The 72,089-nt window shown below is 35.0% G+C and overlaps 1 protein-coding gene across 1 annotated transcript; it reads right to left on the minus strand.

The window, feature by feature from the left end:
* Positions 1-4,397: 4,397 nt before the first annotated feature.
* On the minus strand, positions 4,398-47,933 carry LOC109453096 (uncharacterized). Its single transcript, XM_019742594.2, has 2 exons — positions 47,188-47,933; positions 4,398-9,637 (listed from the first exon to the last, which is right to left on the minus strand). Exon 2 carries the CDS (start codon positions 8,644-8,646, stop codon positions 6,919-6,921), a length of 1,728 nt encoding a protein of 575 aa, XP_019598153.2. The 5' UTR covers positions 8,647-9,637; positions 47,188-47,933; the 3' UTR covers positions 4,398-6,918.
* Positions 47,934-72,089: the final 24,156 nt, after the last annotated feature.

Raw genomic sequence — 72,089 nt, forward strand, 5'->3', positions numbered from 1 at the left:
ATGCTTTTCTTTCTACCTAATTGCCTCAAAGATACAGGGATGATTGTCTTAATATCCTCATTGCTTTTATGAGGGATAAAAAAAAAATCATGTATGTCTTAAATGAGGCTGATAGACCATAGTTGATATCCCAAACAGTATAAAACCAAGACAATTCTGGTCAGAAGCTATCTACCTAGATATCCTATCTAGAAGAAAAATTCCAAAGACCACAATCTGGCTTAGATGAAAGAAAACCTATTTGTATAGACTTTGAATTTTCACTGTAATTACTATGCCAACTTTTTATTTGTTTCCTGACTTTTTGTATTGGCAACAAGCCTATCTTTGGGATTGCTTCTCTGGAGGCAGAAATTTCGCCCATGCTGCCAATAGCTGCAGCTTTCCCATATCCCATGAAGTTTAATTTTAGATGGGCAAAACCATCTAAATTTTTGCAAAGCTCTTTTTCAGAAGACAGCATAGTTACCTGCTTGCGAGTCACCTTTTAAAAAGTTAACTGTGGCTATACCAAAGCTAATTTTCAGGGTTAACATGGCAGTATATACTTTATACCTCATTAATAAATGAGGTATATGTACCTTCAACTTCTAGTCTCCACCCATCCTTCTTCTCAACCCTACCCATGTACATATCTTCTTCATCTGAATTATTCCAAAACCTACTAAAATATGTTACTCAAGCGTCATCTTCCTAGAAGTCATTTATGCCACACTCTGCTTTTCCTTTACTTCTTGGGAGCCCTCCTGTGGGTTTTCATAAATCACTGGGGATAATGGGCTCTTACTATAATCACTGCAATCATCAATTCACTATTCTCTTACAAGACTGCTGCTGCGAGGCAGGACCTTTGATTTTTCTCATTTTATTTTCACTATCTGGCCCAATACTCCTCTCCTTACAAGATAGCATAGGGACTCGATGAATGTTTGTTAGCCAGGCATCCAATGAATTCATACCATTTGTTACAGTCTTAACTACTCTCTGAAGTAAAAGCAGTGTGTGTGGGGGGAGGGGCTGTGCAAGTTGATAGTGCAAGAAAAATGCTATTATTTTGCTGTATACAACTAGGACACCCTGCCACGAAGCCTAGCCAGTACTAGAGCTCACGTAGAGTCTGCTGCTTTGATTAGATAGGTACTTTTCATCAACCAAAGAACTCCCTTTAGAGGCACATCATGTCTCATCTTTTTGAGTCAGTTACTATTTACATCCTTAAATATCCTAGACTTAAAGATCTTCAAAGCCATACCATCCAGCATACTATACATAGAGTCAGAGAGCTTGACACCTTTGAATATATCCCGACCCAGAAATCTGATTATAGAAAATTAAATGCTTTTTCTATTATACCTGGAGGTATTTTGAGTAAAGTCATTCTGTGACAGGCATGTGGAAAACTATGCAAGATATTCCCTTTGTGCAGTAAATGCAGCCCTAGTCTAATGAATCACAACGAAGTATAATAAAATATTTGAAGAACATTTTCATTAATTACAGATTATAAAACATAATAAATTATCTCTCACACTTCACCTAATGTCTCCCCATGATGAATCTTCAGTAGTGGATGTTTGTCTGCTTTTGAGAGCCTCTATTTTTTTCTTTTTATAGCCCTCTCATTTATTTTATCGCAACTAGATTTTCACTACTGAAAGAAGTTTTCAGACAGATTGTAAATAGTGGTTACATCTTCCCAAATACAAGCCTAGCAATGAGACCAATTAGATGCCCCTTTCTCAAAATTTGACAGTTCAGTAGAAAATGGTTTGGTTTCTGTTTATTCAGAGCAGAAGTATCTTAACTGTATTGTCCCTGCTGTGAAATTTCTGTTTTGGTCTCTTTCCCTAACACCTGCATCCCGATGATTCCGAAGCCTGCTTTTCTAGCTTTTTGACCTTTCTTTAGGATATTTTTTTTTCATTTTGGTCTCCTCTTTCTGGTCTCTGAAGCAACTTTGTTATTTTCAACAAAACAAATGAAGACAAATATAAACACAATAAAATATAAAATTCTACCAAACAAAAGAAGAATTGATGACATTAAGATAAAAATATTCCCTTTTTTATTTATTCAATAACTTACATGGTTTTCATTAAATGCAATGTACTCTTGGAGGTAGAGATACAGAGCTGACAAAACCACAAATTGAATCTTGACCTCAGGGAGATTATGTGATATATAGAATGACATATCAGGCCTAGTGGGAGATATAAGACATCCACATAGGTGGTTCAATGCATAGCAGAGGCTATGACAAAACACTGTATGAAAGATCCAGCTACATTACTGTGGGAGTTGCGAAGGAAGTAAAATTAGTTATGGCTTAAGGCGCGGAAGTAATCAGAGTAATTGTTAAAGGGGAAATAACACACAGTACACAAGGGAACAGAAAAGTCAAAACTTCATCAGTGCCATGGAAAAATGTGAGAAAAAGGGTGGAAGTCGGAAAGCATGGAGATGATTCAATCAGTATATCATTCAGACTGGAAAGTTAGCTAAGTGTAGGGGAGCAGTGGGAAGAAGTCATAACCAACTAGGGAAGAGATCATATAGGCCATTTCTTTGAAAACCACTGGAAATCAACAAGCTGTAGGAAGCTTAGCGTAAGGGACCTGTGGGGGATGGAAGGGAAGCAAGACAGAGCTGAGTGTCCTACAGGGAGAACATCATCACTGTCCCCCTGAGCTCTACTGAGTGTGAGCTGGTCTTTAAAATTCTGAACACGTTCAGCCTTATCAACAGGGATCACTCTGAGTCTCATCCTTTTAATTTGTTTTCTCAAGCAAGAAAAACAGACTCTTTGGTAAATCATTCTATTTTAGAGTAACATTCAGATCTTACAGAGAAAATGTTAAAAGTCCATTTGAGTAACAGAAAACTGAAAGAATAGGCATTGTTTGAATTTTTTGCATTGTTGATCTCTATCTCCAGTGGATTCTATTCTTAAAAGTACAAAGAATTCTGAAAGACTGGTATTTTTCCTCTCTAATTTATCTCTTTCTCTACCTCTATTACTTGGCCCTGATTTTTAAAAGAAATATTTCCCCTCTTTACAGATGAGGTAATAACTTGACCACCAACATACTTAGAAGGTCATTTATATTATGCTTTCTATTTCAATCCAAAGAATGACACCCAGATAAAGACACTCTTCCATCATATTAACCCTAAATATTGGCTATATTTTCAATAAACCTCCTCAAATCATTTAGCATTCAGTAGAACATGTTCAGGCACCAAGTCTGGCTGGGAGAAAGACGTCCAGACACTATAATTTTAAAAGCCATATGTAGAAAGCCATATCTAGACAATGATAGCTGAGGTATTTTTAAAATTAAAGACATACCATAAAATATGCTAGCTTCCTTATCAGGCACACATCATGCTTTTGCACACATTGTTTTATTCTTCTCTTAATAAACAATTGCATTAACAAATATCCTAATGTTGACAGTAGTTTTCCTACAAGTGTGGTGAAAAATCAAAATGTCAAATTAAATGTGAAAAGGCCCTACAGGTATTACTAGGAGCCAAGACAATAATAGATCTGTTTAAATGTAACACTAAGAGATTTATAGCATCATATATATTTGGCTTATACTGCTATCAGGCAGAGTGTAATCAAAAATTCTGGCAAAATCCCAATTAAAATGCTTCATGTTTGCTCAGAGCAAGGTTTATAAAATCTGAGTGAGAAGTGCTGTTGGCTGAATGGTAACTGTGCACAGAATGTGCCCTGGTGGGGTTTTCTATTTCCTGCCAGCGTGGTACAGGGCTTTTTCCCAATAGCTCGTTAATCTGCAAGGGACTCAATAGGTCTATTACAGTACAGTAATTATTTGCTAAAATGGATTTTAATGAAAACTGGCAAGTATTTGTTTTTACTTAAAGGCCAGTATGTCCTAGACAATAGATGCCCAAATCTATTTAGAGAGTACCTGGGAAATAAATATTACTTTAATGCTATTCTTGCTGTTAACTTTTACTGCAAGTGATTTTTGACTTCCCCTAAAATACAGCCTGCTTTGTGGATGTTACTACATTCATCTTCACAGCATGGTGAACAGCTGTCCACTATGACTATCCTGGTTTTGTAGATGGCAAAACAGAGACTCTGAGAGCTGACATGACTTGCTCAAGGTCATGAAATGACCTGAAACTGCAGCTGTCCTGAACCTGTTAGGTTTCTAAATGAGGGGAACCAGTTAAGTAGAAAACAGCAGGGGAAAGAGTGTTTTTTAAATAACTACTTACTATAATTCTAGTTTGTGTATTATCATTTGGTCTTAACAACACTGAAGATGTGAAAAATTAAGCTTTTAGAGGTAGCCAATGTTGTCCAAGTTTATGGAGCAAATTAAGAGGCAGAGCCAGAATATGAACAAAGACGATCCCTATGATTCTTCCTAATGCATTTTGAAGGTTTTCTTTAACTACTATGGCAGCTTGTCTTTACTGACATGGATACTGTATAGAAACAACCATTATGATCTTGCTACCTGAGCTTAAAAAGGTGAGGAAAGTATTATAGGAGGCAATTGAATCCATCAATATCCAAATCTATCGATTAGCCCAGAAAAGCTAGCTTGCTTTAATCATTCTAAATATTTTCCTGTGGACTTTCTACTATTGAATGTCATACCCAGCATTTTTAAGTTGACAGGGTATCTTGTCCCCCAACCCAGATATATCAGATGGGGAATCCATTGAAATGTTTCTCTGAGGACCAAATGTCTAGAAAATAAATTTCTCTATCCAGATTCCTTTTTTTCTTGCAAGAAAAGACTCCAGAAATAAAAGTTTGATAGATAGAAATTATTGAAAAACTTACTACCCACTTCTCATATACACAATTCCTGATTAACACCACCTATGGCTCTCTCTTTTCACATTTTGTTTTTGTAATTCCAAACGTTAGACTCATAAGGCAGTGTGTATTTGAGCTTAAGCAGAGATCCCAGACAGGTCCTAATTAAATAGCATAAAGCTCGTAAGTTCTCATGCATTTGCTACTCATTTTGATCCAAACTTTTCCAAGAAAACTGTTGTGAATAAGAATCTTGTATAAATCATAGGTTTATGGTCAGTGTGTGTGTGTGTGTGTGTGTGTGTGTGTGTGTGTAATGATGGTAAGTAAAATCCTTTAAGTTTCAAAAAGTTTTATTTGAGACAGACAAAAAAAATAAAGTCATATAATCCATACTGTCAAAACGGGGAAAATAGATATATTTTAATAACTCAAAACTGATGTCATTTGTTTTATACACAGTGAACTGAAATTGATTCAGATCATTCTCTGATGTAAAAGTAAAAAAATAGAAAAAGAACACAACATAGCTGCCCCAAACATCTTAATTGTATTATATCACTTGCAGGGTCATTTTCTATAATAAACACTAATCATTCCCTGGAAATTTCACCCATTTTAATCCCAACACTAAGTGGATCATATCTGGTCAGCCCATTGTTTTTCCACCTAATTTAATATGAGAATATTAATTAGTGAAAATAGGTCAACCATGAAAATTAATGACTTTTAATGATTATTGCTTTTTTGGAATTAAGGTCACAAAAATCAAGATGTGATACTTTCTAAATTAGGGAACGGGGTTGGTCTAAATACTCGAGAGAGAGAGAGAGACAGACAGAAGCAGAGAATGAAAGACAGTGAAAGAGAAACAGAAGATTCTTGCTCAGTCTAGAAGATGATATAAGTTTTAAGATTTATTTATGAAAAAGGAAACTACTTAGGCATATGCCTGAAGAGAAAGCAAATATTCTGTTAAAATTTGGAAATAAAACCTTCCTAAATAAGAATCACAGAAGCCCATCAGCTTCAGAAGCAAGAGGCAGAGTTGAAAAGAGTAGTGTAATTTTTATTTATAGTCCAAAATAAGAAACAAATCATAAATTTAGTGCCTCTTCATAATATGGTTGACTAGATCTGGATTTAGTGACTGGTTTTCCCAGTTCTAAAGAATGAGGGGATGAATAACTTTCAAAGCAATGGCTTCCTTCTAATGTCATTTTTGTTTTTTCTTTTAGTCACTCATTTGACTCTTCATGAAGTTACCATTTTATCTCTGTAAGTGTTGTAGTCTTCTGAGAAAGAAGATAAGATTAGATGTGTACGAGATTATTGGGGAAATCGTACCTGAGAAAAATGGAAAGGAAGTCAGAGAATGCAGGGAGTGGCATTGGTTTACATATGAAGGAGAGGGAGAAGCAAGGATGGCTGGGTAGGAAGGCTCTCAGCTGCAATACAGTCTGAGAAATGTCCACCAAACCTGTGGTGGGTAGTAGGGGGTCCTGGAGCCAAAGCTAGCCCTAGAGGGGTCCAAGTGTCATAGTTTGAAATTCTTTATTGTATGTGTATGTGTGGTGGGGGGGCTGTCCTGTACTGTGCATCATAGGATGTTTAGCAGCATCCTTGAACTCTATACACTAGAGGCCAGTGACAGCCTTCTCATTGTGACAACAAAAATGTCTCTAGACATCACCCAATGTCACCTGGGGGTAAAACTGCTTCTAGCTGAGAACTAGTGCTTCACACATGTGGGTTTTTTTCTGTCCTTTGATGACAGTTAGTATCTCTGAGTTCACCCCTTGAACATATGCAGTTTCCCCTAAAGTTGTCTTTTCTTCTGTGATGCACTGGGATTTCTTGCTCAAATCTCACATACACTCCCTGGGCACAGGTTTTCTCTATAGCAAGTGTGTCCTCTGGTGTCTAATAAGGAGTGATTTCAACCTAAAGCCTTCCTCACACTTACTGCAGATATAAGGCTTTGCCCCTGAGTGTGTCCTCTGATGTGTGCTTAGGGTTGACTTGTCACTAAAGCCCCGCTCACACTCCCTGCATACATAAGGCTTCTCTCCAGAATGTGTCCTCTAATGTCTTATGAGAGCAGACTTCTAGCTAAAGCCTTGCCCACACTCCCTGCACACAAAGGGCTTTTCCCTTGAGTGGGCCATCTTGTGCCTGACGAGATTTGCTTTCTGGCTGAAGCCTTGTCCACACTCGGTACAAATGTAAGCCTTCTCCCCAGAGTGTGTCCTCTGATGACTGATGAGGTGTGACTTCTGTCTAAAGCCTCGTCCACATTCCCTACACACAAAAGGCTTCTCTCCTGAGTGTGTCCTCTGGTGTGCAATGAGAGTCGACTTATGTCTAAAGCCTCGCCCACATTCTTTGCACACGTAAGGCTTCTCTCCTGAGTGTGTCCTCTGGTGTGTAATGAGAGCTGACTTAACACTAAACCCTCGTCCACACTCTGCACACACATAGGGGTTCTCCCCTGAGTGTATCCTCTGATGTGTGGTGAGGTTTGACTTATCACTAAAGCCTCGCCCACACTCCCGACATACAAAAGGCTTCTCTCCTGAATGTGTCCTCTTGTGTTTAACAAGGTGTGACTTCTGACTAAAGCTCCGGCCACATTCATTGCACAAATGAGGATTCTCCCCTGAATGAATCCTCTGGTGTTTGCTGAGAGTTGATTTGTCTCTAAAAAGCCTCCCACAGTCTCTGCATACATAAGGCTTCTCCCACGAGTGGGTCCTCTGGTGTGTGTTAAGGTTTGACTTATCCCTAAAGCCTCTTCCGCACTCCTGGCACACAAAGGGCTTCTCCCCCGAGTGTGTCCTCAGGTGTCTGAGGAGAGTTGACTTCTGGCTAAAGCTTCGCCCACATTCCTCACATGAGAAAGGCTTCTCCCCAGAGTGTGCCATCTTATGTGTGACTAGGTTTGACTTCTGGCTAAAGGCTTGCCCACATTCTGTGCAGAGATAAGGCTTCTCCCCAGTGTGTGTTCTCTTGTGTGTGATGAGAGCTGATTTATAGCTAAAGCTTCGGCCACACTCACTGCAAAAATAAGGCTTTCCTCCTGAGTAGGCCCTCTGATGAATGAAAAGGGCTGACCTCTGGTTAAAACCTAGCCCACAATTTCCACTACTGACTAATTCAAATCCTGAAATTTCTACCCACTTCAATACTTTGCCTGTCTCTGAAGGGTTTGCCATCTCAGCTGAACTGAACTTTATTTCTACCACTGTCTTGCCTTCCCTTGAGCTTATGAGCTGTCCTCCAGGTGGGCCGGAGAAAGCTCTTGAAGTAAACCTCTCCATTGTCCTTCCATACAATGATTTAGAGCCCCCTTCACTGTCTTCACCTTCCACTCTGTCACTACAGAATCTTTCATAAGAGAGTGGCTGTCGCTGCTGTTTCCGATATGCGGGGCAGAGATCCGCTATTCGGAGAGTTCCTGCAAACATGCCTGGGCTGCTTGGAAGGCGATGGTCATGTAGCACCTGCTGACATAACGGCTGACCGCAGAAGTCCAGAGGACAGGAGGAATAAGGTCGAGTTTCTGGCTTTGGATCTGCTGAACAGCAGCTGGGTAGATGTTCTCTCTCCTCTCTCCAGGGCTCTTCCCCCTGCTCTAGCAGAAAGACAAGTGTTGGTTTGGAAAATGGAATTCCCAAGGAGAACAGGTTGCTGTAGTTTTCCAGCATCACATCCCTGTACAGGGTCCTATCAGCATGGCTCAACAGCTGCCACTCTTCCTGGGTGAAGTCCACAGCCACGTCAGGAAATGACACAAATGACTCTTCTCTACTGGTTCTCAAGAGCCCCAAGGCCATTTTTCTGGTCTCCTGAAGGGTCTCCCTGTGGGTTCTCCTCCTTACCCAGCCCTGGCTGCTGCACAGGAGTAACCCTTGGGCTTGAGTCCATCTATGCAGCTTCGAGACGCATGGGCTTGTTAGTCGCAGAGGTGCTGAAGCTGGTGGAAAAACAGTAATGTCTGTCCCATGACAAATATGACTGTAAGGAATGATGGGTTACAGGCAGCCTGCTACATCATCTATCTTTCTTCTAGAAGTTATATCATTATAACTTTTACATTAATACTATGATCTATTTCAAATTCTGTTTTTGTGTTTGGTGTATGCTAGAGGCCAGCTTGTATTTATCCAAATGGATATCAAGTTGTTCCAAAGTTTCTTAAAGAGACTTTTCTTTCTTCCCTTGAATTACTTTGGAACTTTTGTTGAAACCAGTAGATTGTATAAGTATTGTGCCTATTTCTTGACTCTATTATGATCTCTGCTCTGTTCTACTAGCTTTTGATGGTGTTTGTATTTGACCTGGAAGGCTTGGCTGAAGTTTCAGATTGGTTTGCTTCACTACTGGTTTCAAATTCCACAAAGTCCTGAAATGCTGTCATTTGCCTGAGACTAGGTGACTTCTCTTTTACTCACCAGGCCTTTAGCCACTGATTTTCAGTTAAAGGAGAGTTGGGTGGAGGGGAAAGGTATAATTGCTTAGCTGAGTAGGGGTTCTTCCAATCTACAGTCCTCTCCACCATCCCTCACTGTCCTCAGTTCTGGCATGGCAGTTTGAATTCAAACCTGGAAATGGCCCCCAGACGAAAACAGCTGCTACTCTCTCCTCTTCTCCAAAGCATCTGTTTCTTTCTGGAATTCAGTTCATTTAGCTTCTTTATGTCCAAAACTCTTCTCTACCTTCATAGAAGAGTATTCTTTTTATTTTGTTTTGTCTTTTTTTCTTGTTGTTACCATTGGAAAAAGGTTTTTCTGTTCTTCTATATTTTAACTGACAGCAGAAGTATTCCTGGTGGGGGGAAAAATGAAGGGAAAGTTTAGAACAGTTTATTTAAAAAAACAAAACAAAAAAAACAAAAAACACTTGCATTTTGAATCTTTTGTTCTACTAATTACTCTATTTTCCCTTTATCATGGTTATCAAATATTGTCTAGTTTTTGTCTTCAGCCGTTAAAATTTACTCAAGTTTTTGGAACCATTGTTAAGTTTAGCAACATCATTCTAGAATAAAATGGCAAAGTTGACATTCCTTTTGTGAACAGAAAAAAAAAAGGAACAATATAGGTCCATATGACAGTGAAAAAAAAAGGAGTCACTTTAACAATTTTTCTGCTCTTATTTTTATTTGATCATTGATTATGTTATCCAAAAAGCTTTCTCAATGACCCTTGAGAAAATCCTCTTCAGCAGAGACTGAGGAATGCAAAAGATCAGAAGTTTGTTCATTATTTCTCAATTTAAAAGGCGCAGGATATATACTATTTAAATAGAAAAAAGTAGTGAATAGAAAATATTATGAATCTTAGAAATAAGATACATTTTTTAAAGTAAGCTAGAGAAATTGTCACAGTTGGTTTAAGGGATGCAGTGAAACTTAAAATGATGACTCAAGAAGCTAACAGCAATAACATTTAATTTGGACCTGACACTAGCTATTGATTTACAAGTAAGTCTCAGTCTTGGATTCTAGCTGATAGCAATTGGATAAGCCCTGTCAAACATAGCTTTACTGGATGTACACATTGTTTGAAATCGTTGTTTGTTTAAAGATAGCATTCACTGAGGTGCTCCGACTGTCTTTCAAGACATAAAGTCAAGTGAACAGACAATCTGAAGGAAGAAAAGAGTCTCACTTTGCCTGTTTTTTATCTACACATGGTTACACTCCCTTTGCAATGTTTCAGCATTCAGACTACACAGGGCAGGGTATTTAAGTAACGGCACTTGTCATACAGAAGGGCTGATTAAATAATAATAATAATAAATAATAATAATAATAATAATAATAATAATAGAAATGTCTTATGTTTCATGTAGGAGCCAGTAGTAGGTATTACTAGTACCAAATACAAGATATCATTCAAGACTCTATATGCCCACACTAGGATACTTTATGGGTAATATCAAATAATAAAATATGTATTCTCCACATTTGATCTTCATAGAATCAATATAAATTAAACCTAATGTAAGATGATTGCCAAAATATGAGTTGCTCATGCTACAGATAGTGGGGAGAGGGATAAAAGGAGTTCTATGGTCCAATATGTTGGGAAGTCAGATATTTCAATATGACTAAATATACTCTCAAGATCCAAGATGGGGTCAAGATGTGATGTAGTGTTTCTGAAACTTATTTGATCAAAAAATTATTCTCCTATTCCAAAAACACATATGGGTTAATTACACTGGGAAAAAAAGAAACACACAAAAAAAACAAAAAACTATGTTTCAGAAAAATCTAGCCTAATTTTAGTAAGCCTCATATGCTTTGCTTTTTTTTCCAAAGTTCTGCAAGATCTGGAGTTCCTTTTATCGAAAACTACAATAAACTTTTCCAACAGGAAGTGCTTTGTTGCATTCATAGCTCTTTAAAATTTTTTGATGGTAATTGGAACATTTATTTAATAAGAAGTAACCAGAGGAACTCCAGATATATGGAGAAAAGTGTATAGTAGAGCATTCATAAGAGTTTGGTGTTTGTCCTTGCTTAGTGCTCATTGTAGGTAAGTTATTAACAGTGGCATTTTCTTCCCCCATTTCCTAAGTGCAGCATGCTTCATGCCCTTCTCAGAATGTTTTGTGTTAGTGCTATGATGTGTGCGTTAGTGATATAGATGTATGCATATGTGTGTATTTGTGTGCTCTGAGTTGTAGAATCTTTGATGAATCTAAGCAGTGAGTTCCACAAGGGAAAAGACCAACTGTTATCATTTTTGTTTTCCACACCTATAACTGTGCCTATAATAAAGAAGAGCTTCAAAATAAACAGTATTTAAACCACTTCATCTAGATCATTTTCATATGAGTATGTTTTGCATTCTACAGTTTGCCAGATCATTTACATATGGCATGTAATATAACTCAGTAAATATTTATTAAGTGCCTAATATGATCAGGCAATAAGCTAAATGCCAAGGCATCTTTTATTACCACTGCCCATTTATCAAGGAGCTCAGAAAATTGGAGCACAATTTACTTCCCAGTATAGAGGGAGTTTGAGTGTAGTAACTTCAATGAAGAAACCTAAACAACTGTGGAAAAGCTACTACTGCAACAGCACTTAGGTTACTGGATGATCCTGCTTGGTCAAGAGAAATTGATACACACATTCACCCTTCACCCCCTAGAGAGCAATACATAAGAGGTATAATCACTGAATGGATAGAGACTTGTGGTCTTCTTTTCCGGTGAACAATAATAAATTAATGTCAATTTCTGCACAAGGCTTAGGGATTAAATATAAATAGCAGCCAACAAATATTTCAGGTACTGGACGACATATGGATGTCGCATCAGAATGGCAGCTATAGGACTGGGGTGGTCAGTGATGAGGCTGCAAATAAAAATACGGCCATATTGAGAGAAGAAGTTATGGATGGAGGTGGAAGTAGGTTAAGGTAGATCAAATTGCAAATGACTAAAAGTGAAAGAAAATGAAAGTAAAGAGTGAAATTAGGGTTCACATTCTAATAACAGTGCATCAGCAACGGAATGAAGTTCAATAATATTTAAGAATGAGCCATAAGGATCCTGGACAAAGATCCTTGCAACACTAATACACAGAACTTCCTATGTGAAATCTGCTATTCTAAATTTTCTATATAAAATAATATTACACAGACTCATATAGGTATATATGCATATGTGTGTATACACACATACGTGTGTGTATATTTATAATACGAGATAGATACTATCATTTTCTCCATCTGAGGGATGAAGAACTGAAGCATAGTGAGGTTAAGTCACTTCTCAGAGTCTTAGAGCAAAACACAGAACTAAGGATTCAAACAAAGCAATCTGGTTACAGCGTCTGAGCCCTAATCAAATGATGTACTATTTCTCTTAATATAACACCTCTAATATGGTCCCAGATCATTGTATAAGAAGAAACTGAGCCCAGATGCAGAGCCGAAGAATAAGGAGACAGAGTAAGCCATTTCCTAATAATTAGCTAAGAAATTATAGCTTGTTCAATTATGTGTCTGTTTTAATTTTGAATTGATGTAGTAATAGCCCTGTATCTATAGGACCAAATAGTCTAGACACAGTCAGTGTCTTTTAAGGAAGTTTTGCTTAAATTTTATTCTGCCAGTTGTGAAGGAAGGCTCGTAAGCAAGGATGGACGATGGCCAAGTGTTGACCACTGAGGATTACAAGAAAACACACTCAGCACCCTCCTTCACACCATTATTGCCCTACAGTCCTTAGTCAAATCTGAGAAATGACTGCTAGTGGTCAGCTTTCTCAAATGCTCTCACCTCCTCAACAAACATCAACTATAAACCTGTGGGAAAGATTTGGACTTGTTTCTCATATTCCTTTTCCACTGCCTCATGATTGAAGAAATAGATGGTCTTCATATCACTATCTTGTAAACTGACTTATAAATGATAAGGACATTAATAAAATGTACACACCTTAATATAACAACAGAGTCAGAACCAGAACTCTGGACTGAGAGATTATCAATCTCTTACTTGAATGAAAAAACAGATTTTTGCTAGAACTATGTTATGTATATTCTTGAATTTAATATGAAACACAGTGTCGACCACATGTATCATTTTGGATATCATCAGCAAAGTTTCAGAGGAAGGCATGAGGAAACATGTACTGAGTTCTTATTATTTACAAGAGTGTAATAAACCTTTAGAAGTAAGTCAAACAGTTTTGTTTTGTTTTCTTTTTTTTTTTTTTTTTTTAATCTACATAAGTGAAGGAAAATCAGATTGATGAAAATGGAAAAAGACTTTTGGTTCTATAGTCCTAATTCTTGAAAATTCTAAAGCTGAGTTTATAATAAAATATTAGCTATATCTCCCTATATACTATAGCTTTATTTTATTTGTAGTTTCATCTTTCTAATCATTCCCCTTACAGAAATAAACAGCATTAAAGGGAGTAAAAATCACATTGACAATTGTGTGGTTTGCCAACCTTAGTCTCCTTTAGAAAAATCTTCCTGAAAAATAATTTTAAAACTTTCAAATGCGCTATAGTTAGAGCCTGTGAGACAACCAACATTTTTTAAGTTAGAAAACTCTTAATGATTACTACATGATTATTTTATATATGTTAGAGAAACACACACTTGATGTCCCCTGAATTAAAGCCATCAAAAATAAAATAGCGGCTTCAACTCAGTAGAATGTGCTCCTGGCATGAATTACAAAGGGTAGCAAGACGTGACTCCTTGCTCTCTACTAAACTGCTTGCGCACTGTGTGGGCAAGTTACTTCACCCCTCTGACCATCAGTTCTTCACCAATGAAATGGAGAAAATACTGTAGAACACAGTACCTGCAGTTAACAATACAGGACTGTGCACTTTTAAAAATTTTAGTAGGATAGATCTCAGACTAAGTATTCTTACCACAAACAAAAACAAAGAACAGAAAATCCCCAATAAAACCACAAAAGAATACAACACAGTTTTGAAGGTGATGGATATGTTAGTCCCTTTATTGTGGCGATAGTTTCTCAGGTGTACGGATATGTCCAAACTCATCAAGTTGTTATACATTAAATGTGTGCAATGTTTTATATTAATTATACCTCAAAAAAGCTTTAAAAAATGGAGAAAATAATATCCCTACTTCATAGCTTTGCTTCTTGGAAGGAAAAAGTAAGAAAATGCATATAATAAAGGCCCAAGTAGAGTTACTAATTTCTTTTTGTTGTCCTTAGTGTTATCAGTGAAACCTCTTACCACTTTTATGCAACCTGTGCTTTAAAAATTACAAAACACAAGTCCACTTGGATTTAAAAATAAAATGAGCAACTTTCCTAGTATTGTGTTCCAGAGACCATGCACTTAACCTTTCCACAAGAACTCCTCTCACTAATGCAAAGTGAGCTAGTCTTCCTAATAGGGTCCCCAAGCTATCACAAGAAACTAAATGCCAAAATAAATATAAAACAAATTAGAGTATTATAGGATTGGGTTAGGGTTAAGTACACTTAATTGCCCTTCTTTGGAACAGAGCAGGAAATTCGTTCAAATTTAGCTGAACTAAATGGATAAACTTTGGCATTTGCTTACTGCCCTTCTTAAGCCATCTCCACTTTCCCAGGTGTGTCTTCTTTCTTGAGAACTTCTCTGAGTTCCTGCTCGTAATTATCAGTACCTGATTCACCATAGATCTATGTTCTACACCAGGATAGACTATGATATTAACTGTTACTAGTTGACCTTTTAATAGTCAATTTAGAAATAGCAACCAGCACAGAGATATAGCCACCAATGGGGGATTAACATATATTGAAGTATTGTGCTTTGACATAGCATCTCTTAGATACTTATTCTTCCTCAACCCTTTAGCTCTAGAATTCTCTTACTATGCCTTGCTGAAAATCGGTATTATCCCAAAAGAAAAAGCAGAAAATACAAAAAAAAAAAAAAACAAAGAAGAAGAAGAAGAAAGTAAGTAGACACCTCAAATTCTTCTTACCTAGAGGCATCCATTGTCAACTACTTGGTGTATTGCTTTCTAGATCCTTTGATGTGAGATTACATCTCTACTTTTGAGGCATGACAGTTCTTTACACACTCAAACACAGTTATTAGATCTTGTCTTTATTTTTTCTCCAAGAAAAAAAAGGTAAAAAAACACACCTTTTTTTCTTAGTATAAAATAGTTAGATCCATCCAGATCCATTCCAATGTCATTTTGCCAGTAAAAGGCATAAGAGATGCTTTCTGTCCTTGTGAAAAAAATTGTGTTGAAACAAGGTTTTGTATATCCAGCAGTCTCTCTTAACTGAACTTTGCCTGAGCCAGAAGCTTAAAAGTGAGGCATACTTAAATAGCTTAGTGTTGACATATATTTAAAATTGGGCTCTATGTAATTATTTGACACGTAGCTTTTGGGTAAAAGCATAACCAAACTAAGGAGATGTCCACTTATATTTTGCTTACCTTATATAGGGCAGTAGAATGAATTAGTTAAAAAATATTATCAATGGAAGGAATTCTATGACAAAAGCTACAATAAGAATTCCTAACAAATAAGTATTTTATCTTGTCTCATTTGCAAGATATAATAAATTGGTGAATATTTTTCCTAATGAACACTCTTCAATAAAAACAACTTGGAATAAAATAATGCAAGATGATATAAAAGTAAAATTAGGGAGGCTTGTTAAAATCTGTACATCTTCCAAGGAAATACAACATTGAATAGTTCATTCACTGTTTAGCACATTTACACACTCTTAAAAATCATGCAAACTGTTTTTATTACTGGGTTTGCTTTTTTTTAATTTTGAAAAGGGATTATATATATTTTTCATCTGTGAGACTCCAAAAATTTAAGTGCAAAATAATTACCATTGAGTTCTTGCTAATTAAATCAGCAGAGGATTTTAGCTGACACTATGCTAGGTACTCACATTAAGAGACTGTCTCATTGCATTAAACCGAGCGCATTTATCACAGATAAGCTCTTAGCCTATTTATTTGATATAGCAGTAAACGGGTAAGGGAAATGAATCTTCCCAATATTGTAGGCAACAGATGCACAGCTGCCTTGCTTCTAATTATCTGATCTAGAAGTGTTGAAGCAGAGAGGATATAAACACTATTGTCCTTAAACTGATCCAGAATATAATAAAACGTAAAGTAAGTTTCATTTCAATAAGTTGACTCGTCTTATCATCAAACTAAATTAAAAGAAGAATTTTCAAGATGTGTGCATAAACGTATGCTGTATTCAAACATGATTAAACATCAGGGCTATAGGGCAGCTTAAATCATAAAATACACGTAAATTGAAACAATGAGGCTATCCTGTGGCTTTTTCAAAACATCATGAAATCTGTCTATTCAGAAAGTCTGTCACCAATGTTTTAATATATTCATTTGTTAATTTACTCATATTTATCAAATTCCTATAATATGCCAGCCACCATGCTAAATGCTGTAAACACAACTGTGAGGAGCAGCACGTTCATCTTGCCTCAAATCCTTTCTTGTAATGTATCTGATAGAAAATTTCTGTGAATGTTGGGTATGAATAGGGCAGACATGAACTTACAGATATAACTTAGTATCTGTCTGTGAAGAGATAAGTCTATTGACTGATAGAGAAATTGTGCTTAAATATCAGTGGCTAAATAAATACTGCTAATAGATTTCTAATTTTTAACATGTATTTTAGAGGTTTCTTGGGATTTTTTTTTTAGAATAAAAATTAGTTTTAGAATTAACCACATTCACTGAAGTATTTTCTTCATATTTTTTAAAAGTACAATAAATTGGTTTTTGAAATTTCGATATTCCTAACATACATGCAGTTTTCTTAAAAATATAAGTAATTTTCTTTTTAATGTATTTATCTGCAGTTAGGATATATTCAGTTAACTTAATTCCACATGACTTTTATTTGCTACTGAGTATACTATATTGATATATCATTTAAATACCTTGATTTTCAAGCAAGGGCCACAATAAAACAAATAATCCCTAATGATCCTGTCATGTTTTCAACACCACCATAATTTAGAGTTGATCATAGTCAGGAATATGGATTTGCAGGTCAAAGGAATCAAATGATAAAATATTAGAAGCAATTTGAGCATTTGTAATAACTTTGTTCCTATAAGTCTGCAGAAATATGCTTTCATGCCCTACAAAAATGGGGAATGGAAATAGCAATAAATCACCATTGCTGCATTGGCCTTAGACTTCAGGCAAGCATCTAAAATAAATTGCATCTGATACCTAAAGAGCATATTTCTCTCATTCTTGACATTTTACAAGCTTCTGTGACAGTTAAACTAGTTCAGTTAAGTAAGTTCAGCATGGCAAGTAGAACGTATTTTACAAGATTTCAATTATCTGGAGAATAAACTAGAAAAGAAACAAGCCCTTCACATATCCTTTATGAGCCACCATATTTATGTAGCTTTCCTTAACTGGTCCACCCCCTATTGATATATTTGTGACCTTTACAGGTTCACAAAATACTGATTTACTGATTTCTATTATATTCTATTATAAAACGTCTGAGTTTTTTCATGTGTCTGACACCAGGACAACTAAAGGATGTTCTGTAATGTTGTGATTATCTGCCCTGGGTTTGATATTAGAAAATCCAACATCAAAACCCTACTCTGCTCCTTTATAAATACAGATTTCTGGTTGTTACAAAATACATTCTTCCTTTTCCTTTTTACTAGATCCTGATTTGCTGAAGTAGAAAAGCACTCAGATAAAAAATTGTATTTCCCAGCCTTCTTTGCAATTATGTGTGACTCTGTGATATATTTCTGGTTGTTGATTCTTAAGTGGGAGTTTTTAGATGAGGCTTTAGAAAGCAAGTATAAAACGGGACAGGGACTCAGCTGACAAGAAAAAGATGTTTCTCTATCTGAAAGGAAAATTAGATTCTAGAGTTTAAGCAAACTTTTTGACAATGAAACATGGACACAGTAGTCATGGATGGGTTTCTAGAAATATCAAAGTCCAAAAATCCTGATTTGATCATGGAGTCATCACACTAGCCCTGAAATGCCTACTTTTCACACTTCTCTTTATGTGATTAAAAAATGAAATCCTTATTGTATTTAAGCTACTGTTTAACTTTGTTTATTCTTTTTAGCTAAATATGATTGCTAAGTAATACATTATAATATTAAATACTTCTTAATGTTAATATAATATTAATACTTTATCATATTAAATCCAGTCTGAATTTCAGTTCAGTGTTGAAAAAGCTTTATTCATAAAATGGGCATATCAATAAGATTTTAATAAGTGAGAAAATTGAATAAGAACATAGTGGTAAAGGGCTTATCACAATGTCTGCTACAGTATTTGCAGTCTATCAATCACAATAATTATTGTTATGTGCTGTTTGAGAGGTAGTGACTTTTTTTTTCTGTTTTAATTTTTCCACTTGATATGTTACACCTGAGAAACAAATTAGGCAAGCACATATTTAACGACTTCATTTTAAGATAAGTCTAATTATGTGTCTTTACATGTTTTTTATTCTTAAATCTAACAATATAAATAACTATTAATTATAGGAATTAAAAATTATTTTTCTGGACACATTGGCAGGCCTATATGAAGCATTGCTTTTAAAGTTTGTTTTTCTAAAACTTTATCTGAATTGAAACATTTGAGAAATCCTAAGTTCCCCTTTCTGTTTATCTCAAAATACTGAAGGAAAAAAAAATAGTGCATTAAAACTGGATAAGATGAAGCTATCATGAAAGCAAAAGAAAAGGAAAGGAAGGATAGAAAGAAGGAAGGAAGGAAGGAAGAAGGAAGGAAGGAAGGAAGGAAGGAAGGAAGGAGGGAGAGGAAGGAGGGAGGGAGGAAGGGGAGAGCAGGAGGAAGGAAAGAAGGGAGGGAGAAAAAAAGAGACTATAAATTTAATTTGAGTCCCATGCCTTTTAAATGAATGTTTGGGTTTTGCAAGGCTCTAGTAAGGCACAAGTAGGTTAATTTAGATAGCATCTGAATTGTTTCAGATAAACAAATAATTTAAAAAGAACTACTGTAGTAAATTTATTAATGATTTGAAGAGACTCTTTTCAGGAAACAAGTCAGTCAAAATGAAAGAAAAAAAAAAAAAAGCCCAAATATGAATCTCACATGTCACCACTTAAATTCCTTCAGTGGAGCCCTCTTGCTTTCAGGATGAGTCATTACATATCTTGCATTTGTCATTATATAACCCTTGTTTACCTCTCCAGATGTCACCATGTACACACTTCATAACATTTGCTTAAAAACAGAACTTGATACAACACTTCAACCGTTCCTGTTGCCTCATTTCAATTGGCTTCTTCATAATCGTTCCGTTTATCTAGTATGTTCTCATCTCCTCTCATCCTCTAAGTGATTCTTATCTCTGGATCTCAGTACAGATATTCATATCTCTGCGAAATCTTTTTGATTTTAGAGTTGTCCTTTAAAGTACAGGATACCAAGTTCAATTTGAGTTTTCAATAAACAATAAACAATTTTTAACATATGCAGTATGTCTCATGTAATTATATACATATTTATACAAAAGAAAAAAAAAGAGCAGTGTTTATCTGTGAAGCAAATTGAACTGGGTGTCCTATATTTTTCTTTGTTAAATCTGACAACCATTCTTCCTTCTGTATCATCACTCACTAGACGCCACCATCCCCCACTAGGCTAAATGTCCATCTTTAGTACCCCAATAGCACTGGCTGCATACAGTGTTCTGGGCTGCTTCCCCACTAGACAACTATCTTGAAGGCATGAGTTGTGCCTCCTTCCTTTTGTATCCCCAACACCTGTACAGTGATTCACATACAGTGGAAGCTTAACATTAATTCCTTCTTGGTCCGAAGGCATGCCACTTCTCACACTAAACATCAACCCTTATCTACCACGTATTAACACAGATTTGTCTTTATTCTCCTTGAGAAATTTTGAACTTTCCTCATGTATTTTTTCAGGAGTAGAAAAACCCTGGGCCTATTACATGCTTTCTGGTCTCTTATTTCATCCTATCCCACTAATATCAGGATTCCATCTTTAGGATCTATGAACAGTTTGAAATAAAAAGGCTTTTATTACCTCCTTGCAACTCAGCATTTAAAGAATCCTAGTTCATGTTAGAATAGAACTGCTTTATACCTAAAATGTCTGTCATGAAACTTGTTATATTTCCTAAGTAGGCAAAGAAAAAGACAAAGATTATGGCCAAGTTTAGTGTCTGCAAATCCCTTGCTATTATATAAAAAAATTATGCTAGCTTCTTATTCACTTGTGAAGGAAAGGTCCTTTCTGACAGCTAGTTTTAAGGAACCATTCCTGCTTTTCATGGTGACTATCAATTCTCACCCTATTGTTCTCTAGTCATAACAGTCTTCCAGGATTATACACTAAATTTTATAGCACAAACAGCTTAAAAATATGCTTAGAACAAATAATTTTTCTGCTTATCTAGAAACAGTTTTCTCACACATTAAGATTATTGTGAAATGTCATAAAGCTTACAATTCTATATATTTTGGTTTAAACTGTGGTCAACCTTTAGACTTTTTGTTGTTATTTGTTTGCTTTTCTGCTGTATTTATTTCTAGTTTTATTCCTAGGCAATTATTATAAATCATACACACACACACACACACACACACACACACACACACACTCACATTCTCACCCACACTTTTGTTTTTAAGCATGCTATTGTGACTGTATTCCCACCAGAATTCATCCTCCATGTATGGAACTACTTCTCTCATTTGCCAAATTTCTCTTGATTTTTTTACCTACCTTTCAGAATAATAGTAACTACATCTAATACCATATTATCATAAACTGATGATCATTCTCTCAAAATCTGTTGAAATCTTTCAAATTAAACTAGGTCTGTCCATAGATATACCAACTTAGGCATAACTGTATAAAACATTTGTTTTAAAGGCAAAGAACATGGTACATCAAGAGAAATAGAGTGAGGGCTTTTTCTATCTGAAGTCTAAGAGCTGTCCTGTGTGCAAGGTCACCAAGGGCCCTTGTGCCCCCTGGCTTGAGCTACCAAGATCTATATCAACTCAAGCCAGGCGCAGTCGAGTGGGGACCAACACGAGAACTCACGGGGTTCGTAGAGGTGGGCACAGCCCCCCACCTTACCCACCTTACCCAGGGTAAGGAAAGCCTCTGCCTCTGTGGCTGCACTCTTTCCCAAAACCTGCAAGGGAAGTGATTCAATGATGTGCTCTCCATCTATTCATATGCATATAGGTTTTGTCCCTTAGGGAACTACAAACATCCTGAGACTTATGGTTCTTCTGCCTGCAGGCAATTGTGATTGGCTTCAATCAGTTTCCTATTATGATGTATAGGATTCACAGATCTTGATTGACAAGCTTTATCTCCTTTATTTCCCCACCTAACTAATAAAAACTAATGATAGGCCCTATTGGGGGTCCAGTCTTTGAGACTGGGTCCGTTTGGCCCGGTTTACAATCTATTCATGGCTACTGTCTTTTCTTAACCCTGCGCCGTTCTCCTCGCTCCCCACAACTCTCATTGCATGGGACTCGACAAGAAACTAAAGAATTTGGCCCAGAGGGTCTTGAGGGAGTTTCCAATTTTAAACAGTACATCTTAAATTTAACTGTCCTTATCTTGGTTAAGAGTAAAAATACCAGATATCCAGGCAGCTGTCTTCACTAGACTCTGCTATCAGCAACTCCTCTGCCGGTGCTTCTCTTCTTAAATAAACCTTCTATCTTCTAAAAAAAAAAAGCAAAACAGAAAACACCAGACATCCAGCTATCCCCAGAGATAAAGGTAGAGCTTCCTTGCTTCTTTCAGCTTAGCTATATATCAACTATCTCCACAACATAACATATATATTTATTTTTACCAATGTTTAAAAACAAAACTAAAAATGTAAATATAAAATAGAAACATTGTCTTCTAAATGGAAAAATCAGTTAACATGCTTATTTAAAATTTCACCAATCAATATCAGGCATTAGTCATGCCACTCAAATTGACATAACCATTATTATAAAATATGTTCTATTTTTTTTCTCAGTTGTACAATTGATATTCTCTTTTTTGTCAATGTCTTGGACTTTTAGTATACTTTATTTGGCAAAAAATATGGAAGAAAATATTTTTCTTTTACTGTATTGCTATTAATCTCTTTATCTCACATTTTAAACTCACTACTTGCTTCTATTTGAGTGAATTCCAAAGAGAAATTGTCTCACAAACTAGTGCTCAGTGTCTAATTAAGATGGTGTTTCAGCTGCCCCAATCTACTCAAGGCCTTTAGCCATGCTATCCTTATGCCGCTGGCTTGTGTAGTCCATAATTACACTCTACTAATCCTCAATACATTTAGATGCTAATGAATCTAGTACTCATATGCTTACACATTCACTGAACCACAAATAACTGCTGGGCACATACTCCTTGGCAACCACAGTGCTAAGTAATGAAAAAACAAGAGCAATAGGGCTTCTGCTCTCACGCGTGTATAGGCTAATAGAAAATACAGACAGGAAAACAGTAACTTACACAGAGTGTGTTAAATGCTGTAGTGGAATTCCTGATAGGTTGAAGCCCACAAGAGGTACCTAAGGTGAGATGTCAGTGAAGACTTTCTGAAGTAAGTGGTAGCTACAACATAGAGAATAAAGATAGACTGAAATAGACTGATGGGATATAGAACATTCCAGCAGAAGGATCAGAAAGAGCTTAGCAGATTTGAGAAAGTGAAATTAATACCCTATGTCCTGAGTCATTGAGAAAATGAGAGAATACATGAGAGTTAGAGCAAGAGAGTGAGTGAGAGAGAGGAGATTGGTTATGATTGTGTAAAGTAAGCACCAGACAGAGGCTCTAAGAAAAGAGACAATATAAAACCTTAGAGGTCCTTGTAAACAATGTCAGTAAGAGAGAGAAATGTGACTTAAGAGAGGGGTTTGATAAAGGCCCCTAATTTTCCAGATTTCCACAAGTCAGCCATAGGAGAATGGTTGATATAACATAAAAATGGTTCTCCACATCGGTGCTGTTTTTCTTAGACTCTTAACTCTTCATCTCTCTCTAGATTTCCCACCCTCTTTGATGTGGTGATCATGTCTCCTCCCTCATGAAATTTTCCATTGAATTAACTGAATAAATACATTTTTCTCCTTTCTCTAAAGCTACATAACTTTGCTTAGTTCCCCCCCACCCCATATATAATATCCTGAACACATTTTCTTGAACTGTATATGTTTTAAACTTATTTTCCCCTTCCACTAGACTAGCTTCTTGAGTATGTCTTAACCATTTTAGAATCTCCTATAATATGGTCATTGATGAGTTATAAATTAAACAAGACTGATTAATTAGGCACAGGGCAAACATTAAGAAACAGAAGTTATGGTTTTTCATAAGACTTACACATTATAGCAGAACATTATTTCATCAAATGTGTAACCCTGTTTGGGGCAGGGTAGTTGGAAATTCACACATTTTTTTTTTTTTTTACAGTTATCTGATTCTTATTGTCAGTTTAGCTGATGCTACTGCTCTAATTTAGAATGTACTTTTCTCAGTTGAAAGAACACCAGCCACCATGGATTAAAAAACAAGAAAACACTAACTTGTAGGTAGATTGACTAGAAGGTCAAACTCAAAGAAAAGTAATTATGTTTACTTTTAAACAGCATTGCCTTCTCATGAAAATGAGATTAGCCAGGTATCTGAATGCATTTCTTTAATCAGAATTCTTTGGTTTAAAATAATTTGTAAAAAACCATTGAACATTATTTTGGGAACATGAGAAGTGCTGTTCTATTTTCTATTTAAATCAAATTATTCCTTTAGGCAATGATTATTCCTTGCTGATTAGCAGAGGATCAAGTTCCCTTACCAGCAGGAAAAAAAAACACACACAGAAAAACATAGAATTCCACTCTCTACATACACTAAAATTTATAGCTATTGATATGATCTCTCTCTCTCTCTCTCTCTCTCTCTCCCCCCCCCCACCATGTGAATAGTATATTTGTATCATTGAAGTTGAGAATTTATTGGTGTAGAAGTAAGTGTACTTCATGTATAGGCATACTATTGTGATAATAAGCCCTTATGTGTATTATCTCATTTTTTTCATATAACCATACAGAGTTACGTATTCTTGCTGTTTCAGTTTTGCAGATGAGCAAAAACCAAGGCAAAGACTGCTGAGATATTAATAAATTGTTTAAAGACACTCAGCTAGAAAAAGGGCAAAGCTAGAGTGTGAACTCCTATCAGTCTGACTTCAGAATCTAAGTTCTTACCCAAATAGGATGTAGTCTTAGGCTCAACGACACCTGTAGTGAAGAGCATCACCACTCTTCCTAAGCCCGTGTTCTTGAAAGGCTGCACCGCCCCTTCATGGTTCTTTTTTTTCACCCTTCACTTTATCACAAAAACAGTTTTTGGAAAGAAATTAGAGTTTTAAAAATCAAAATCCACTCAGATTTTCATTCCTTCTAAATGATGATGGCCTATTTAGTGTCTTCCGGCCACCTTCATGAAAGTAGTATACGTGTAAAACCTGAAGAATAGAGGCCTGTGACTTTGTGCAGAAATAAATGTTTTTCACTTTTGCCTTTTTGTGTGTGAACAAATTTATAGATTACAGACTCTGTGAATTTGAAAGGACCTTACAGGATCTGATTTAGCTGACAGTCCCTCAGTTCTCTTGAACATATCCCTGTCAAAAGATGATCTAATAGTGACGGGAAATTTATTATCTGTCAAAGCCTACAATTTTCGTTCATCGCCTCCGATTGAGCGCACTCATCTCCTTAAACGCCTGCCATTTGATCCTGATTATACATTATCATCATGAAGCCAAAGAGAAGAGTGTCTAAGTTTTTTTATTATGTGTTATCTTTCAAATATAGAGGGTGCCAATATATATATTTCCAACATTTTAAGAAAGGAAAACTGTATTAAAATTGTGATACTCAATATATACCAATAACAAAAGATGAATACAAGTCACGTTTGACTTCTGCAATTACTAGAGGTGCTCAAAGTGTTACCATCAGCTCCAGACACTTCTGATTACAGCAAACTACTGATTGAGCAATGTTGACCAAAGTATCCACTTGTATACATTTTTTGGAACCCCAGGTATTTGAGACTAAGGCAACAACATTTTCCCTGTCAATTACTCTTTCCAAGGTAGGCATAGCCAGCTCCTTCATCTGCTTTTCAAAATGCCCTCACTGTCCTGAATAGATTCAGCTTTGGTTTTATTTTTCTTAAAACTCAGCAGCCAAAACTGAAGAAGAGGATACTCAAGATGTATTTTGGCTAATGAAGCAGGAGTCCCAGTTTCCTTTCTGAGGCACCATTTTCTATTAATTTCCAGTTGGATTATATTAATTTTGTTGACAACTCACACTGATGTGTAATTAAAATGTTTTCAACATGTGCTATATGCAGAGCCACTATCTTCTACCTTCACTATTATTGGTCATTTTCTGACAAGATACAAGAAAAGGTAAATACTAGCCTATTGACAGACATCGTTTTAGATTCTGAACCTAATAGTCCTTGATTAAAAGCAATGAACAGCCAAGGCTGAGTTTTATAAGCATTTTGGTATACAAAACCAGATATCCCACCAGGCATTCATAAAATCAATAACAAGTGATGAGTTAATTAATTAAATATTTTAAAGAAGCAAACTTTAAAGATTTTTTTGGCAGTTCAGTGAAAACAATAGGGATCAAATTTTATTTTCAAAGAACTTAAGAATATGCTGAATTGAAATGGAAGGGAAACACTTAAAAAGAAAAAAAATTTCTTAATAAATGCCAAATTACTATTTTAAAGTTATTTGCACAGTATAGAGTATAACATTTCTTCACAAAACAATTTCACATTTTATCATTTAATGTTAAGTATACACTTTATAAAATAAGGTGGGTTTTTTTTTTAAGTTTTCAAAAAAAGTCCGGCATTTCAAAATAAGAAAAATTATTTAACGTGCTGCAATATCATAACCAAACAAATCAGACTGTTCATTTTCTTGTTTTCTCTTAGTTTGGATCCAAATACAGGAATAATATAAATGTGTATTTTAAAACATTTCCTTTAATTCTACATTTTAACAAGGTATATCTGACACTGTATCATATACATATTTTGAGAACGTTGGGGAAGTAAAGCAATCATGTAGAAATTAAAGCTTTGCCTCCCCAAATGATTTCAGTTTTCTGAAGTTGCAATTCTTTTTTATTTTATTTTATTTATTTTGATGCTCTTCATGTGCATACATTTTCAGAGTTGTTATAGCCTCTTAGATAATTGACTCCTTTATCATTATGTAATGTCATTCTTTAATTATTATTAGTTTCAGGTGTACAAAACAATGTACTAGTTAGACATTTATATCCCTAACAAAGTCATGATCCCCCTCCCCCAATATACTACCCCTCTGACATAGTATATAGCTGTTACAGTTCTGAAGTTGCGATTCTCAGTTTAGCGTTTCATGCTCTCCCTGTTGGCACTTCAGATTGGATACAGAAGCTAAACCCCAGCCATCAGCACTGTAGCGTCATATTTACAAAGAAAAGCAAACATTAAACTTCAAGTCTTCAATGCACTAAAAAGCAAATATGCCAGGAAGAAAATCAGCTCCCTGTGTGGTCTGCACAAAATCTTTGTTCTTCAGAACCGTAGAGAGAAATACTTTCAAGGTCTTTTCAGCCCCAAAAGAGCTAAAGGACATTCATGACTGTGGCAGTTTTGCTCATTTTTTCTAATATAGAGAGAAATTGCCACTAAGGGAAATAGCCTTCTTCAATAACTGAAATGTGAAAATGGATTTGTAGCACTTAAAATCTAAAGGTGGGGGAATGTACAAAAATTGGCATGGGCATGGATATACTGTAGCCCAGCTCACAACTGACATTTTCACTTATGTCTCTGGGTATCTAAAATAATATACACGGAATGGTAAATAAAACTCTAAAAAAAAAAAAAAAAAGAGAGAGAGAAGACTGCCTTTAAACAAAAGGATTTTTGAAAAAAGATTTCTGCTAGAAAACACATCTGGAATTATAGGGAGAATATGCATAGTAACCCAGAGTTGTAAATGGTTGAATTCTCCTAAAGGCCTTAGTGTAAAACCAGGCCCCTATTAAAGATTTTCTATGAGTAACTTGATTCTTACAAGAATTTAAGAAATTAGAGATTTACATCAGACACTGAGACATAAATGAAAAAAGGCAAACTTTCAATCTGATGATGATGAAACGTATATATTTACTATTTTGTCTTTTATATGATTCATTCTAATAATGGAGGTAATAAGCATCTTTATTAAATGTGTACTATGAACAAAGCACTTTCTATAGAATTTATCATTCATTCCTAATTATAAGTATTACATGTATAAATATTCCCATTAGGAATTCAGGCTGTTTGAAACAGGTCAAGTAACTTGATCAAAATCAAATAGCTGATAAGCTTTACAGCTGAAATTTTAATTCAGATACTTTAACACTCAAAACAATTTTGTCTTTGATATATAAAAACGAAATATACACATGTGCACACATACACATACACAAACACACTCCTTAAAGATTAAAACAGGGTTGGCAAACATTTTCTGTAAAGGGCCAGATAGTAAATATTTTAGGCTTTCCTAGATGTATGAGCTATGTCACAGCTACTCAGTGTTGCCATTGTAATATGAAGGCTGCCATGAGCAATATGTAAACAAACGAGCATGGCTGTTCCAATAAAATTTGATTTATAAAAACAGGTTGAAAGCCAGATTTGGCCCCTAGGTAGTAATCTGCCTACCCCTGGCTTAAAATAATAACATTTTTTGTTATTTTGCCACAGTAACGAAAAAATAATTGAAATGTTAACATAATGTAACAAGAAATAACTGTGATAGAATTCAAAGTTAGAAAGCAGGAGAAAAACAACAGCAGCAGTTTAGAGGGAAAGAATAACCAACTATGTAAAGTCAAGTCTTCCTAATATTTTACCTATGGATTATGGAGTGGCTGTTGCAGACTGAATTAAAAAGTAACAGGAACTGAGGAGAGATACATCATGACTTAAAACCAGAAGAAGTTAGAGACATGTGAACAATAAGCAGAAAGGAAATATCAAAAGCTCCTGTGATAAAAATGCAATTATCTAGAATCTAAAGAACCAAGTAATTTCAATAAATGATTGCTTCATAATATGGTAGGATCAAAGGAGAAAATTTCAATTCACTAACTATTAAAATACCTTCTTTCCCATTCAAGATGAAGTAAAAGGGACTATATTTACATTCCCACCTGAAGCAGTTGAAAACAAATGAAAATATAAAACAATGGTTTTTAGATATTGAACATCATGCGGAGAATGATCCCAAAGCAACAAATGAGGTAGGCCACACAACTGTCCTGGTTTGTTGGCTGGAATAATTACCAGGCTGCAACAGTGGTAGAGGAAACCTAGATAGAGCCTAGTGGTATTGCTGAGTTGAGGAAGGAAATCTGGGTGTATGAGGAAGTCAAGTTGGTAAGAGTTTTCTGTGCAAGATTCCACATAAGAGAGGGCTGGCTACACACAAAGAACTCGAGATCTGCAAAAAACTCACCTGAGAGCCATGGGCTGAGAAATGATCACCATGTAAAAACAAAACAAAACAAAAAAAGACCTCATGATTCATAGGACATCAAGTAGAGTATTCAGAAAAGTTTTAGCTCAATAGTATGGCAATGGCAAAATTAGTCCTAAACTCCTAACTGATCTGGTCTCATTTAACAGATTTTAGAAATAAGCCTCCAAAGGATCAAACACTTTCTTGTGCCTCAGAACAAGATTGAGGATGTGTATAGGGATATACAAATATCTAATACCTGAGAAAACAAAACTCACAATGGCTATCATCCAATAAACACGTATCTGCATACAAAGAAGCAGGCAATCCATAATTTAATCAATAGAAGCAGACCCAGAATGATAGAGATGATAGAATTAATCACCAAGAACATAAAAGTAATCATCATAACTATATAACTTGAATTATGTATAGTTCAAGAAGGCAAAGGAAAGATTGACCAGGTTGAATAGAAAATATAGAAAACACAAAAATATATTTTTTTTGTGTGTGAGCTTGATCTTCCCTTTTCAATTAGAAACATTTAAAAATACACACAATTGCATATTTGAATCCAACAGGCAATATTTTTAACCTTTGGATTCATCCTCCAGGAAAGTGACATAAAATGCCATCAAGTTAACAGGTCAACATTTTAGCTTTATCATTATCACCAGTTCTATTTTTTTTTAATAAGTTTTTCAATAAAAAACATGTTTATCACTGTTCTTTACAAGAATTATCTTTATTTACAATATCATAAATGTAGATACAATTTATCATTTTCAAAAGTGTTGTCTTACTTTGAGCCTAAAAGTCCCAATTTACCTTCTGGTACTGTGACAATTGCCACAGCCACTCATGTACACTTCAGATTTCTCTGACTTAAAGTGGGGAGAGACCCAAAGTCAGCCAATCTCAGTAGTTGTGTGACATCACCTGTCAAGTAAGTCACTCCTAGAATAAATACAACTGTTAACAAAAATAAAATTGAATTTTCCTGTGTATATATTTTTAGAAGCAATGGAGGTGCGGCCATATATTGGTAATACAACTGAGGAGCTAGTCTTAGAATTCCATGTGAAAAGAGCAATTGAGGACAATCTTGCCCTTGTATTTTAAACTTGTTCCACATATGACTCTTCGGTATCAATTATAAAATAAGAAAAAAACTAAAATTGCAATATTGGAAGTAGACTTTCCAAGGACAATTATATTCAAAAACTCAAGAGTCAATGACGTGATAGGAAACTTCAATTTATTGTTCAGCTTTTTTTCCACTAGGTGATAACCAAATGATCTCTGAGTTTTAAGTATTAATGAATACTTAAATTTCTTTGGGGCTGCTATAAAGAAGAAAAAAAACAATGTATGTACCAGTTAAGAATACATACTTTAAAAAGTCACATGGGAAGTAAGGTAGTATTTGTCTTGCTCTAGAAGACAAAATTAAAATAAATTAGTGAAAGGTATAGGAGGGTTTGTTGTAGCTGATTAAACACTCAATTTACTATTTTAGAACTCTCCAGAAGTTTTAGATAGAGGCTTAGTGGACGTTTGGATACCATACAGATGGCTCAATAATGGGTAGGAAGTTGGACAACAATGAATTCAAACAGTTTCGTATCTAAATACTTTGCTCTAATTAAGTAGTTTCCACTACTTAATTTTATCTATTTAGTAAAATTAGTTCTCTAATAATTCTGTTAATCTAATTCCAAAAGAATATGAATAATGGATTTTTTAGCTCAATGTTTGTAGCTCAAGGTAAAATGTTTTAAAATAACATAAAATGAAACCCCAAAAGTATTCTTCAATGAAACAGCCTAAGAATAATTTTGATTTATATTTTAAAAACAGAATGTATGCAGCTTCTATTTTTAAATTATTTCCTCCAGAGTGATTTTTATAGGATTTTTTAACAGGAGATATACCACATGTGAGTCAGTGTAATGAGACTGATGTATTGCACATCAAAGCAATAAAATTGATTCATAAGTATCCATAAACCCATTGGAAAGATTTCATATAATAGTTTGAATGTTAAAAAAGTCACACAGACACAATTTTAGAAGTTCAGTCATTCAGAATAGTAATTCATAGGATTTTCTGAACCAATGCTAAGATTTCTTCTAATATCTCTTTTCTGAGTAGGTGCAATTTTGTTTCTTTATATTATTCTGAACTTCCTAACTGATACACATAAAACTACTATTAATGGCAATGTGAACAGTTAGATACTATAGCCAAAATTTTTAGAAACAGTCCTATAATTGGTGTCATTCAAAGTCTGCTTTGATATAAGATAGAAAAGGCTCACAGAAATACTGCTATTTCTGTTGTGTCTATGCCTGGGTCTGTTTTCCAAATAAAATGGTGAACCACCTTCTCATGCTTCCAACTACACTTAGGGTGATCCTCAAGGGTCTGGAACATCTGTTACCAGAAGACATGTATAGTTAGACACAGTCATTCCAATTTGAGAATAAAACAAAGGTATATTTAGTCTTTAGCAAACACTTTCACAGTCTGGAGTTACAACGTAATTTCATGCTTACCAATGTAAGGATAAGCTTTCCATGTATTTACACTTTTGGCACTATTTGATAGATTGGTTCTTTGGTGTTAGGCCTATCTATGGTAGTAATAAATGTAATAACTTTTCTGAGAGGGGAAATACTGTGAACTTGTTTTGTATTCTTTTAGGTGTTCCAGATATTAGAATGTTTTATATAAATTCTCTTTCATGAACATATTCATATGGAATAAATTGCAAAAGTAGAATTATTATAGTATTTCCCTTCTCTATGTATGTGAGTTTCCTTGTGACCACTTAATGGGTCAGTACTATTTTTTGTTTTTTAATTAGCAAGTTGTTTTTTTTTTTTATATGAGAAAATAAGTACTATTGTTTTTATTTGTACTTCATGCATTATCAGGAGGGTTAAGAATGTTTTTAAATATTTAATTTCTTTTCATTATAGTCTTCTATGAATTTTCTATTCATATCTTTGACCAATTCTTCTATAAGAATACATAAAATATATAATAATTTTAAAGCATGATGGAAATGTGGAAGACCATTTGCTACATTTTATGGAAGAATTGTGAAGAAATAAACAACAAAAAATATATTAGCATATTTGTGATAAGTACAAATAATTTACTCTTGAGGAAAACAAGCACATAGGTAGCTCAACATGATATTTCCTTTATCTAACACAACTTGGCTTATTTAAAATGAAACTAGGCAGCAAAATAAAGTTTCAAAGTGTTAACTAAAAAGTGAGGTTGATTCTACCTATATAAGGAAGAAACTTATTTGGTGAGGTGCCTTAGAAAATATGCTGACTCAATTAGGAGAGAAGCATTCCTTAAGGAAAAAAAAATGATCTCTATTTTTAATACCCACCCTCTCCTTATCAATATAAATATATCTGTAATTTCAATATATACATGTTTGATTCAAACAAAACATATGCCTAATAAAATAGCTATCTTGGGACCAACCCACTATAAGAGTTTAGACATGTTTTAAAATCACATTCCAAAAAATAAGTAAAACACTCAATTTAAATTTATGATAAAAAGGTTTTTACATATATATGCAAAGGTCTTTTCGAGAAATACTCAATATTTTTATTTTAGAAAGTAGTTTGTATTTGTCAATAGCATTCATTAACTACATTATTGTAAGGCCAACAATTTGATTGTATCCAAACTTGTAACACTGAGACAGTCAACACATTGACTTGTTTCTGAGCTTAGCACAAACATATTGAAGAGCCAAGGTCAATCTTCATGTAATAAAGATTTATGTGGTGGGAAATGTCTAAAGGGAAGTTTAGAAATTCAGTTGATCAGACTTCCAATGGTCTACATGACCTAAGGTTATCCAAAGAAATAGTCACTTCCATATTTAACTCTTTCCTGATGACATTACCCAACATGTTGCTCAACACTGACTACAGACAGACATACAAAATAAATGTTTTACAATTTAAAGCCGTGCAAAACATCTTTTCTCTGTATAAATCAATATGCCTTGTTTGATAATTATACTAAATTATTTATTAGCCTACTGAATATTTCTGTCTACAAAAATTTTCAGAAATAAATTTAATATTTAATCACTTTAGCCTTCAAGAATATTTCTCTCTCCTTCTTTTTGTGATCCTTATTTTCTATTGCTATTTTTCCAAATTATAAATATGCATACATGTACATATGTACATATGTGCATGTTTATTTAATTTGTATATTAAATGGACTGAGTAATTGAAAAGAAAAGTAAAACCCAAATATCAAAAGGGTAACTAAATGTGAAACAATAAAGGCAACAGATCAATGTGTGTGTATATGTGTGCGTGTGTCTGTGTGATGTTTGAGTGCTTGAAAATCAAAAAGGAAAACCCAGCGGGGGGTGGGGGGGTAGTGATGAGTGAGAAAGGTGAAGGGATTATGATGTACAAATTGGTAGTTACAAAATAGTCACAAGGATGTGAAATACAGTATGGGAAATATAGTCAATAATATTGTAAAAACTATATATAGTGCCAGATGACTACTAGGTTTATCATGGGACTACTTCATAAATTATATAAATACCTAACCACCACTGTGCTGTACCCCTGAAACTAATATAAAATAATAATACTGCATGTCAACTATAATTAATATATATGTATATTATACTCACACACTATATATACATACATATATACGTGTATATATATATATACACACACACATATATATACATTCTGTGACTCTATATATGTATAGAGTCACAGAATGTAAACTACAGTATAGGGAATATAGTCAATATTGTTATAATAGCTACGTATGGTGTCAGATGGGTAGTAGACTTAGAGGGATTATTACTTTGTGAGGTATGTAAATCTCTAATCACTATGTTGTTTTGTATACCTGAAACTAAGAAAAAAAGAGAAAAGAAAAGCCAAACTCAACCTTAAGATACTATTGTAATATTCACTAAACTTTCCACATTAAAATAGCTCTGGATTTTAAATTTAAAAGCCCACATTATACGTATAGCACCATATTTTAAGGAAAGTGATTCTAAAGTTTATCAATAGGACAATAACAATTTTAGGTGCATGAGAGTTGGAATTATATAATTGGAAAGGTTTTTGTCTTTGTAGGGTCCCCGTAATTTTTAAACACAATTTTATGAACTACATCTAGCAACTTTATCCACCTATCCATCTATCTATCACCTACCTATGCCTTTGTTTTTTCATCTACTACAGAAGTCATCTGCTATAATATTATAAAGCATATAATTTTAATGACTAGGTAAAGTACAAAGAAATGAAAGTATTTTTTGAATTACTCTATGGAGAATGAACATCGTCTAGGTGGTGAAGAATGGAGGGGATGTCCTTGCTGGTAATTGCAGCTGCCGTTAATCTGTATGAGCTCATTAATTTTTATGGTTCCTTCAAATTCAACATTTATTTAAGATAAGTTAGGGAATGACATCATCATAATTGCCTCTTTCAAATCAAGGGTGAGTTTGATTTAACAAGACTTTTGGACTCTTTTCCTGAAATAGAGATTATTATTCATTGGTGGCTTCACATAAAATTCTTGAAAGTGAAAAGATGGATTTTTTCCACTTTAGCAAAGACAAGGAGAAGATTCTGCAGTTTTTTTCAAGGTCTCCTTAATTGTCCTTGTCCCATGACTTATAACTGATTCCATAAGCTTTATAAACTATAGTTTATTTAGATTCAAATGCTTAAAACTGAATAATCTATGTGACAATAACATTGGAACAACATAAAAGGGTGAAATGTGTCCTTTTTGGTTCTGCAAATTAACAAAGAATATATTTATATGAAATAACCGAGGCCAAGACTTTCATATTCTTTTCAAAAGCCTAACCTGTTGCTACTTATCATTTGAATCTGAAAATTTGCTTTTTGATAGTTCATAATTAAGATGGTGGATTGATTTAATTTTAGAACCGTGGTATCAGTTGAAAGTTTGTTTCCTCTCTGGATGCTGAACTAATGAACATGAAGCAGTTAATGGAATAAAGTATAAACTATGCTATTTTCTGTTCAATAAAGGTGCCATTACTACTGTGTATAGTGGATCTCAGGAAAAGCATTAATTATCATTTCGTCTTTAGTTACTTAGTCTATATAAATGATTCAACCTCTGAATTAAAATGAACAAATAGAAAAAACTATTAAACTTTTAACTAGACGTTACAATAGTGCATAAGGTAGAATCTTTCTATAAAAGAGGTCTTGTTTATACAGGGAAGCTCTGCTGCCAGCCTATTTCAAGGAAGCTTGAATTCTCAACAGGACAATACATCATCCTTCAAGTTCGGCCATACCTGTAATTCAGTCTTATTGCATTCCATTGTGTGGTCAGTGTAAGAGGCCAACAGTTAACGATTTGAATTACAATGTGCAGCCTATGAAAACTATCTTTTTATTTTAAAATATTCTTTATTATATTTGTTTTCCTAAAAAAAAAAATGTAGCAATTAAAATTCTCTATCCCTTGGCAGAAAACGATGTAACTAGCCAACTAAACTCCTGAAGCACTTTCAGGATGTTACATGATTGTACTAAGTTATATCCTTTGACTCATTTACTTGACCCATCTAATTGCCAGGATCCTTAATTGAAACTAAATAAGCAATCTAAATGTGCTAATGTGTTAGGTTAAATAATATTACCAAAATCTGCATTGTAATGGATTGTTAAATGTGAACTACACAATTTAGAAACTAACAGAACAGTTTTTAGAATTAATCTAAATTCAGAGCTTGATTTATATCGAGGCATTGTGGGAAACAAAAAATAAAGAAAACCTCATTTAAAATGGAGTCAGGAAGCCCTGAAGAGGGAGCTCTCACTCACCACTCAGTTACAGCTGACATTACCAGTAGGAAGAAGGAAGATAAGAGTTATTTCGACAAGGAGGACATTTTTTAGGTAGGAATTTTATCTCTTATTCTTAAGAAAAGGAAGGAAGATCCCGCCCTCCTCAGCAACAAAGCACTAACTACAGCTTGGAGCCAATGAAAAACCTCCACAACCTCAAACTCTTGTTCTCCAATTATTATTTCTTCAAAACAACCCTTCCTAGTTTCCTCCTAAGACCTCATAAAATCTAACCTTCCTCTGGTTTTCTTTTGGACTTGTCTATGGTTTGCCATAGCTTGTTTGTTCTGAATTGCAATTCTATACTATTGACAAATGAACTCATTTTGCTGGTAAAATAAATGGCTATTTTATTTTTGAGGATGACAGCATTTACAGCTTAAGTGAACTGATCCAATCAAAAATCATTTATCATATATTGATCCCATTATTATGAATAGGTTCAAACAAAATGACAATAGCGTTAAAGTTCCGGGATTAACCGGCGGTTTTAATTTTTGTCTTTGTTCTTTTCTGTGTTTTCAAAAAAATGTCAAGTGAGGATATATAACTTGGTATTCTGGAAACAAAATATTTCTTTTAAAAGAAAGAACTAATTGCCTAGAGGCCTATATTTAAGGGGGCTAAATAATATAAAGTGTAGTTTACTGGAATATATAGTATAGACTAGAATTCTATTTCTTAAACTGAAGAGCAAATATAAGAATAAATAGAAGGCAATACATATGCAAACATATGATAAATTCACTCTACAACTGATGCTGACTGAAAGCTGGTCAGGAAAAGACTTCTTAGATACAATATGATGATCTGACTTGAAAGAAAGATATAAATTGGGTAGAGAAGGGCAGGAAGGATGCTTCAGGTTAAAATTATTATATGAAAAAAATAAGGTAGAAATAATAGTCTGAACTTGAACGTGGATGAGAATGTGTGTGTGTGTGTGTGTGTGTGTGTGTGTGTGTCTGTGTGTTTGACATGGAAAGAAATAGAGATAGAAAGATTAGATAGAATATGGTGAAGATAAATGAAGTGATTCTTACGCGATAATTATCAGTAGGCAGAGGACTTTTGAAAAATGTCTTTGTTTACTTCTTGAGGTCAGAAATCTAGAATAGATATACTATGTAAAATTTGTTTGAAAATTAATTATGTGCATAAGACTAAAACTAGAAGTACAATGAAAAACTCAATGGGCTTCTTATTGTCAAAAGTATAACCATAGGTCTAAAGGGAGTCTATTTATTGCACTGATCACCTTCTCTCAACGTATTACATAAACACCAAAAGACACAGCATCCTAAAGGTAAGGAATATGTTCAGAGGTAATCTGAGAATACAGAAAATCTGATTGCTTTCTCAAATAGATACGTATTTAGCCCATGTGCTAGACTCTTGAAAATGATTCATGGTGGGCATTAAGAATCCTGAGACTTAGACCCTAACCTCAAAGACTTGCTGCCTAATTGAGGAACTTCCACTTACTCCACATATCTGAGATTTGCTTATAGATACAATTAACATCATCTGGAGTTACATGTATAACTTCAGGTCACATGATTGGGTGAATGTATCTGATTTTTGTTTCAGAAAAATGGAAAAACACTCAATTTAACATAAACACGGGATAAAGAGTTAGTTTCTAGAATTAACTTCATAAAATATATTAACAGCCATGCCAAAGTCCATATTTTCTGACATAAGATGATATATGTCACAATATCATGATATGATATTTGACACACCTTAAAGACAGAGAAACTGATGATGAAATGATGTCATCAATGACGTCAGGGAAAGCAAGGTATTTCTATGTTTTTCTCCCACTACATATTCTACTATGTCAGATTTTTCCAGGAAAATTAAAAACCATTTATTAAAACCTGATATTTTCATCCATTGAAAGACAAAAACAAAACAAAGCACTGGACTAACTACTAGCTACTCAAAGCAAGTTATTATCTGAAACCTAATTTGCTTCTATTTTTCTTCTTAAGACAACACAAAACAAAATAATATTTCCTACATTTCAGTAGTCAGAGATGACAGATTAGAGGCAAAGAGAAAATGCGTATTCCTAGGAACATTTTAAACATTCTTTTCCAGAAAAGTAAACAAAACAAAGCAAAAAACCTTACTGGCATAATATCATCTAAATATGGGAAAAATACATTTCTATAATCTGACTCTTCAGAATGGTATAAAACTGATCATAAATAATGACTGTGTAGAGAGGCATATGAAGTGGGTGTGGAAGCCTTACTTTGTGAACGGACATAGGGAAAACTAGCTCAAATTTCCCAGAGAGTATTTCAGAGACGTTAAATTGGAATGATTTCCAACATCACAATTTACTTGCGGACACTAAGATTAGATTAATAGCCAGAAAAAGAGGAGTCTGGGGCATCACCATCATATAACACTTCCTTACAATGTAATACAAATTAACATGTGGTATGAGTGCTAAAGATCAGAGGTCCCAGGACAGACAAATAAATTGACTCCTGTTAGGAAGACTCTACCCAAACATCTGCTTACAATACTCATATATGGTTGATGCAGAAAATCACCAAAATTGGTAGACTTTCACTCCTTCCCTGTGATGTCTCTCCCCTTACCACATCATTTAAAACTTAATTCAAAGGAACCAATAGTAGAACAAGGCTTAAAGGAACAAAAAGTTTACTAGAATAAAACCCAAGCCTTCTCAAGCACCCCATGGATCATTTTTCATCAGGAACCAAAGAACACTTCATGTAACACTTTTTCTTTTAATATCGAAACTCTTTCCTTCTGAAATAAATTATTGGCTGCTTTGTCATAGCGACCTAATACTTCTACAGAATGAAGTTATTTAAAAAGTACAGTCATTCTACGCTGCATCAATTAAACTGAGCCCTGTTTACTTTCTTTGAGGTATGCACAGTTATTTGTGCATACCTTAAACGAGTTTCTATATTGGTTACATTACTCATGTCATTAAACTGCATTTTACTCAGTTTACCTGCTGTCTCCTGAGGGGAAGAGCCAATTGTCAAAATCAAATAGCTTTCTTTATCTCTGTGGCATTTGCCAGTTTATAAAAGCAAAATGCTTGGCTTTTGCTGAAGGCTGAATAGTAAGCTTTCCTGCAGGACAACAAAGAAATTGTAATGGGGGCCCTAATGCATGTTCACTACAGAGAAAATGATGGACAAATCAGTGCAATAGTGCATCAGCTACTATAGTTGCTATGGGAAAGGTCAGAATGGGCAAAACCAGAAAATTATGTCAAATTTCATAAATTAAGAGCTTTAATCCCTATAGTTACAATATTATTATAAAAGGACCATATTTTTTTCTAATTGCAGTAAACACATTTTTTAAAAAAACAATGCTAAACTTTTGATCTACCAAATGAAAAATATGAAATAATTTTTAATTAATATTTTTGACATGCAATAGTATTTTATATCAATGTCAGGTGTAGAGCATAGTAGTTAGACATTTATATAATTTAAGAAGTAATCCGGGGTGCCCAGATGGCTCGGTTGGTTAGAGCGCGAGCTCTGAACAACACGGTTGCTGGTTTGATTCTCACATGGGCCAGTGAGCTGCACCCTCCACAACTAAATTGAAGACATCGAGCTGCCACTGAGCACTTCGTGGGGTGGCCGGATGGCTCAGTTGGTTCAAGCGTGAGTTCTCAACAAGGTTGCGGTCCACATGGGATGGTGGGCTGCACCCCCTGAAACTAAAAGATTGAAAATAGCAACTGGACTTGGAGCTGACTGTGCCCTCCACAACTAGATTGAAGGCCAATGACTTATTGCTCATGGGTACTGGAGAAACACACTGTTCCCCATTATTCCCCAGTAAAATTTAAAAAAAAAAAAAATTGAGGAAAAAAACCAAAAAGTCATCCCCCTAACTAATCCAGCACCCAACTGGCACTATGCATAGTTATTACCAGAAAAATATCAGATATTGAGTAATATATCAAGAACCTCAACCTCTCATCCTCCAAATTTGTAAAGAATCATGGTAATCATAGACACTGCTTTACGGAGACCTTAGGTTAAAAGTCTTGAGCTAGAAAATCTCCTGCTGGTGAGCTAAGCAGTTTTTACAAGCAGGACAATGCATTGTCATTACCGCTACAACAGTTCTTGTAAACAGTTCTTTCTTATTAACTATTATGCCCAGTAACTGGCCTGCGTATTTGCTATATGCACACAAGAACTGTAGAAGGAAAGGGAGAACAGAAGAACGAATAGGAGGAAGAGAAAGAGGAGGAGGAGGGACAGCTGAGGAAGAAGCAAAAAAAAGAGAGAAGGAGGAGGAAGGGGACAAGAAAAGAGTGGACTGCTGTTAGAGCCAATCCCAGAGATGTGGAAACCAGGTCCTAAAGAGGAAATGGGATCTGTCCACAAAGTACAGAAGATAGTGCAAGGTTCTGACACCAAATTCAAGTTGTCTGACTTCACATCCATAGCAGGGGTTCTCCTGATACTGCGCTTCATTAAGGAGTCCCAATTCAAAGATGCATATGAGTACACACCGCATACTCTGATATACTCTTACAAGAAACAAGAAATAGGAGGGAATCTGGAAGGTCCTGGGTGCTCTTTGGTAGAAATTGTTCCCTATATAACGATTATTATATTTCTCTTAATTTAGTTTATTTTTAATGTATATCTGTTAGCACGAGATAATTATGGGCTTATAAAAAATATCTTGCTCAAATTTGTTTTAAAACATTCATAACAGAAAAAATGCTAATGGATGCTCTAAAAATTGTTGAGGCATAAACTGTAGCCACAAAAATGTCAATGACAGAACATTGTTAAGGCATTAGCAAAAAATAGTTTTTAGTGAGTAACACTAGGTACAAAGTGGCTAGAGTTATATCTTCTGATTGAAAGAAACTATCCACATGAGTCAGATTTGTGACCCTTTCTTAGCTAGAAAAGTCAAAATTCCTCTAGAAAAAGTTCAGATGTCCTATCTAGAAAAAAACCACATACCTACAAAACCTTTGATATTGCAAACAATTTCAAAGGGCTCATGCCAGCCCCTGTCTTCTGACTTTTAGATCCCTGAGGTACTGGTTAAGAACCTCTCCATCCTACCTCAGTGCCTCTACTAACCAAGTCTACAGGATAAGTGTTGAGTCAAAAGTGCATTATGCAACTTGTTTTCTGTTTAATACCTAGAGATGATTGGAATAAATACATAGTAAGTATTTATCAAAAGGAAGCATTGCCTCTGCCCTAATAATATTATTAAAAGAAACTGAAAATAAAGTGTTATTGATTTGAAGAAAAAGAAGCAAGCTGGGCAGGCTATATTAACGTCACAAGAAGTAGACGTCAAAAAGAAGGAATACTACCAGAGATAATGGAAGTTTCATAATGATAAAATGTCAATTAATGAAGAAGATAAAACTTACCCTTCAACAAGGACAAGGTCTTCAATAAAAACTTCAAAAAACATGAAGAAAAAATTGACACTACTAAATCTTCAATCCATAGTTGGGGATTTTTCTAAGAATATGGAAGCTTTGAATAATACTATTACAGAAATTAATGTAATTACATTTATGGATTACTTAACACATCAAATGCAAACATACATACACACATTCTTTTCAGGCATACATGGAATATTCTCCAAGATAGAGCATATGTTATACAATAAAATATGTCTCAATACATTTTACATCATTAAAGTCAAAGAGAGTATATTCTCTGGAAAAAAATGAATAAACTAGAAATCAGTAACAAAAATATATCGGAAAATTTCAAAATGATTGGAAATTAAGAATGCTTCTAAATAATCATGGATCAAAGAAGAAACCACAAGAAAAACTAGGCAATATTTCAGTCTGAATTAAAACAACAATAACAAAAAAACAAAATTTATGAACGAAAGTTAAAGCAATGTTTAGGGTAAAATTTATACTTAAGTTTAATACTTAGAAAAATATTTAAAAGATTACACCTTAAGAAGCTAGAAAATAAAGAGCAAAAGAAACTGAAACCCAAAGGAAGTAGAAGAAAGAAAATAAAGACAAGAGTGAGAGTAAGTTAACTGAAAAACAACAAACAAGAAAGAAAATGAACATAGCTAATATCAGCTTTGGGGAAAAAAAACAGTAAAGTTAAAAACCCCTAGTAAGATTGAGCAAGAAAATAAAATTACCAAAATTATGAATGAGCGAATATGGATATGGTTTCTACAAATATTATAATTTTAAAAGGAAACATTATGAACATCATTATGCTACAAAAATCAATAACTTATTTGTAATGTATAGTTTTCTTGGATGAGCACAACTTATTAAAATAAATACAACAAAAAGTAGCAGATCTATTCCTATGTCTATTAAAAAGTGATTTTTTGTAAGTCTTTTTTCTCAAGGAAAACACTAGGCCCAAATTGGTTAACTTCTATATTCTATCAAGCATTTAGGAATAAAATAATACCAATCTTACAAAAATTCTTTCAGAAAATAGGAAAGAACACATCACTTTTCAATTTATTTTCTGAGACCAATAGAATACTGAAATAAAACCCTGAAAGGAATATTACAACAAAAGAAAACTACAAACCAATACCACTCATGAATATAACACACATATTGTCAACAGGACATTAAAAATAAAGGTTAGCAATACATAAAATGGCAAGGTATTATGAGCAAATTGAGTTAATCCAAGGAATAAAAGGTTGTTTCAATACTCAAATATGAATTTATATAATTCACCACAATAGCAGTATAAATAAGAAATGGCATATGACTATGAGAATGGATGCAATAAATGACAAAATTTAACATCCATTCATTAAAAACACTCAGCAAAAATTGGAAACGAAGAAACAATGTCAATCTGGTGAAGGGGATTTATAGATAAGACACCCTTAATGGTAAAATATTAAATGATTTCTCTCTAAGATTATGTAAAAGGAAAGAGCATCTATGTTCCTCACATTTATGCAGCATTGTACTAGTGAACCTGGTCAGTGAAATAAGGCAAGAAAAAAAAAAAAAAGGAACTCCATATTAATTGAAAAACAAACAACTATATTTATTCCCAGACAAAATGGTTGTGTACATAGACATTTTTAACAATTCAACAACAAAATATGTAGAAATAATATGCAAATGTAGCAAGGTTGAAGTATACAAAGTAAATATTAAAATTTTTATCATAGCTTTATAAATTGGCAACAAATTGGAAAATAAAATTTAAAACGTGTCATTTTCAATAGTATCAAAATAGATCAAATGGTTTGGATTAAATTTAACCAAAGATGTACAAATTTGTCACACAAAACATTATAAAATATTGAAGAGCGAAATTAAAGAAGATCTATATAAATGGAAAGATATAGCAGGCTCATTGCTTGGAGGATTTAAATGTTAGGGTGTCAGTTCTCCCCAAACTTTTCTGGAAATGCAAAGCTATCTGTATCAAGTTTTAATAGACTTTTTGTAGGAGATACAAAGGAGTTAGAAAAACCAAAACATTTTGAGAGACAATAACAAATTTTAGAATTTACACCACCTAATTCCAAAAATGTCTACAAAACTATATTAAAAGATATAACCTAAAGGATTATTATAAGGATATACAAATAATAGATTAATGAAACAAAATCTTAATTTCAGACATAGACCACCAACACAATTATGGTCCAATGTTTTTCAACAAAGACTCCAATCCAATCCAATGGAAAAATAATTGATTTTAGCAAATAATGTTGACATTATTTCTTGGATATTGACATGGAAAAATAAAACAAACAAACCAATAAAAAATATGACTCCTATTCCATGCGGAACACAAAAAAATAATCTGAGTTGAATCACAGACCTAAAGATCAAGATTAAACCAATAATGTTTCTACAAGAGAATATACAAAATAGATTTATGATCTTGTGTAATGCAAGCATTTGTTAGATAAGGAAAAAAGAACACTAACAATTAAAAAGGATGTATCGGTGGGTCACATGACCCAGCAATCCCTCTCCTAGGTATCTACCCAAAAAAATCTGAAAACGTTTATCCATAAAGATATATGTGCTCCAGTGTTCATTGCAGCTTTATTTACAGTGGCTAAAACATGGAAACAACCAAAGTGTCCTTTGACAGATGAATGGAAAAAGAAGTGGTGGTATATATACATAATGAAATACTATTCTGCCATAAGAAAAGGTGAAATAGTGCTATTTGCAACAACATAGATGGATCTTGAATTATTATGCTAAATAAGTCAGACAGAAAAAGTGGAGAACCATATGATTTCACTGATATGTGGGATATAAAACTGAAAACAACAAAGGAACAAGACTCAAAAATAAAGAAAAAAAACTCATAGACACAGACAATAGTTTAGTTTTTACCAGATGGTAAGGGGGTGATAGATGAGGATAAAAGGAATCAAACATATGGTGATGGAAGGAGAACTGACTCTGGGTGGTAAATACACAATGTGATATATAGATGCTGTATTACAGAATTGTACACCTGAAACCTACCAACTTGACTAACAATTGTCACCTCAATAAGCTTGAATTAAAATAAATAAATAAATAAATAAATAAATAAATAAATAATAATAAATAAAAGGGGGGAAGGATATATTGGACTCCAAAATGAAAAAAAAAATTTTTTTTGCAAAGGACATAATAAAATTTAAAGCTAAACCACAGACTAGAGATGCTAAAATTAAAAAGACTGAAATACTTGAACAGCAAAGGAAATCATCAACAAAAAGAAAATACAACCTACTGAATGGGAGAAGATATTCACCAATGATACATTCGATACGGGGTTATATCTAAAATTTATGAAGAACTCATACAATTCAACACTAAAAACAAACAAATGAACAATCCAATTGAAAAAAGGGGCAGAGGACCTAAATAGACATTTCTCCAAAGAAGACATACAGATGGTCAATAGGCACATGAAAAGATGCTTAATGTCAGTAACCATCAGAGAAATTCAAATTAAAACCACAATGAGCTATCACTTCACACCTGTTAGAATGGCCATCATCAATAAATCCACAAAAAACAAGTGCTGGTGAGGAAGCAGGGAAAAGGGAACCCTCATGTACTATTAGTGGGATTGTAAATTGGTGTAGCCACTATGAACAACAGTTTGGAGGTTTTGCAAAAAATTGAAAAGAGAACTACCCTATGACTCAGCAATTGCACTTCTGGGTATTTATCCAAAGAAATCCAAAACACTAATTTTAAAAGCTATATGTACCCTTACATTCACTACAGAGCTATTATCAATCGCCAAGATATGGAAGCAACCTAACTGCCCATCAATAGATGACTGCATAAAGAAACTGTAATACATTTATATATTTGAGTATTACTCAGCCTTAAAAAAAAAAAAAAAAAAAAAAGAAAGAAAATGAAATCTTACCATTTGCAACAACATGGATGGACCCAGAGGCTACTATGCTAAGTGAAAGAAGTCAGACCATAAAAGACAAATACCATATGACCTCACTTATACGTGGAATCTAAAGAATGAAATAAATGAACAAACAAAACAGAAACAGATACAGAGAACAAATTGATGTTTGCTAGAAGGGAGGGAGTTTGAAGGGATGGGTGAAAAAGGGGGAGGGATTAAGAAGTACAAATTGGTAGTTACAAAATAGTCGCTGCGATACAGTAAATACAGCATAGAACAAATAATCAATAATAATTGTTATAATTATATATGGTTCCAGGTGGGTACTAGATTTATCAGGGGGATTACTTCATAAATTATATGAATGTCTAACAAAATTATAAAATAATATTGACTGACGACTGTAATTGAAAAAAAAAAAAAAAACAGATTGAAATACCAAGCATTATCGAAGATGTGCAGCAGTTTGGTCGCTCATACCTTGCTGGTCAGAGTAAAAAAGGGTTCAAACACTTTCAAAAACAGGAGGCCAGTGTTTCATAATGTTAAACTATGCTTATTTTATAATGCAGCAATTCCAATTATATATGTACAAGAATGCACTTGACAATTTTATTTTGTAAAAGGCAATGACAGGAAACAATTCAAATGCCCATGAACAAGTAAAACAAAACGAATGGTGGTTTATTCACACAATGGAATATCACTCAGCACTAAAAGGAGCAAAAAACATGGATGACTCTGAGAGTTTTTATTAAATGAAAGAAGCTGGACATGAAGGGGAATATAGTGCATGATTCCATTTATAAAAATTTAAAGAACACACAATCTATGGTGTTAGAAATAAGTTGTTACTTTTGTGGGGGTGTTGCCTGAAATGGGGCACTCTGTGAATTTCTGGGGTGTGTAAATATTTTGTATCTTAATTCACATAGAGTTGCCCAAACTCATTGGGCTGTATACTTAAAATGTGTGTGTGTGTGTGTGTATGTGTATATATGTGTGTGTGTATGTATACATACATATATACACACACACACATATATATACACATATATACACACACATATATACATATATACACACATATACATACATATACATATATATATATACATACATATATGTACACATATATATGTGTGTGTGTGTGTGTGTATATATATATATAAAACCTTTAAAAAGTCCCATCTGGAATCAGTGAGAGAACATCAGTACTGAATGTGTTTCTAACTATAAGTGGCCTTGTTTGCTATTTGTTTAGCTCAGGTCAGAGGACACACAAATAAAAATGTATGCAGTCTCTCACCAACCACTTAGCCTCCCCCAAAAGTTAAAACAGGTCTTCTCAGGGATCCAGGGACTTTTCTGTTTTCTTTTTTTTCTTTGTTTCTTTTTTCTTTCTTTCTTTTTTTATTTTCTTTTTTGTACAAGTTTTCAGGTATTCTAGAACCTACCTGCTTCCCCAGGCTCCCTATACCCTAAAATCAGAAACTTGCGTTGGAAGGCCATTGTAGGGACTTTCCCTGGCAACGATTTCTTCCTTGTATCTAGATTCTATTCACTTCTTTGGTCTATTTCCCGTGGACTGCATGCTTGCTATTAGGGCTGTATTGAAGCATGTTGTCTACGGTAAGAAAAATCCTTTGTTTCTGCACAGGAAGCAGTACTGAAACTTCCTCCAAAAGGACTTGGCTGCAGCAGTAGACCAGAATCCTAATCGTAGAAGCCCTCTAACGAAGGGAGGTGATGCATACAGCTGAACTGTGTGTCCTTGGCCCCCACTGGTCGGGGCGCCTTCAGTAGGACCAACCTCTCACCTGCCCTGCTCCTTTCCTCGGTGCCTCAAGCTCCTGGACTCACCTGGTGCTGAGGACCAGCGCGGGCAGGAGAGACAGCAAGTAGTGCGCTGGGCTGAATTTCACACTGTAACCTGTTAGGTTCCTCTTTCCCTCGCTGCCTTCACTCTCCCTTCTCCGCGGGTCCTGTCGCTCCTCGGTGACCGGGGCCTGTACCCAGCTGGCGATGAGCCCTTTCTAGCGGTGGACAAACGGATTAACCCACCAACGCTTCTTCAAACCAGGAACGGGGAGCCGGGAATCAGCTTCGCGAGTGATGTCATCGGTGGCCTAGGAGAGAGCTGACAAGATTATTCCGCTCAGCGGCTCCGGAGCTGCGAGAGCGACATGTCTCTGGCGCTGGAGAGGGAGGGGTCCCCGGCGATGGCCCCCACCCTGAACTGATCGTCTATTCCTACGGCTAACGAGGATGGGAAGGGCCGCAGGCGGGCAAGGAGAAATATAATCTGCTAGTAGCTGACCCTGAGTACTCCCAGGCAGTGAGAAAATTCACTGGGAAAGTATCAGCTGCTTAGAGTCTCAGGCAGGTGACTCTCACCTGATTAAATGGAGTTTGAATGAACAGTGTTCTAGAGAGGATGTTTAAAACATTATTTTGATTAAAATGCCTGAGGCAGGTCCTAGAGGGGGTGAGGGGAACTGGAGTACACAGCATCCAGAAATGTACCCTGAGGACAAATGGCATTTGCTAACTCCATAACTTGGGTTCCTTTCCTCAAGTGAGACTCACCACACAGAAATAAGTGAATAAAATACATCAGAAGATAACTCAGAGAGGTGTGATTGCAGCACTGGGGTTATTATGTTTTGTATTTTTTAAAACTCTGTTCCAAATTTCTTATAAGAATGCCGCACTTGATGACATTTATTTTGAAAAAATAGATCTCATCCTTTTTTTTTTTTTTAATTTCTAAGTTGTTATTTGTTGGAGCAAATGTACATGCTCTCCTTTTCAAAGCTTTATTTTGAAGAGGAACAGTTTTGTTAACCCATTGTTTTCTCTCTTTTAATGAGCATTAAATTGAAAACAAAATGCAGAGCACACATGTCTTTAAGTAGCCCAGACCATTAAAATACATGAGTAGTATTGCAAACTAGATACCTGCCCTTGGGTAACAGTAGAATCCACAACAGATATAACTAGGCATGTAGAAATGAGCTCACATGTGAATTGCATGTTGTTTGGGAGGAAAAATGGCAGCACACTTTGTTAAAAACAGACTCTGGTGACTTCTACTTCCTGGAAGATGGACACTTTCATGTTCATTTACATTTAAATTTAAAATTACATTTAGAGGTATTTTTTTTCTATTCTTCTCATACTAAATAGAAATAAAGCCCCTGGACATTTAAAGCCCCTGACATTACATATATATATATGAAACATAAAGAGACCCTTAAAGGCAAGACTATAAAGGTTTCATTAGTTGCCTCTTCCAGTTTCCATAGCCATCAGCATTCCTGAGCTTGTGATCACATCCCTTTTGCTTCTTTTCACCACTGCCTTCTCCACTATATTTGTGGATAATCACCCACAGCCTCTCTCTTTGACTGTGGTATCATTTAGGACCTGGGTAATCCCACATAAACTTCAAGATCCTTAATTTTATCACATCTTTTCATTGTAAATTAATATTCCACTCTTTTGCTAAAATACTTTTTTTTTTTTTCTTTCACCTGGCCGATCTCCATTATCTTACTTCTAAAATAAACATTGATTTTCCTTTAAGGAAAAATAGTCTTCATCTTTCTTAGTCCTGTGTTTTTTCGTTTGTTTGTTCTCACAGCTTTATTGAAGCATGATTAAAAAATTGTATATATTTAAGTTGTAAAATGTGATTCTTTACAGGTGTACAATGTGATGATTTAACACACGCATACATTGTGAAATGATTACCACAATCAGGTTAATTAATGCATCCACTACCTCATATAATTACCATTTTTGTGTGTATAGCGAGAATATTTAAGATCTACTCTCAGAAAATTTCAAATATACAGTACAGTATTAACTATAATCTTCATGCTGTAGTTTGATCCTCTTGTTTTTTAAATGGAGTTAAAAACACTGCCAAGTTTTAGAGGTACATGTGTGTCTCAAGCCTGACTGGTGTATTCTTTCTCAAGCCGCAAAATAGGATGATGAAGGGATTTGATTAGGATAGAGATATCCTATGAATAGATTTATAGTATATAAGCCCACATAAAATATCCTATCAGCCTTTGAAGACTTTCTAGTCCACATTTGAAATTCCATTTTACTCTGTTTTTTCTGGCTTCTATGAACTTTGAAAGTGAAAGCAGCTGTCTAGTCTATTTCACTTTTCCTCCACTCTTTATAACTTGTGATTTCACCTGTATGGCATACTTTGTGTTCATTCAATTAAATGAATCCTCAAAGTTTAATTACCATACTAAGTCTTATCTTGCAGTTTAGTTTTGGTTTTTATATTCTTAAGTTTGAAACTACTATAAATACTGTGATTTCTTAGCTTTTCATGCATTGCCTCTATAGATTAACAAAGGTACATTTCCCTTTATTTTATTTTAGCCCGCCAAGTGATTGTAAAATCCATGCCACATTTAAGTTTGTATGTAAATCAGGTCTTTATTTTTTATTTGATTATATTTCTTACACTTATATCCCCTATAATTCAGTCCCTGCTGTCTAAGGAAATCAGGCTGCCAATAAACAGCTAGCAGGAGTTATATTGCCACCTCAACCATTCATGGAAAAATCAGAAGATTGAAATAGGGTATGTGCCTATTTGAAAAGAACAGACTGAACAAGCTTTTGATTAAAATTGAATACAAACATAATTGACAATAAAATTTGGTCTTCATAACACTTTGACATTCTCAAAACATGCAGGGCATAAAAGCAAGTAGTTTTATACTGTGTGCAAAATGAAACTCAGGAAATTAAAGTAATATCTCCAAAGTCATTCTGAATGATGATCAGTAAGTTGGGATTGTGATACAGAACAATGGAATTCCATTCACTGCTCTAACTGCTGTACCACCTCTGCAAGCATCCTTTTGACTGAGTATTCCTATGTGTTAAGCATTGTGGTAGGTGTTGGGGGCTACCAGGATTAATAAAACATAGCAACTCACAACATACCGTATTTCCCCCCCAAAAAAGACTGGGTCTTATATTAATTTTTGCTCCAAAAGATGCATTAAGGCTTATTTTCAGGGAATTCTTATTTTTTCATGTACAAAAAAATACATTTATTCAAAGTCATGTCATTTTCTTCTGGAACATCGTCATAACTCTCCAAACCCGGAATTCTGTCTTGCATTTCTTGTGACTCCATTTCCTGTAGAACCATTGGCCCCAATCTCTCATATGCAGAGCTCTCCTTAAATGAGCATTTCTCGTCTATGTAGCTTGCTCGTAGTGCATTGGCAACACAGCTGTCAGTGATTTTATCCCATGAATTCTTCACCCAAGTCACAACCTCTTGCAGGCTAGGCTTCACAAAGTTTAAACACTGATTTCTCTCCATTCTACTTTCAATGTAGTCATTGATTCCCATGTAGGCAGTCATTCCTGAGGGAATCACTATTTGATCTATTCTTCTCTCTGTAAGGAAGTTCTTCGTGTCTTTATCATGGTGAGTGCTGGCTAAATCCCAGACTAACAGACCTCTGGCCACCTCACAAACCAAGTGGCAGCATTAAATTGACCTACTTCCTTATAACTGCTTGTGTGCACCAGGCTTTTTCGGTTTCAAGAACATAAATGCCTGAAACATGTTCAACCTTATCTTTCTTGCCCTTAGTGATGATTAGAGGTGGGGCTTTCTTTCCATCCAGACAAATTACCAAAATACAGGTAACACGCGCATTTTTGTAACCAGTGGAGGGAATGTAGATTGACGAGGCACCCCTCTGATCAATTGTCATTTGAGATCCTTGGCCCATAGACACTGCAGTTTCATCCATAGCAATCATGTTGGAGAGTTTGTATTTAGAAAAGTTGATGCCATCAACAAAGGACTTGAATGCAAGTGCACGTTTAATAACTTCAGTATCTTCCAGCTTGAACAGTGTTGTCGATCTTAGAGACAGTTCATATCACTGAAGGAAGGCTTCCAGCCAGTGTTGTAATGCTTTGAATTCTTCTGGGGATATTTCTAACCTGTGGTGCCATTGCAAGGGCAAATGCTTGAATATGAGCCCTGCGCACAACCAAAGTGTTTGCTCTCCTGTCACCAATCTATTCACAAATGATGTCTTCCAGTTCAGGAAATAATGGTTGCAAACCTGATCCACACTTATACTTCTTAGCATTTCCCTCATCCACCTGTTGACTGAGGTTATCGTACTCTCCTCACCATTTTCAGACCATTCAGAGATCCAACTTCTCTTTGCAGAAAGCCGTCAGATTCTTGCCCCGGGAGTCCTCCATGATTCCTTTCTTATACTCGATGGGATAGCTCTTTTTTTTTCACTCATCTTATCTGGGGGTCAAAATAGTATTCCTTTTAAATCAAACATTAAATCAAGTGTTAACTGAACATTCAAGACATGAGTGGCAACAAAAATGATGATAGTTAAGAATGATGATCCACATAAAAGCAAAGAAAAATTGCAGGCACCAAAATTCAGAAAACGTTTATTTATTTCATACAAGTGCATTAAGTATGTCCATTACAACACACAACGTATTGAATTATGAAGATTCATATTAGACACAACCATGTCCATTCATTATCAAGTGCACACATTATTCGTGCGTTGTGTCTGTACTCCAGTTGGTCATTTGGTAATTAGTTTCAAGTTCATCTTTTTACGTAGGCGTTTACCTCTTGTCCAAAGGCGCCCGCTTGGGTATTTACAAATACTTAATTATAATTTATATTATCATTTATTTTAAGTATTAATGTCAATAATATTATTTATTTATATTTAATTATATGTTAATATTATTTTATAATTGAATACGTCCGTCGTGTGTTGCAATGGACTTATTAAATGCATCCATCTCGCCTAAGATCTTAACTGGGGCTTATTTTGGGGGTAGGGCTTATATTACGAGCATTCTGAAAAAATCATGCTGGAAAAAAAAAATCATGCTGGGGCTTATTTTCTGATTAGGTCTTATTTTCGGGGAAATACAGTAGTGGCTACCTGGAATATTTTGCTTTCCCCCTTCTTATTTGAGCATGAGCTAATTATTTTTTAAGAGCTATAAATGAATTTAAATCATGAGGCTCCAGTTTCCTCCACATCCTCTTTCTATTTCAGAAATGCTACAATCTTTTTCACAGATGACTTCAAAACAGTCTGCTAGTGATATAGATAGGTCTTTGTGAAAGCAGCTACAAACGCTCTAGAGAGTGAAGAGGGAGTAGAATTGGGTTCTGGGTCACAGTCCCAACAGGCTCAGAGAATTTAAATACTTCAGTACTATGGATAGCAAGGAGTTGTCTCCTTTTTGTTGACTTCTATCTTAGATATGAGCAGAATCAGGAAGCTTCAGGCAGCACAAAGTACTGAATCAGTTGCTCCGTCAAAAAAGTATGTATTATTATTATTCATTGAGTTGATTATGGTAATTTTTAAAAATTCTGATAGGAGATGTTACAGCCTAAGAAATCATAAGTGCTAAGAATGACTGAGTATATTCTTCTTTAGAAGGCAAGGAAAGCATATCAGCATGTGTTAAGTCCTACTCTGTGGTCGGCAATGTACCAAATATTCTGCCTTTCCCAAATATTTTAAAGGTTACGTAAGCCTTCTAACATTTGCGAAATTTCAAAGAAATTACAGCCCTTCAAAGTTTTACACAGTTGGTGCAGCTGGGATTTGAATAGAGAGGGTAAATTAGGTTGAATGAGTGAAAGAAGTGACAATTATTATATTATATAGCTATATGGTTGGGCTAGATAGTTTCATAGTCTGTAAAGTGAGGACGACAATAGCACATAGTCCATATAGTTGCTGTGAGGATTAATTATGCAAGACAGTGATTGTGGATCTCTAAGTACAGTGCTAGGTACACAGTACATATGAAGTCAGACAATTAAGTGTGCAAACTCATCCTATAAAAAGTGCTACATACCTCGTTGCTGAATATCACTATGGTCACCTTCAAAGTACTCCCCTTGGGAAGCTATGCACCGATGCCAGTGCTTAGTCCACCCTTCAAAGCAATTTTGGAACTCTTTCTGGAATGGCCTTCAGAGCTGTCGTCGTATTACCCTTGATGTCCTGAATGTCATCAAAATGTTTCTCTTTCAATATTTCCTTTAATTTCGGGTAAAGAAAGAAGTCACTGGGGTCCAGATCAGGTGAGTAGGGAGGGTGATCCAATACAGTTATTTGTTTACTGGCTACAAACTCCCTCACAGACAGTGCTATGTGAGCTGATGCTTTGTTGTGATGCAAAAGCCATGACTGGTTGGTGAAAAGTTCAGGTCATCTAAATTTTTCATGCAGCCCTTTCAGCACTTCCAAGCAGTAAACTTGGTTATCTGTCCAGTTGGTACAAATTCATAATGAATAAACCCTCTGATATAAAAAAAGTTTAGCAACATTGTTGCAACAAAGTTCGCGAACTTAATTGTCAGACCTCGTACATAATAATAACCTCTCCTGGAAATGAACATGTTGATAACAGCAGGTGGTGATGGTGATATTCATAGCTACCCCCAAAGTTCCTTTATTACCCACTACTCCATAAAGGCCTGGATTTAAGCTTGACCCTACTCACTAGTGAGAAGAAAAGCAGCCTCTGACATCCAGGACTTGGTCTGGGACATAAGGCCATGGACTACTGTTGAACACAAAAATGTTAAGTAAGTCACATCAGACAAGGTCACTTGTGATCATGATGAAGAAAAAAAATAAGACTACTTGGTAGTCATGGGTGAATACAGTCGAAAACACAAACATTATCTCAACAACAACAAAAACTAAATAAAGGACAAAGGAAAAAAAGTCAAACATCCATAATTCATTATGAATATGAATGACTGCTTCTTCCTTTACAAATCACAGTGTTAAATTTATTTTGTGCTTCTTTACTTCTAGATTAGAATTATAAGGATATCAAATCATAAAATTATCCCTGCTTCTTGATGGCATCAATCCCAGAAAAACTTAAAACACAAGTTCAATAAAGTCTTTTATGACTCAATCCTAGTGAGACACTTCACAGTTCCTTCAGGTGTGAGCTCTCCCTCACTGAACACAGCAACAAACCCAATTTTATTCAACCGAAGTTGTGTTTATGGTGGTCTTTGGAAGGACACAGTCCTCATGTGCTTTCTTGCACTTAATAAATATTTAAATTGAATAAATGTAGTTGCAAGCATTCATTTCAAGACTATTATATGCACAATATCATGCTAGGTGCAAATGTGATTTAGACCTGGTCCTTGACAACAGTGATTCACTGGCAGATACACACCTGTCGGTTGAACAAATCTAAATGAAGTGAATACTGCAATGCAATTTAGTTCAACCTACATTTATTGACTATCCAATATATCCCAGGTACTGAGCTATAGTCTAATTATTACCAACATGTTGTGTGAGTAAAGAGTTGGTAGGAGTTATAGTTGATATAGTCCTTGAAGACTAGAAAGATTTTTACAGATAGAGGGCAAAAATGATAGCTGTGAGGCTAGGCTTTTTGAAAAATCATGATTAAAGGCAGACATGCATGCAGGGGTATTTTTCAGAGAATAGTAAACGTCATTGTGAACGGTACGTATACAAGTCTTGGCTGGACACAATAGACGATGGTGAGGTTACAGAGGTGGGTTTGAAGATGGTAATGAGGTGTTGCATGTCATAGATGGGGAATTATAATGATAAAAAATGAAGGTCAAGAACACTGCTTAGGAGGTCATTTCTAAAATCCATTTGAATGATGAAACAAAACTGAATTTAAATTGTTGCACTGAGAATAAAAATAAACATTATGGGAAATTGCGTTAGGTCCTATAATCATTACTAAAGGATCTTCAGATAAAAAATAAATACATTATCTTTGACATCAAGTTGCTCAACCTAACATGCGGGGTAGACTAGACATTGACAATTATTACTATAATACAAAGTGGAAAATGTTACAAGAAAAGTTCAAAGAGGAGAGATGTTATTTAGAACATCCCAGAATCTCCTTAAGGCACAGCATGTGCATCACTTTCTCCAGAGATTACAAATCTTACATCACGGGAGTTAACCATCAGGAGCTTCCGAACTGGTTGGACATTCCTAAATAGGCAGGATTCTACAAGGCACACTGCCTGCAGACTTTCTCTATAGAAAAAAAAAACAAAAAAAAACTCTCATGCAGACTACTTAGGAGGCAACAATGTTTTCCGGAAACTATGAAGTAGTTGTGTTAAAAGCATATTGGGACTATTTTTTGCTGCTGTAGTTTGTTTGTGTGGAGAAGGGAAAATTCCCCCTCTCTCTCTTGGTTCTTATGGCTGGTCACATAATTAAAATGACATAGGCAAATTAACAGGAGAAAAATCAAATTTTAGTATGTACATATGGGGAATTCACAAAAGCATGGAAATTTCAAAGATGGCAAGGCAAAATGAGGTATTATATGTCATTCTAGACTAAGGAGAAGGAGGTAGAGGTAGGGGACTTCAAAGGGTAGTAGTGCAATTCACAGGAAAATGGAAAGAATTAATGTTTAGTAAATAAATTTTGGTGGGCCACCCAGAGACAAGGTCACAGAGAGGACTTTCATGAAATGGGCCTTGCTCAGTTCCTTCCTGTCTGCCACATCTAGTTCAGATTATACTATGGTTATCTATGGTGATAGCTAAACTTCTTGTTCCAAGAAGTTTTGGGGAGGTGACAAGAAAAACTTCCTGAGTCTTCTGTTTCTTAAAAATAATCAGCATAAATGAATCCTGGTGCCAAAGAGACACACTTTGGGGTGGCAAGTTTAATAACACGTATACCTTTTGTATACATGGGAGAAGGCCAGGAAAACTGAATAACTTTGAAAAGGTCCAAACCACCACCTTAAATACCATCTCCAGATAAAGACAAAAGAAATAGGGTAGGTGTGTGGGGTGGTGGCGCAGGTGAGTGCAGTTATGGGAGGTTACCAGAACAAGCAAAGTAAACAAAAGTGAGATTATTAACATCCCTTGCAAAAGGGTAACTTCTACCCAGTTTTCAGAGGTTTTCCAATGTTTCTTAAAAAATAACTAGCTCAAGATACTCCTTATGCCAAAGAGGCATATTTTGCAGTGGCAGATTCTGCTGCCCCTCATATGGAATTCACTATGTCTCTTATGTCTCCCTTATGCCGTAATTTTACTAATTGTCAAATCTTAATGATTCTACATGTTAAATAGTCCTTAAAGTCATTCCCACTCTTCGCTGGTCATTATTACCCACTGTCCTAATGTGAGTCCCACTCTATCTAAATGCTATTTTTCAAGTGAGTCCTGAGATGAAAGCAGAGATTACAGCACCAGAATTCAATCAGGATTTTTTTATATATATATAACATAAAGCAGTCAGAGTGAGTGAGCTAGAAGTACCAATGTTCGTCTGAAACTGAAAGTCAGAACTAAATGCACACACATACACACACACACACACACACACACACACACACACACACACACGAGGTTTGACAATTAAGTTTGCAAACTTGTTGCAATGATGTTGCTCACATTTTTTGAGATCAGAGGGATTATTCATTATGAATTTATACCAACTGGACAAACACTTAATCAAGTTTACTATTTGAAAGTGCTGAAAAGGCTACGTGAAAAAGTTAGATGACCTGAACTTTTCATTAACAATTCATGGCTTTTGCATCACGACAATGTACCAGCTCACACGGCACTGTCTGTGAGGGAGTTTTTAGCCACTAAACAAATAACTGTATTGGAACACCCTCCCTACTCACCTGATCTGGCCTCCAATGACTTCTTTCTTTACCCTAAGATAAAGGAAATATTGAAAGGAAGACATTTTGATGACATTCAGGACATCAAGGGTAAAATGATGACAGCTCTGATGGCCATTGCAGAAAAAGAGTTCTAAAATTGCTTTGAAGGGTGGACTAGGTGCTGATGTCAGTGCATAGCTTCCCAAGGGGAGTACTTCAGAGGTGATTGTAGTGATATTCAGCAATGAGGTATGTAGCACTTTTTCTAGGATGAGTTCGAGAACTTATTTGTCCGACGTCGTGATGTGTGTGTTCACCAAGTCCACAAGATAACAGTGTAGTCATAAATGAAAGAAGGAGCATTAACCAGGATAGATAAAGGTAAGCTGAATCATTCATTGTTCCATTAATTCATTCACGAAAAATTCATTGTTCATTCCCTAAGTATCAGGCACTTGGAATTCAGTGGCAGTCTGATTTATGGATGGCTATTATCTTAAAAATGCAATATAATAGAAGCAGTTGCTCATCTGTGCATTCCTCAACTACTAGAGGACTGTGTTTCTGTGGATGAAAAACAGGAGTTTTATGGAAAGTAACCTCACAGGATGATCTGATCCTAAATTCCTAACTAGGCAGGTCATGGTTGGTAGCTATGCTCCAGGCATGTAACTTCTTAGTAAGCCTTAAGCAAGCCCTGTCCATTGTTTCTGTGCATCTAGGTTAATACACCTTTGAAGTAAGGTGCAACCACCCTCAAGAGAGCACATCACATTGTTAACTATCCTGTAATCCAATCCCCACCTTTTCCCTACATCCATGTAAGCTTTCTTAGTTCCCTCCTAAATTTCAAATGCAGAAAAGAGGCTGCAAGACTCTTATTCTCTGGAGAATTTGAAATCTTGCTTCCTGGTATATGTTGTCAATTTGGTTCAAATAAACTCATAAAAATTCTCTACAGGTTTGGCTGTTTCTTACATCGAAATTCCTGATAGTATCCACTTTCTGTGACCATTTTATGATTTTTGCTGGATGTTTTCCATTTAACCTTAAACACCCTTCATCCACTTTCTCTACCATGATTTATGTTGCAGGAGTCTGACCCTTAAGGACAATATCAGGTCTCCTTGCCATCTACCTTCTGGTAAAGTTAAGTACCAGCATGAATTCACAAGAATAAAGTGAGGCTGCAATATTTAGTCCTCGTATTTTTTCCCTGCAATGCGTCCTGTGTCCCACTACCCATGTGCCACTATAACTCTGAATTCTGGTAAACTACTTTCTACCCAGATTCCTAGCCTGGGAACAATGATCATATTCTATGATCGCTTCTGTTACCTCCCAAGACTTTGAAAAATAATACTTTTTTTTTTTTTAATTCACTGAAATAACCCAGCTTAAATTTGTCATCAGTTTCATTCTGGGACTTGGACTGCTACTGTTTTAGAATTTGCATGTTTTTGAAGGAGGTTCTAAGTTTTCACTATGCAATTCTGTGCTATTATTCTTGAATATTGTATTCTTCTAATATTTCTTAACTTTGATATCTGTTTTCTCTTACTTTTCTTCATATTACTTGTGATGAATGAATGTATGTAGCTTAAGGGTACATGATTAGTAATGATATTCATCATGTCTTAGGTAGATAGTCCAATAATCTCCCATCTTTCATCCTCTAGATATCCCAAATTTAATTCGTCTTCTACAATACCTCCAGAGAAATCTAAAACATAAATAATTGAAAAACATGAAAATTTAAGTTCCACTCTGAACTTTCTTCAAGGAAATGAGCTGTTTTATGTTATCACTTTAAACCTCTTTATATAAATTCAAGCACAACAAATATTTATCTAAGCATTACTATAAATTCTAGAAACTCATGTATTCAAACTAAAAAGGAATTCAAATAAACTCAAATTACACTCTTTTCCTGATGAAGGTACTGAAAGTGACAAGGTTAATAACTTCCCTAACATTACAGAAATAATCAATAAAATAATCGTGGGCTCTCTTTACTATAGAACTGGAATTATTTTTCAAATTTGAAATGCTAATGTAGCATTCATAGAAAATATTACCTCATTAGCTCTTGTCCTTCATCCTAATAAAAGCCTGCTTTATAAAAGTTAATAATCCTGAGACTATAATATAAAAGTAATTAGAAATGCACTCATAGATTAATGATGATTCCTTTGGGTTATGTAACACAAATTGTATGTTGATGTATATCTATGTGATGCAAGTCATTATTTGCAATTTTTTTTTTAAGTTTGTAATAACGTTTCCAATGTAATTGTAGTTTTCTTAGATTTTAGCAGAAGTCAATAATACTTAATCATCACAACCCCCAAATGGAAATTTTTTAAATTCTCATTTTACAAATAAGAACTTTGAGACTCAGAGAAGCCAAGTGACTGGTTTACAATCACACAGAAAGATAGATGTAAAGTTTGCATTAAACTACATTTCTTCTTGAGACTAAAAGCCAGGGAAGTTTCAGGAGCTCCTCCAAACTCTACAAATTCTTATTTTACGTGAACTTACAACCCATTTTACCATTACCATCAAGGACAGCCCTGAGTTGCATAGGCCCAGAATTTGTCATAAAACTGAGCACTAATCAAATACCATTGAAAGTGGAGCTATAAAAGGAAAGGGATGGAAAGCTTTTCAAAAGCCATAGATAAAGGAAATCAGCAGGGAAATCACCTGAAAACAAAGAAAGTTGGCTCTTTATATCAGCTCAAGATTGCAGCACTATAGGAGTAGAACATGAATCAGAAGAGGCCAAAAAAAAACCCCAAAGGGAGAGATTCAGTTTCCAGTGTCCAGGTTTCATTTCAGGAAAAAATATGCAAATGTTTTGAATTTATTCCAGGAACCATATTCATAAATTAATTATTCTTTTTCATTGTATATAAATATGGAGCATGAAATAAAACAGATGGTCAAATATTGTAGTTGTCTTATGAATATCATCAACACTGCATTAAACGTATCTGCTTTGCATTTATAAACCACTTGATAATTTGAAAAACATATTTTTAGCATATTTGAAGTATGACACTGTATTAGTTTGCTAGGACTTCGAAAATACAGAAGCACAGACTGGGTGGTTTAAAGAACAGAAATTTATTTTCTCATAGCTCTGACAGCTAGCAGTTTGAGATCAAAGTATTGACAGTGTTTTCTTCAGAGACTTTGCTTTAGCTTATAAATGGCCACTTTCTCCCTGTGTCTTCACGTGGTCTTCCCTCCGAACATGTCTGTGTCCAAATTTCTTCTTATAAGGACACCAGTCATATTGGATTAGGGTCCAAACTAATGACCTTATTTTACCTTAATTACCTGTTAAAAGACCCTGTCTCCAAATATAGTCACATCTCATTTTGAAAATGAGAAGTTAGAATCACTGAATTTTAGATATTATATAAATATTATATTATTATATTATATTAATATTATTATGACATAAGTATTATTATATAACTTAACCCCATAGATTGTGAATGAAATTGGACCTGTAAGAAGTCAAATGAATTGTCTAAGATAAAAAGTAGTGCACGTAAGGTTAGGATTAAGAAAAAAATGACATTAATAGACTAAACTAGTCAGTGATGACGTTTGAAAAATTAGCCATCCAAATAGAAAACAAAAGTTAAATGAAATCTCTACTTAGTACCATAGTCATAAGCAAAATACAAACTAACTTAGACATTATGCTCAATTATATCGACTTTTTATATGAGAATGTTTAAATTTTACCAAAGCTGAAGGTATAACATTTTACCAATAATGTTAGTATTTCAATATTTTCTTAATGTTTGGTGCACCTCAAAAAATGTTGATTTAAAACACACTTCTGGCTAGCAAATATGGTCTGGAAATTTTTGTTCCTATTTTACATTTTAAACATCATAAAATATCTCTATGGATGAATCTTAGAAACCAATTATTGAGTAAAAGGAAGATGAAATTATATCTATGTAGATTTTGAAAAACAAGCAAAAATAAATGGTGTATGAATCTATAAAGAACACCAAAAAGCAAATTACAACAACAACAAAAGAAAACAAAGAAAAAAAGACAAAGAAAAAAATTCAGTATAACAGTCATCTCTTCAGTCAAAAGGCAGGAAGGTATCTGGGCCCAGAAAAGACACTCAGGGAAACAAGGATATTGGTAATTCTAAGTTGGGTAGTGGGGCTTCCAAGTGTTCATTTCAGAATTACACATACAAACATTTGCTAAAATACTCATTTGTATGTATCGAATATTCCACAATAAAAATAAAAATATTTTGGAAAACATATGTGAACATTAAAATATATTTAACAAACATATTCCATGTCCCAAATGTAAAGAGGTCAATTTCTAAATATTGAAGACATTTTTCTATTTACATAATAGGAACATATGAGAAAGAAAAATAATGCAAACTTATTCAGGAAAACACACACTTCAATTTTGATTTGTATTTTTTTTCTATTCCTCCTATTTCTCACCCTTACAATATTTTTTTAATATAGTAAGCTATGGTATTTATAGATAATAGTTAAGTAAAAGAATGTTAGACCCAGAAGTAAGGTATATGGGTTTAGATCCCTTTTCTAGTAGGGGTCTTGCTAAGTAAGGTAATTGTTTAGATTCCATGAATTTTAGGTACCATGTCATATTTCTAAAATGATGAGATTAGACAAGATAGAGATCATCTATCACTTGTATTCCATGACTTAATATGCTGAAGGAGTCCCAAGATTTTTCAAAATCTGAGACTTGCTTTCTAGAAGGAACCGGAGGATGTAAAAAGCTCATCCATCATTGACCAGATTCAGAGGACACAATATTCTCCAATCACATATCTTATCTATCGACAAGGATGTCTTTTCAAGCATGTTACTTACTTAGAGAAATGGAGTAGACAGAGAATGACAGGAACAAAGGTCAGGCACATGATGAATTTTTCGTTTTACCTTTTTCACCTTGGTAGGTCTGTATGTTCCGTGGAAACTCCTAAGAGCTTTTTGGTTAATTCTCCACAGTGAAAAAAAAAATAAAGTAATTTTCTTTCTGGATAACCACAAATGCCTACTTAGTGAGAGCAAGAAATTATTAAAAGAATCTCAAATTATTTTTCAACAAAAGCTTCAAAACCGGAAGTTGATGCTTTGCCAAGTTGAAGTATTGCCAAGACTTGGCAGGGGGTGGGCTGGTGGTGGGGTGAAGGGGGGATGGTCAGTGGGATAGTGTTCTGGAAACACCTTTCTTTTCATATTTGTTAGGAAAATAAGGAGATGCATAAATAAAATTGCCTTTTTTTTTTGTAACATTAAGGTGACAGCTGTTTTGTGTTCTGCCTGCTTTTAATGACATGTATATCTTGAAAATATTCCTCAATAAATATTTCAGTTTACACCATTAATCCTTACAATAACTCTTAACATTATTTGATATGATTACTATTGAAACAAAGGAGTAGGACTTTTAAATATAAGTAGCTTTCTCGAGGTCACAAGTTTAACATGACGGATGCTGGAACCTAGGTCTCAATCAAAAGCACATGCTTTTCTTACTGGCTCTGTGAATTATTAACTAGTGGTGTTTTTAATCCACTGAGCAAAGACCTATTCAAATTTTTGGTCAGTGCCTATTTGTCACTTGGATATCCAATTGTGTTATGTAAATTCATAATTACTAGAAGGACACCATTAAACTATTTGTTTAAATTATTGTGGTTTGTAGTTCTTGTTCTCCTCATGCTCATGCACTGCATTTCCAAAGAGTGTTAACTTTGTAATATTACAGTTGTGGGTAAGAAATTATCTGTAAACAGCCTACACCTATTCCAACAAATGCCAGAATGGATTATACACCTCCTTTTCATCAAACTAGAAAGAAAACAGTGACTAAACCCCATGCTGAGATTGAAGCTAATGATGTAAAAGAGGCTGTAATTATTTGCATTCTTATTTACTTATTTACATATCTGTTTTCCAGTTCCACTCATTAGACTATAAATCACTTGACAGGAATTGTCTTTATATCTTATTGGCAAGAGTTTAACATATTGTCTTAAATATAGAAATATACATATATTTAAGTGAATAGATTTATATTCTTTGAGATATTTTTATAATTTAACTTGATTAAGGAAAATCTGGAATACTCTGCAATAATAAATATCTGTTTTATTAATCTCGCCAATATTAACATTCAGAAGCACAGATATTACAATTTTTAATTTATCTTAGTTTACATTTCCCACTATTCAATGCAACATTTCCCAACTGTTATTTCCCATGCTATGGAAACATTTTTTAGCCTTTTGTCGAGTTATTTTCTTTGCCCCTGACAAGACAAGTTGTATAATGTTTCTTCATCATAATCTTTCTCCCTGTCCCTCTCCCTCATACCTAGTATCCTCAGAAGAAAATATCTATTTTTTACCGATCAAAAGTACAGTACTAGGTATTGTGGCAAACACTGGTTTGTCAGAGAAACTTAGATTTGAAGACCTGTTCTACTTCTTTCTATTTACATGGTCCTGGGAAAATTGCATAGAGTTTCACTTTAGTAATTAACCATTAGATATAATACATGAGACACAAAATATTTAGTGCACAAGAGGTCTTTTAAGGACAAATGGTGAGTATTGTTAATAGTTATTTTACCCATTCTAATGAATAAAATGTTCAATATATTTTTCCTGTATACTATTACTGCTGCTATAATTGTCTGTCTTAAAATTCAGTATGCTTTATTGTGATCATTATACATTGAGATTTCTCAAATACACCTGTTAAGGATGAAATAAAGTTGGTGACTCAGGTTTGAGATGGTTTTCTGTAGCAGATTTTGTGACAAAGAGTAAAAAATATCACAAAAAAAGTTTCTACTTTGTGGGGATTGTTTCAAACCAACTATTCTGTTCACACAGGTAATAGCAAACGATTATGGGCATAGATATTTGGAACTTTTATCACTGTGATAAATTCTGTTTTAGATGTCTATCCTAAAGTCTTTCATTGTAGCAGATCCCCCAGCAAGTCAGCAGCACTTTCTGTGATGCACTAAGAATAATTTTCAGCTAAGCCCCTCTTTCTTCTTTTTTGTCTAACATATATGACCATGGACCATGTGTACACAGGCTCCTCTGGGCTGAATGACCCACACAAAGAAGCTTTACATGTGTCTTTGAGTCATCTGTTTCCACATGCTTTGTTCACCCTTGACCTGCCACAATCCAGGAACCTGCACAAAAATACATGTATACTGGTGTGATTCATCTCCTTCATGTGTTTGTGTCAACGCTGCTGCTGCTGCAGTTGGTCCTGCCTCATATTGTGGCCCAGATATGATGAAAGGAAACAGGAGCAGAGATGTTGGCTTTCACTTCTGAAGCAGATACATGCTAAGTTGAACCCTAATGAGTCACTCTCCCTCCTCCCTGCATCATTAGTCATGCCTCAGTGTATTCCCCACTCCTTGAATATGGTTTCTCTGACTTACATTCTAATAAACAGAATATGGCAAAGGTGATGGAATGTCACTTTCTTATTTCCTTATATATTATGACTCCACATAAACAGACTGAAAGGAAGATTCACCTGCTGGCCTTGAAGAAGCAAATGGCCATGTCGTTGAACTATGTATAGAGAGGGCTACATAGCAGAAAACCATGGTGGCCTCTAGGACCTGAGGGCAGCCCCAGCTGAGAACCAGTACAAAAACAGGGACCTCAGTTCTATTGCGATACTGAAATGAATTGTATCAAAACTTTGAAAGAGCTTGGGCGTAGATCCACATAAAAGTAAGTGATAAATTCTGATCCTACTAGCTTTTTCCTTTTAAAGCAATCATGAACTATCTGATTGTCTGTTTCTCTAATCCATCATGAAATAAATATCAATGGTTTCTTTTTGGGAGTGTAAACTTCAATAAGAGGTTGAACAGCCTCTCTAAAACAGAGAAGAGGGCTCCACTTAGAAATAAATTCTGATTTATCTCCTTTAGACTTCCTAAAATATCTAAACTTATATTTTAGCTTAGTGCCTGTGCAACCAAGAACAATGTTCCAAGTGCTGCAGTGATTTTCAGAGAGGACATCACTTTATTGTAATAAAGCACAGACACAACCACTTATGTAGCAGACCTCATCAATACTGATCCATGGGACTGCCGCTAGAACTCGGGTGTATCTGTGGATATGAATGTCACTCTTTGCAGAGTGGCCTTTATATGGTTTTTGGTTTTTATAGCACTAGCTTCTGATTCAAATATCATGATATATGTGATTGGAGAAACCTGGGTTATATTTTTGAAGCCTTGTTTCAAGAGAGCCCAGGAAAGTGAGTATCTTCTAGTTTATGCTTCTCTAGTGGAAACAGACTTCACCTCATGAGATGGATATTTCCTAAATATAAAAAAGGGTTACAGTTGTGGGTGGCCAAAACATGGCCTGTGTTCATGTAGCAGACAAAGATCTTTTATTGTTATTCTTTTTTTTTTTTCCAGAATTTATCACTTAAATTTTTTTCTGTCTTTTGAGTAAAAAGAAAAAAGATGTAACCAACTCACTACGTACAAAGAAACATGTACAGAGATGTTAATAAGTTGCTTATGATGAAAAAGATAAGTGGAAGGGTCATGATTCTAAAACATGCCTGACTTCAAAGCTCACGCACTCAACAACACAATAGCTATGATGATGTGTGAACTCTATGTTTTAGTATATAATCAATGAGGAATAAGTTCCAATCTTAATTTTATAGTCATCATTATGATACCAGGTGAGCTAAGTGAGTGCTGAATCTGTAGCCCACTCTTTCAGACCACTCACGGATCCCCCAGGCCCTTCTCAGGTGAACTCCACTCAGTTGTTATATGGAATTGACAGCCACATGCTGTGAGTTGGATAAATCACATGTTACTGCAGTAAGTTTTGTGTCTCCCAGGCCTGGGGCTGGAAACGATGATGCAACATTTGTGTCATGTCATAAAGGGATGATCTTGCAGTAAGATAAGGAAATTCACGAGAATAATTAATGCTAGTAGCTGTCAAGGTGCAAAAGGTCATGGGGCAGCAAGATTACATTTGAGAATTTACATGCCACACTTGCTTGGGACTTCTTAGACCAGTGGGTAATATTAAGAGGATGTCTTATTGTGCTTTCATATGCAATTCTGACAACATATCATCTTTGCCCCTTTTTCGCTGGTATAGAAAAAAACCCTCTCTTATCCCATTCCCATATTATGCTGTATTCACTCTTTCCCAGGCCCCAAGACGGAACTCCTTCATGCACTTATATTTTTCTTAGATTTTTGTCATTTATTTTTGTCACTACAGTATCATATCTCTAGAACTCTGACATAAATTCTTAGGTTAGTAGGGAAAAGAGATGGGACCTGTCTTAGTCTGTTCAGGATGCTGTAACAAAGTACCATAGAATGCGTAACTTATAAAAATAGAAATATATGATATCTGACAATTAAGTTCGTGAACTCATCCTAGAAAAATTGCTACCTACTTCATTGCTGAATATCACTACAGTCACCTTTGAAATATTTCCCTTGGGAAGCTATGCACCGACCCAAGCACCTAGTCCATCGTTCGAAGCAATTTTGGAACTCTTTTTCTAGAATGGCCATCAGAGCTGTCATATTGCCGTTGATGTCCTGAATGTCATCAAAATGTCTTCCTTTCAATATTTCCTTTATCTTCAGGTAAAGAAATAAGTCATTGGGGGCCAGATCAGGTAAGTAGGGAAGGTGTTCCAATACAGTTATTTGTTTACTGGCTAAAAACTCCCTCACAGACAGTGCTGTGTGAGCTGGTGCATTGTCGTGATACAAGAACCATGAATTGTTGGTGAAAGTTCAGGTTGTCTAACTTTTCATGCAGCCTTTTCAGCACTTTCAAATAGTAAACTTGGTGAACTGTTTGTCCAGTTGGTACAAATTCATAATGAATAATCCCTCTGATATCAAAAAAGGTTAGCAACATCATTGCAACAAGTTCACGAACTTAATTGTCAGAACTCATATTTCTCACAGTCCTTGACCAGGAAGTCCAAGGTCAAGCTGCCAGCACGGTTGGGTGTAGTCCCTTTTCTGGATCACAGATTTCTCATTGTGTCTTCACGTGGTAGAAGGGGCAAGAGAGCTCTTTCAGGAGTCTTTTATAAGCCCATTAATCTCCTAATCATCTCCCAAAGGCCCCACCTCCTAATATCACACATTGGGCATTAGGATTTCAACATGCAAAATACATTCATTTCATCCTGATGGCCCTAAAAGTCTTAATTTGTTTCAGCACCCACTCGAATGTCTAAAGTCCAAAGTGTCATCTAAATATCATTTAAATCAGATATGGGTAAAACTGAAGATATAATTCATCGTGAGCCAAATTTCTGGCCAGCTGTTAATCAATGAATTAAAATAAGTTATGTGCTTCCCAAATACAATGGTGGGACAAGCAAGCATAGGACAGATATTCCCATTTTAAAAGGAAGAAGTAGAAAAAAGGGTGTGGGTAACATGTCTAAAACCTAACAAGGAAAACAACAGCAAATCTTACAGCCTGAGAATAATTTTCTTTAACTCGCTGCTGTGCCCACCAGACCTGTGGGAAGGGGGTCTCACCTCCCAGACACATTCGGGTATCCTGCCCCATAGCTTTGCTGGGTGCAGCCCACGTGGCAGTTCTCATGTGTTGAAGTTAGGTGTCTGCAGCTCCCTCAGGCTGCAATCCATGCCAGTGGCTCTACCAGTCATGGGTCTCTGGGGCACCTCTCGCCCCATGGTTCCCCTGGGCATTACCCTTGCCTGAGCCCTCTGACAGGTGGCATGCCCATGGCTCCATGTGGCTCCATCCTTCAAAATCTAGATGGAAGTAGCCACATCCCATGGCTCTGCTGTGCAGGAGTCTTGACCCAAGTCTTTGGGCTGGGGTCATCTGGCCTGTGAAACCCAGACAATTAGCTTTTGAAACTAGTGAGGCAGCCCTGATAATCACTGAATCACTTTTGGAGTCTTTCTTCTTATCTTGAAGAACAATGCCTGTTTGCAACCAAATAGTTTTATGGTCCTGTCCAGACAATCTTTCTTTATTCCTCTCTATTCCCTTCCCCTTCAGTTCAAATTGGTTGTTTTCCTGCTGAAGTAGCAGATTAATATGGGTTTGCACCCATATTAATTATCTTATCAAAGGGCTCTTTTAGCCACCCTCTTAGAGTTCTCTTCCAAATATGCTTTCTCATTGTTTGCAGTATAGACAGGCTGAGGTTTTCCAAATTTTTAGGTTCTGATTCCCTTTTGATTAACAGTTTCATTTTTAAGTCATTTCTCTCTCCTCATATTTTACTATAAACAATCAGGATGAGACAAGCCGCGGCAGTTCCTTTTTACCCAATACATCATGTCCGGCTATGAAGTAAAAATATAGGCATATCAAAAAAATATAGGCAAAAAATACAATTTGAAGAGACAGAGAAGCATTTAAATCAGACATGTCAGGAATGTTGAGGAACACCAATCTCCCCAATTTTCTATAAGAAATTATAAATGTGATGATTACAAACACATTTATAATAGTTCAAAATATTAAAATACTAGTATATGAATAGAATTAGGAATTATTTTACTTTTTATTGCATTCTGTTATGAAAGTATATTTCTATTACAGTAAGAAGAAAAACCATAATGTATAATAGCCTAATGAAAAACAACTTCTTGACATTAAAAAAGAATGGATATGTCAATAAAATTCTTATTTTATGAACTGCTATAAAAATTTTGTTTGCAGCATTTTAACACATTAACAAACTCACTAAAATCCTCAAAACTAATAAAAGTAGAATAAAAATTACAAGTATAATTTCACTTTATGATACTTAGACAAGTGAAAAATATGCTAAAGCTATTTATAGACTGAACACCCATTAACAATATAAAGAGCATAAATCCCAGTATTTCTACGAAAACTCTACTAAAGGAGAAAAAAAGAAGCATTGCTAAATAGGAAAGTATTCTTTTTGTTTGGCATTATAGAAATATTATTTATTTAGGCATATATAACAGTTATGACAAGACTAAGGAACCGTTGCTAGACACCCTTGAATTTTGTGGAGTTCCTTCATCAGAACTTCTTTAAACACATGAAATTGGCCAAAGATACATTTGAGCTATGATACAACATGAGAAACATCATAAATTATTCAAAAAACAAAAGAAAAATATTGTGTTCATTAATGACCTCTGCTATTCTAAAAACATTTTCCTGGCTTTCCAAACACATTTTTGATGTATCAGTGGATAAAGGAGTCTCTCTTTAGGATTGTTTGACTGTCCCAAAATTCTGAACCCTTTCGTCACATTTATAATACGAGAAAGTCAAGAAAGTGGAGAGGCATACTGATGAAGTTTCTTTAGAGAGAGCTGTGGCTATTCTCTTCGTCCCCATATGGCAAGAGTGGGAGCAGGCTGCTTTCTGTTTCCATGATTACTAAGACAGCTTCAAGGAATCCTTGGATAACTTTTGAATATGTTTTTTTTTTTTTTTTTTTTTTGCAGTAGGGATCACAAGAAATCAATGCCTTATTCATGCCTCAGTAAGCTACAATTTACTATGGACTGGATCTGACACCAGCCATGGGAAACCTATGAAGCCAGAGAAGAGACTACGAAGAGCTTTGGTGGTGCTTTCCTGATAAGTCTGCAGGGTTAATATTACTCTACCAGAATTGGCGAGGCAAAGCCTTTAGTCAGAAAGCCAGTGTTCCTAAACTTGTGGGCTATATGTCTCTTTACACTAAGCGTGAAAAAAAAAAAAATTCTGGTCATAGAGTAATATAAGTATAAAAAATGTATGTAAATTATTATTCAAAAACATGTTCTGTTTAACTGTGGCAGCTTATCTGCAGGTCTTTTAGTAGCAAGAGGCAGGAAAAGCGACAGTATACTGGCATTACTAGAAAAAGTTAGACCCTAAAACATTTGCAAGTTGGAGAAGATAATTTATCATCAAAGAGAACCTTCAAAAATGTTCCCTTTCATGACCTTCATGAATTCCTATATTCAGAAACACTTTTTTAAAAATTCCCAACTTTTACCAGAATGACCCTCTTACTTTCCTTCTTTCTCCAAGAATTCTATTTCTTGGGGAAATAGAATTACGCTCACTTACCAAGGCTATCATCTTCTTAACATTTACCATTTCTTCATTTAGAAACAATTTTCATCATATGCAATTAATAGTGAACTGGATAAGTAATGGATAAGAAAGCCTTTGAGATGTAGCTGTAGGGCAGTTATCTTCATTTTCTAGGTAGCTAGGTAACCATGCTATCCTCTACCAAAATCTCAATTAAAATTTTATAAGAATGACAGTTTGCAGCAAGTCAAAATTTGTTTAGAAGTAATTGAATCTATCTCTGTATATAGGTTCCCCTCTGCCGAGAATAGCCACTCCACCAACCACCACGTACGTACACACCCTTTGCCTCTCACACCAACTTATTCCTCTAATTAACTCCACTAGAGTCTTCAGATTTAGCTGAACATTTTCCAAAACCTCCTGGGTCTGTTGTAGATGGCCCATGTAGCGATTCTAATACATTTTCTGCTTACATCTGAGTAGAACTTATTTTCCTGTGGCTCTGGGTTTATTTTCCTCTGTCCTATGAGATTATATACTTTCTGTGAAGGAAGACAATGTGTGTACTTGTTGTCGTGCTCTCAGTACCCAGTACAATGCCTGGCATAGAATGGTTTCCTAATATGTATTTGTCAAAGGAATAAATTAACACAAGGATGAAGGAACTGATTATCCTAGAATAGAGCATACCTTACCTGTAAAAATAAAGAATAATAACACTATCTCATGGGGTAGTTGAAAAGATTAAATGAGTAATATAAGTAAAGTGCTGAGAGCAGTGTCTGGCACATACCGTGTTTCCCCAAAAATAAGACCTAACCAGAAAATAAGCCCTAGCATGATTTTTCAGGACGACATCCCCCGAACATAAGCCCTAATGTGTCTTTTGGAGCAAATCTTAATATAATACGTGGTCTTATTTTCGGGGAAACACGGTAGTAAACATTATGTATTTGTGTTTGCTCTTATTAATAGTAAATTTAATGATGGGACATTAAGCACCATTCCAATTCTCAAATTTACACACAAGGACCCAAATACTAGACTTGAGGATGCCCGAGGGTAAACTGAAGAAAACAGAGGTATGAACATTATCTGTGTTTCACTTCTGTGATGCTGGTGTCAAACTCTTTCAAAGGGGATTTTGACTCCATTAGTAGAAGATTAATATGGACAACCATGACAATGTTTTGACAGTACTGAGTGTGGTAAAATAGTATATATAAAAATAATATATATTTCACACTCATTACTGTCAAAACACTATATATATATAAAATGCACAATTATATATATGTGTATTATATACGTATTATATATACGTATTATATATATGTATTATATATATTTATATGTATATATAAATACATATATATCGTACATAGGGTGAAAAAAATACATACACATTTTAGAAAGGAAAAAAACTGTATTAAATTTACGCTGATGGTAACCACTTTGAGCACCTCTTGTAATTGCACAAGTAAAACGTGACTTGTATTCATCTTTTGTTATCAGTATATATTGAATATTACAATTTTAACACAGTTTTTTTCCTTTCTTAAAATGTGTATACACTTTCTTGGAACCCACTGTATATATCCATTGGCCCAGTCCAGACATTATTCTCTAACTCACAACCAGAAATTTGCCTATGAAACAGTAGTTTCATGAATTTGGACTGATATTCTGTGTCTTATATTTTGTTCAAATATCAAAGTGATTACTTAAAAGAATATAAACTGTGAACTGAGAGGCAAGGACTGTGTCCTACTTACTGTATTTGGAATCCAACAGTTAATGCAGGTAACCACGTGTTGGGTGTGATTATTTTAAGTATGACACTATTTCCAAAGGTAATTGT

The sequence above is a fragment of the Rhinolophus sinicus genome, linkage group LG06 (assembly GCF_036562045.2).
Source record: "Rhinolophus sinicus isolate RSC01 linkage group LG06, ASM3656204v1, whole genome shotgun sequence".
In the NCBI taxonomy this organism is placed as follows: Eukaryota; Metazoa; Chordata; class Mammalia; order Chiroptera; family Rhinolophidae; genus Rhinolophus; species Rhinolophus sinicus.

Excerpts from the sequence above, each read along its gene's own strand:
- LOC109453096 (XM_019742594.2), bottom strand. The coding sequence starts at position 8,646 with ATGGCCTTGGGGCTCTTGAGAACCAGTAGAGAAGAGTCATTTGTGTCA.